The sequence below is a fragment of the Bufo gargarizans genome, chromosome 2 (assembly GCF_014858855.1).
Source record: "Bufo gargarizans isolate SCDJY-AF-19 chromosome 2, ASM1485885v1, whole genome shotgun sequence".
Taxonomy (NCBI): Eukaryota; Metazoa; Chordata; class Amphibia; order Anura; family Bufonidae; genus Bufo; species Bufo gargarizans.
The window spans coordinates 193,995,639-194,067,727 of NC_058081.1; the positions used below are offsets into that span (position 1 = coordinate 193,995,639).

General features: G+C 43.6%; 2 protein-coding genes across 2 annotated transcripts; both read left to right on the plus strand.

Annotated features, from left to right (window-relative positions):
- The first annotated feature begins 18,707 nt into the window (after nucleotides 1–18,707).
- Nucleotides 18,708–20,329, plus strand: LOC122929706 (E3 SUMO-protein ligase ZBED1-like). The gene is made up of 2 exons (XM_044283364.1): nucleotides 18,708–19,596; nucleotides 19,798–20,329. Exons 1-2 carry the CDS (start codon nucleotides 18,898–18,900, stop codon nucleotides 20,284–20,286), a joined length of 1,188 nt encoding a protein of 395 aa, XP_044139299.1. The 5' UTR covers nucleotides 18,708–18,897; the 3' UTR covers nucleotides 20,287–20,329.
- Nucleotides 20,330–25,791: 5,462 nt separating this feature from the next.
- LOXL1 (lysyl oxidase like 1) lies at nucleotides 25,792–41,098 on the plus strand. The gene is made up of 7 exons (XM_044279843.1): nucleotides 25,792–27,232; nucleotides 27,598–27,706; nucleotides 31,348–31,485; nucleotides 36,825–36,981; nucleotides 37,400–37,495; nucleotides 37,591–37,706; nucleotides 38,847–41,098. Exons 1-7 carry the CDS (start codon nucleotides 26,290–26,292, stop codon nucleotides 38,851–38,853), a joined length of 1,566 nt encoding a protein of 521 aa, XP_044135778.1. The 5' UTR covers nucleotides 25,792–26,289; the 3' UTR covers nucleotides 38,854–41,098.
- Nucleotides 41,099–72,089: the final 30,991 nt, after the last annotated feature.

Sequence of the window (72,089 nt, forward strand, 5' to 3'; positions counted from 1 at the left end):
TGGAGAAGTCAGGTGGATACACAGCTGATAGTCCTACTGAATAGACTGTTAGAATTTGTATTATGGCAAGAAAAAAGCAGCTAAGTAAAGAAAAATGAGTGGCCATCATTACTTTAAGAAATGAAGGTCAGTCAGTCCGAAAAATTGGGAAAACTTTGAAAGTGTCCCCAAGTGCAGTCACAAAAACCATCAAGCGCTACAAAGAAACTGGCTCACATGTGGACCGCCCCAGGAAAGGAAGACTAAGTGTCACCTCTGCTGCGGAGGATAAGTTCATCCGAGTCACCAGCCTCAGAAATCGCAGGTTAACAGCAGCTCAGATTAGAGACCAGGTCAATGCCACACAGAGTTCTAGCAGCAGACACATCTCTAGAACAACTGTTAAGAGGAGACTGTGTGAATCAAGCCTTCATGGTAGAATATCTGCTAGGAAACCACTGCTAAGGACAGGCAACAAGCAGAAGAGACTTGTTTGGGCTAAAGAACACAAGGAATGGACATTAGACCAGTGGAAATCTGTGCTTTGGTCTGATGAGTCCAAATTTGAGATCTTTGGTTCCAACCACCGTGTCTTTGTGCAATGCAGAAAAGGTGAACGGATGGACTCTACATGCCTGGTTCCCACCGTGAAGCATGGAGGAGGAGGTGTGATGTGTGGGGGTTCTTTGTTGGTGACACTGTTGGGGATTTATTCAAAATTGAAGGCATACTGAACCAGCACGGCTACCACAGCATCTTGCAGCGGCATGCTATTCCATCCGGTTTGCATTTAGTTGGACCATCATTTATTTTTCAACAGGACAATGACCCGATTTCACTAGGAGATGGGCGTGCTGGAGCGAGGAGCTGGGCGGCAGTTTATGAAGGTAGACGGAGCCTCTAGGTCAGGGGTGGCCAACCTTACATACACAAAGAGCCAAAAAATCAACAACAGATGACTACCAGGAGCCACAAGCTATACAATTACACACAAGTCACCATATTTTCTCACCCTACAAGATGCACCTAGGTTTTCACAAAGAAAAATAAAATATTTTTCATCCGATCTGAGATCTGCTAAAAAAATTTTTTTTTCTTTAGCAGAGAAAAAAAAACTAAAAATTTTTTTCATTAGACCTCAGATCAGACTCCTATATCAGATCTACAATCCTAATCTGACCTACAATAAGATCCCCAAACCTCATCAGACCTCCAAATCAGACCCCCAATGCTCGGATCAGGCAACACAAATCAGACTCCCAGTGTCAGACCCTCAGTGCTCAGATCTCCCCCCATGCTCAGATCTCCCCCCTTCTCAGATCTGACCCCCCCCCATGATCAGACCTAACCAACCCATGCTCAAACAAGACCCCCCATGATCAGACCTGACCAACCCATGCTCAAACAAGACCCCCATGCTCAGATCTGCCCCCATGCTCAAATCTGAACCCTCATGCTCCAATCATCCCACTCATGCTCAGATCAGACCCCCATTGTCCAGATCAGGACCCCCCATGCTCAATTCTATAATTTAAAAAGTAGATCTTCCCTCCTGGTCAGGCACTGGGCTCCTGCTACTCTGCAGGTCTGACACGCTCTCCACTGTGACCTGATGAGCACAAATTCAGGTCATAGTCCGTGTCTCCACATACTACGTTCTCACACTGTGTGCATCAGGACGTAGTGAAGAGTGACCTAGAACTGCAAAGTAGCAACAGTGCCCGATCAGGAAAAGAGATCTGAGAATGGGGTGGAGAGTAAGCCAGCATGACTGCTTCCTGGCTTCACAGCTAGAGCCTCACTTGAAGAAGCAAAGAGCCGCATGTGGCTCAAGAGCCACAGGTTGGCCACCCCTGCTCTAGGTGCTGAAAAGACGCCCGCATAGCACCTAGAGGCTCATTTGCATAAATATAAAAGTGCTTTTTTAAACAAAACGGCGGAATGGAGGAATATAATACTCTTAGCTTGTATGGTACATCAGACACTAGCAGATTGCTAGTTTCTGAAAACGAAATGTGCGCAAAGCAAGTGGTAGAAACCCTTTAAGATGGTTGGGAGTTAAAGGGTCCAAACTTGTTGGATCGTTGATGTTATCAACTGTAAGTGGACGACTGCTAACAATAGACATTACTTCATAGAATAGGGTCCTAAGTGAAGCATCATCTATTCTTCCGACTTTGTTTTTCAACACTGAACTTAACACATTTCTTACCGTTCTGATTTGTCTTTCCCAAACTCCTTCTGTATGGCTTGCATGTGGAGTATTCCAGTGGCGTTGCGACAGGGGTGAGGCGGGTGCGGGCCGCACCGGTTGACATTAGTCTGATGGGGTGAGTGCATAGGCGTGCGCATGGGGTTAGGCTGCTGATCACACCCTAATCAAGACTGTCACCTCCATGCTCCCGGGTCCCCCCAGCTGATTCCCCTTTAACGCTGTGAATATTAATCAGCTCTTCCATTTTGTAAGCGCTGATTAGTACCAGAGGACCGGGAAGTGGTGAAGGATCTATACTCACCGGTTCCTGGTCCTCGGCTGTCTGCTGGGCAGGGCTGCTCACAACGTGAGTCGCTCTGTGATGTCACGCTGTGCGCACCAGCCGACAGCAGGAGAAAGAAGATTGCGGGAGGTGCTGCTGAGGAGTGGCGGCATCCAGGAGCAGGAGAGGTAAGTGTTTTTTTGTTTGTTTTTTTATCTGAGGCTGCTGGGGGCAATCGGGGCATAATGTCCAGGTTGCTGGGGGCTGAGAGGCATAATATGTCGGGGGGAGGGGGCTGAGAAGTATAATATTGGGGGGCTGAGGCATAAATTGGGCTGAGAGGCATAATTGGGGGGCTGAGGTATAAATTGGACTGAGAGGCATAATGGAGGGCTGAGGCATAAATTGGGCTGAGAAGCATAATGGGGGGGCTGAGGCATAAATTGGGCTGAGAGGCATAATGAAGGGGGGGGGGGCTGAGGCATAAATTGGGCTGACTCGGTGAGGCAATGGCATAATGGGGGCTGAGACTCCTGAGAGACATAACGGGGGCTGAGAGGCATAACGGGGGCTGAGAAGCATAATGGGGGCTGAGAGGCATAAGGGCTGATTATGGGGCTAATGAGAGGCATGGGGGCTGATAATGGGGGCTGAGGCATAAGGACTTATTATGGGGTGATGAGAGGCATGGGGCTCTTATCTGAGGTCTGATTGGGGGTCATTTACATTCGGGTCTGAGCTGAGGTCTGATTGGGGGTCTGATTTGAGTTCTTAGTGGGGTCTTATTAACATTGGGGGTCTGTTTGGGGCTGTCAGCTGAGGTCTGATTAACATTGGGGGTCTGATTAGTGGTATGACCTGAGGTGTAATGAAAAATATATTTTTTCTTATTGTCCCCCTCTAAAACCTAGGTGTGTCTTATAGTTCTCCTTCCTGAACTGCAGAGCGGTGCCCACTTCCATCCCTGAGCCCAGCTGCCCAGAGCACTGATCCTGAGCCTGCTGGAGTCTTCAGAACTGTAAGTATTTACAGTAATTCACTGTAAGCTATATTATATATATTACTTGTTTTATGTGAGTAAGGGTGCTGGGTGGTTGGAGAAGGGGGGGTGGAGAAGGGGGAGGGAGGGGCAGAGCTTGATGGACGTCGCCTACGTGACTCATCCACACAGGTCAGAACACGATGACCACACGAAGAAGTGGTCACCAGAAGAAGTTGAACAGCATTTGGTGTCTCGGTCAGCCAGCCAGCCAGCGATAGTGGGGTGCACCTGACCTAGCAACTTTTGGCCCAGGGGGCAAGTAACACCCAGAGGCCCACTGAGCCCCCCCCCCACTTTCGTCAGCCATGTAAATTAGAACACAGTAAAACAAAATAAACTAGGCATGCTCCGATATATCGGCCGCCGAAACACATCAGCCGAAAATTGCATTTTTGGTATAATGCCGAAAGTGTCATTTTCTGGCTGATACAGTGTTGCATCCGTGTATTCTCTCCTCCCCGCTGGGCGCTGCTCTGTGTCCCCCCCATGACACTTGATGACTTTTGCAGGAGAAACTGTATATTGTGTGGCACAGTGTAGGCTATATGTGTATAACATAAACATATTTCATTTGAAAACTTACAGTTACTTGACCCTTGGGGATCTCGGACGCCACTTCCACACTTTGGCCGGGGGCTCAGCGGAGCTGATATTGTGTTTTATCCTAATGAGAAAGATTTCATAATAAGGATTTGGAGAAGGGGCAGAGGGATAGCAGAGCAGGGAGAGGCTGGTGCTGCTACTAGGGGGTCATACCATGGGGGAGTAATAAAGCCCACCATAATTCCCACCCCCCCAGTAGAAATAATTCTCCTTATAATAGTGCACAAAATACCCCCTTGTAATATCCCCAGTTGAGCTAATGTCCCCATAGTGCCCCCTATAATGTGCCAGTAGCCAGATAGGGCCCCCTTATAATGTGCCAGTAGCCAGATAGGGCCCCCCTATAATGTGCCAGTAGCCATAGGCCCCCCCACTATAATGTGCCAGTAGCCATAGGCCCCCCCACTATAATGTGCCAGTAGCCAGATAGGGTCCCCCTATAATGTGCCAGTAGCCAGATAGGGCCCCCTATAATGTGAAAGTAGCCATAGGCCCCCCCACTATAATGTGCCAGTAGTCAGATAGGGCCCCCCTATAATGTGCCAGTAGCCATAGGCCCCCCACTAATGTGCCAGTAGACAGATAGGGCCACCCCACTAATGTGCCAGGAGTAGCCAGATAGGGGGCCCCCCTATAATGTGCCAGGAGTAGCCAGATAGGGGGCCCCCCTATAATGTGCCAGGAGTAGCCAGATAGTGCCCCCCTGCCCCCCACATAAAGTGCCAGCCCAGTAGCCAGATAGGGGGCCCCCCTATAATGTGCCAGGAGTAGCCAGATACTGCCCCCCTGCCCCCCACCCCCCTCATAAACTGCCAGCCCAGTAGCCAGATAGGGGGCCCCCCTATAATGTGCCAGGAGTAGCCAGATACTGCCCCCCTGCCCCCCACCCCCCTCATAAACTGCCAGCCCAGTAGCCAGATAGGGGGCCCCCTATAATGTGCCAGGAGTAGCCAGATACTGCCCCCCACCCCCCTCATAAAGTGCCAGCCCAGTAGCCAGATAGGGACAGAAATAAAGAAAAAATAAATAAATAGTCAGTCAGACTTATACTTACCTCCCTGCTTCTCTGGAATACTCCGGTCCCGCCTCCACCCACCACAGATGTAATTACAGTCAGGCCGCCGGACCGGCGCAGGCGGCGCGATTATGTCATCGCGCCGCTGACGTCATCGCGCCGCCTGCGCCTGTCCGGCGGCCTCTCTGATAGGCTGCCGGCAACACGCCTCCCCTGCTCCCCATCTCCCTGGATTAAAGTTGTACATTATTCCGGCCCGGCCCGGCCGGCCGGCCGGGACAGCAAGCTAGAGAGGCCCGGGGGGCAATTGCCCCCCTGCCCCCCGGCCCAGTCCGCCCCTGTCCTATTGACTACAACCCTCTGTTGTCTGTCACTCACTCAGCCACTGCCTAATCCACTCAACAATATGGGAGTCCAAGCTCAAAAACTGCAGTTTATTGATAAGTCTTCTATGTGGACAGTGTCAGAAGCCTTACTAAAATCTAGATAAGCAATGTCTCCTGCACCTCTGCCATCTATTATTTTAGTAACCCAATCAAAAGAAAAAAATATATGCAATGACCTTTCTAGTTTTACCATAACAAAAATTGCATGCTGATGCCACAAAGTTAAATAAAGGGACGGTATTTTATGGTTTATCCATGTTATATGGTTTATCCATACCGTTAGCAAAATATGAGAAGCAGAAGAAGCAAATTATATGTTTATATATATGTTGAATATGATTCTTCTGATGCTTTTGCTAGAAAGCTTTCTGCAGAGGAGCAAGAAGTGGAAATGGCAGAATCTGAAGAAGAGCAAGGAAGGGAAATAGAAGAATTTCAAGCAGAAGAGCAAGGAATGGAAATGACAGAATCTGAAGCAGAAGAGAGTGCTGAAAGTGACTCAAGCCATAGTCCTGATGCTATGAAAGACATGAGTGCAGTTAAGAAGAAAGATTTGCTAATTTTATCTGATGTGTCCTTCTGGGAGATACATTTTTGGGCAGAAATTGTGAAAAGAGGAAGTGCTTCTTTTCAGAACCAAGATGGTCCTTTTAGTATCACAAAAAGGCCCGTTACAAAAGCTGCAGCAAAGGGAGAAGTGCATCAACTTTCAAAAGGGTGGTTTTACAAGGTCATGCCAAACGAAGAGAAAATTCTGAGGACATGGATGGTATACTGACCTGCCATCGGGAATTTATAATGCTTTTGTTGCTGACTCTTTGCCATCTGTACTACAGATATAACACCCAAATTTGTCACTGGGTTTCAGAAGTGTGGAAACTGAGCCCAAAATCATGAGACATCCGAAGAGCACTTATACTGTCTGGAAAAGTGGAAAACTTTGGCAGCAGGACTGAGGCTGCATGAAACCATTGAGGCCCAAACTATTTTTAGGATGGAGACTAAGAAGAAAAAGTGGAGGGACATTTTGCACAGATTGTTGGATATCACATTGTTTCTTGCCAAGCAGAATCTGGCATTTCGTGGCCACAAGGAAGATGAGTCTTCTTTGAATAAAGGGAACTTTCTTGAGATGGTTGAGATGCTTTCCAAGTATAATCCAGTACTGAACGAACACCTTATTAGGTTTAAGCGGCAAACCTGTAAAGTTAATGTGTTGTCTCCTATCTTTCTCCACAAACTCAGGCCTAGTTCACACAAACGTATGGCTTTTATAGTTTTTTGCGGTCCGTTTTTCACGGATCCGTTGTTCCGTTTTTGAGTTCCGTTTCCTTTCCGTTTTTCCGTTCCGTTTTTCCGTATGCCATGTACAGTAATTACATAGAAAAAATTGGGCTGGGCATAACATTTTCAATAGATGGTTTAGAAAAAACGGAACGGATACGGAAGACATATGGATGCATTTCCGTATGTGTTTTCCGTTTTTTTTGCGGACCCATTGACTTGAATGGAGCCACAGAACGTGATTTTCGGCCAAATATAGGACATGTTCTATCTTTCAACTGAACGGAAGGACGGAAATACGGAAACGGAATGCATACGGAGTACATTCCGTTTTTTTTGCGGAACCATTGAAATAAATGGTTCCGTATGCGGACCGTATACGGAACACAAAAAAAACGGCCCGTACGCTCGCAATAAAAACGTTCGTGTGAACTAGGCCTCATAATGAGTTTATAAGTGTCCTGGCAAATCATGGAGAAGATTGTAACGGACATAAAGTCTGCAAAGTACTTTGGCATCATGTCTGACAGCACACCTGATGTATTGTATACTGATCAGATGTCTGAAGTGATCAGATATGTACACATCACCAACAGGAAAGTTGAAGTAAAATATTTTTGGGGGGGATTTTTCCCTTTTAAAGGGGAAGAAAGCTGCTGATCTCAGTTCTGACATTCTTAAAAACTAGAAAGTGATGGACTAGACATAATGATGTGCCGCTCTCAGGGTTATGATAATGCTGCTACTATAGCTGGAATCGATGGAGGTGTACAATCCATTCTGAAGGGAAAAAACAGGAAGGCTATTTTTAATGGATGTGTGGACCATTCCCTTAACTTGTGTGGTGAGCACTCTTTTGCTGAAAATGCATCTTGCGTGACCTTTTTTGGAACTCTGCAATGTTTTCTTTTTTTGATGCTTCCACCCATCGATGGGATGTGTTAATTGACCATGCTGGAGTGTCAGTAAAAATACTATCCACAACACACTAGAGTGCTCATTATGCTGCAGTTAAGCCAGTAAAAGAAAAATTTTACATGTTTGTGTCGGCGCTTGAAGCTCTTTGTGAACCTTGTGAAAATATGGACACAAGAGGAGCAGCACAAGGTCTTCTACCTGCTGTCTGTGACTTTACTTTTCTATGCTACCTGCACTTCTGGTCTGATGTACTGAGGGAAGTTGATGATGCACAGCAGTACCTGCAGACTAAGGGCTTAAGTCTCGATAAAGTGGTGACAAAGCTTGAGACACTAAGACTTTTTCTGGGTGAGGAGCGCGGTCACCTAGTTGAAAATGCAATTTAGCAGGCACTTTTAAAAGCTGATGAATATGGAATTGCAGTGGAGAGAAGAGCCAGGTTCAAGAAGAGGATGGCAGGGGAACTGGCAAGAGATGCTGGAAGTCTCCACAAAGAAAATAAGAGGTTGATGCTTGAGTGCTATTATCGCTTTTATTTGGAACTCCAGACCAGATTCATTGCCATCATGGAAGAAGCAGGCATGTTTGAGGCTATTCAAGCAAAGAGTCTTATATCTGCCACTGAAGGAGAATTAAAGGTGTCCATTCCAAAACTGACCAATTTCTACGATGAGGTATCCGAGAGTGAGCTGTTACTGGAGATACCAAGGTTGAGAATACACCCAACAGCAGCAAAGTTGGACCTAGAAGAAGTCACAGGTTGGGCAGCTTTACAAGTTTTGACCTTCATAGATGAATGGGATTTTATTGAATCTCTCCCACACCTTTCACTATGTCTGAAATTATTTCTCACAATCTGCGTATCTGCGGTTTCGTGCGAGAGGAGCTTTTCAAAGCTTAAACTTATAAAAAATGATCTGCGATCTACAATGGGAGAGTCTAGGCCAGGGGTGGCCAACCTTACAGACACAAAGAGCCAAAAAACAACAACTCCTGACTACTAGGAGCCACAAGCTATACATTTACACAAGAGTCACCATAATCTTATTTTTCATTAACAGAGAAAAAAAGAAAGAATATATTTTTCATCAGACCTCAGATCAGACTCCTAAATCAGTTCTCCAATCCTCATCTGACCTAAAATAAGATCCCCAAACCTCATCCAACCACCAAATCTGACCCCCAAAATAAGACCCTCAATGCTCGGATCAGACAACACAAATCAGACTCCCAGTGTCAGTGTCCCCAGATCTCCCCCCGCCCCAATGCTCAAATCTCCCCCCATGCTCAGATCTCCCCTTTCTCAGATCTGACCCCCCATGCTCAGGCCTGACCAACCCATGCTCAAACAAGACCCCCATGCTCAAATCCCCCCCCATGCTCAGATAAGACCCTCATTGCTCAGATAAGACCCCCATTGCTCAGATCAGGAACCCCCCATGCTCAGATCAGAACCTCCCATGCTTAGATCAGACCCCCATGCTCAGTTCTATAATTAAAAAAAAAATCTCATCCCTCTCCTGATCGGGCACTGGGCTCCTGCTCGGGCACCTGCTACTCTGCAGGTCTGACACGCTCTCCACTGTGACTTGATTAGCACAACGTCAGGTCATAGTGCGTGTCTCCACGTACTACGTTCTCCCACTGTGTGCATCAGGACGTAGTGGAGAGTGAGCTTGAGCTGCAAAGTAGCAACAGTGTCTGGTCAGGAAAAGAGATCTGAGCATGGGGTGGAAAGTGAGCCGGGCTGACTGCTTCCTGGCTCCACAGCTAGAGCCGCACTTGAAGAAGCAAAGAGCCTCATGCGGCTCAAGAGCCACAGGTTGGCCACCCCTATTCTAGGCTTTCCGATCTTGCACTGTTGTCAGTTGAAAGCGAATTAGTGCAAACCATTGATTTTGATGAAGTAATTAACAGTTTTGCAGCTTTGAAAGCCAGGAAAGCAAAGTTCTGAATTGATTGAGATGTTCTTTAAGTGCACTTGTATTTGTTCCTGTTCAATTTTGTGTTATTTAACTATTTATTTTAGTGTTGTAAAAATGTTGTTATTTGTTCTGCAAAGGTTGAATTTAAAATAAACACTATTTTTAAAAAGCATTAACTTTAATTTCTTTCAACATATTTTTTGTTATTTAGCTAAAAAATTATTGCTTCGGTAGGGTGCTTTTATATTGCATCGGGAGACACCAGCCCTAGTAACGCCACTGGAGCATTCATATGAAAATCACACTGTTTCTCTAACAAATGACTTTTTCTTTATCGATCTCTTTTAGAGCTTTCTTCAATTCATTTTTCGCTCCGACAACATTAGATCCTTGGCCAGATCTAAGCTCTCTGACAGTACCTCTAATGGCTATGACGAATGCGTCAGTTGACATATCTTCTAACATTAGCAGGTGAATTGCTCTGGAGCTTAGACATGTAAATATTAATCCATATCTCTTGTACTCCTTGCGGTTCTGTTTGGTGATGAATGGGCCAAAACAATCCATTCCGCTATAAAGAAATGGTGGTGATGAGTTTACACGATCTGCTGGTAAATCTGCCCTTCTTTGTTCTTCGGTAGGTCTACATACGTGCCTTTCTGCAGACTACACATTTACTTATATATTTTGCTATAACTTTGCTTCCTTTCACTATCCAGTAACCACCTTCTCTCAAACATAGAAACATAGAATGTGTCGGCAGATAAGAACCATTTGGCCCATCTAGTCTGCCCAATATACTGAATACTATGAGTAGCCCCTGGCCCTATCTTATATGAAGGATGGCCTTATGCCTATCCCATGCATGCTTAAACTCCTCCACTGTATTTGCAGCTACCACTTCTGCAGGAAGGCTATTCCATGCATCCACTATTCTCTCAGTAAAGTAATACTTCCTGATATTACTTTTAAACCTTTGCCCCTCTAATTTAAAACTATGTCCTCTTGTAGCAGTTTTTCTTCTTTTAAATATTCTCTACTCTTTTACCTTGTTGATTCCCTTTATGTATTTAAAAGTTTCTTTCATATCCCCTCTCTCTCATCTTTCTTCCAAGCTATACATGTTAAGGTCCTTTAATTTTTCCTGGCAAGTTTTATCCTGCAATCCATGTACCAGTTTAGTAGCTCTTCTCTGAACTCTCTCCAAAGTATCAATATCCTTCTGGAGATATGGTCTCCAGTACTGAGCACAATACTCCAAATGAAGTCTCACTAGTGCTCTGTAGAGCAGCATGAGCACCTCCCTCTTTCTACTGGTAATTCCTCTCCCTATACACCCAAACATTCTGCTAGCATTTCCTGCTGCTCTATGACATTGTCTGCCTACCTTTAAGTCTTCAGAAATAATGTAAATCCCTTTCCTCAGATACTGAGGTTAGGACTGTATCACTGATTTTATATTCTGATCTTGGGTTTTTACACCCCAAGTGCATTATCTTGCACTTATCAACATAAAATTTTAGTTGCCAGATTTTTGACCATTCCTCTAGTTTTCCTAAATCCTTTTCCATTTGGTGTATCCCGCCAGGAACATCAACCCTGTTACAAATCTTTGTGTCATCAGCAAAAAGACACACCTTACCATCGAGGCCTTCTGCAATTTTGCTGATAAAGATATTAAACAATATGGGTCCCAGAACAGATCCTTGAGCTACCCCACTGGTAACAAGACCATGGTCTGAATATACTCCTCTGTTGTCTGTCCCTCAGCCACTGCCTAATCCATTCAACAATATGGGAGTCCACGCACAAAGACTGCAATTTATTGATAAGCCTTCTATGTGGGACAGTATCAAAAGCCTTACTAAAGTATAGATAAGCGATGTCTACTGCACCTCCGCCATCTATTATTTTAGTCACCCAATAAAAAAAATCAATAGGATTAGTTTGACATGATCTCCCATGCTGTTTTTCATCTTTCAATCCATGGGATTTTAGATGTTCCACAATCCTCTCCTTAAGTATGGTTTCCATTAATTTCCCCACTATTGATGTCAGGCTTACTGGCCTATAGTTGCCTGATTCCTCCCTACTACCTTTCTTGTGAATGGGCACAATATTTGCTAATTTTCAGTCTTCTGGGACGACTCCTGTTGCCAGTGATTGGTTAAATAAATCTGTTAATGGTTTTGCTAGTTAACCGCTGAGCTCTTTTAATAGCTTTGGGTGTATCCCATCAGGCTTTGGGTAAAGCTTCTTCCTTGATGTAAGGATTTGTTGTGGTAGTGATCAATATTCAATATTGTGAAGGTAGAGTTTTTGGGTAGAATTGCTGAATGCTTCACTCTGCTAGGTAACAATGCATTTTCCAGTCTCCCTCCCACCTTCAGTATACCATCCTGCAGAACAAGATTAAGCTTGAACAATGGGTGGTTGTTTGGAAGCCTTTTAGGTTCTTGACTAAGTCTCTTCAACTCTTCACTGTAGAATCTCTGGTAAATGAGTCTTATGACTGTTTCTTCAGCTTTCATTCTTTCTTCTACATTCAACAATTCCTTCTTTATGATTCCCTTTGACAAACGTTGAATTCGAGCTACTACGTTTATGACCATATTCCATTTTGAACATCTGGCTAGTCTTTCAAGTATGTCATCTTGACACTTGGCAGCAGTACTCAATGTTTGTACAACTTTTCCTTCTGGATAACCCATAGACAATTCTGCATAACCTTTACTGGGCTTGATTTCCTTTTCCCAAAGGAACCCTGGGCCTGTGAACCAGTTAGAATTTTTCAATTCTGTTAAATTCAGGCCTCTTAAAGCATGATCTGCCGGGTTATGTTTTGCGTCAATGTAATGCCAATGTTCCGGATTTGTTTTTCACGCTTCGTTGTTTATGTATCCTAGGACAACTTGTGAGTCTGTCCCAAAATATTCGTTATCTATTTTTAATTCCAATTCTTCTCTCAGAAACTTGCTTACTGATGCTAAAACAACAGCTGCTGTCAGTTCAAGTCTTGGTATTGTCTGAATACTGGTAGGTGCAACTCTGGCCTTTCCCATAACCAGGGAAAAGTGTATCTTTTCTTCTCCTATCACTATGGCCACTGACCATAACCATACCTACTGGCATCTGAAAAATGATGAAGTTCTTTTTTCTTGTAGTTTCCGAAATCATGCGGTAAAAAAAATCTGGGTATCCGAACCTCTCTCAAGTTTTGCAGGTCTCTTATCCAACTCTCCCACCTTGGCTTCAAATTTTCAGGTATGGGCTCATCCCATCCCAACTTCTGTCTGCATAATTCTTGTAGTATTTCTTTTCCTCTAAGGATTACTGGGGCCAAGAATCCCAATGGATCAAATATAGAAGCCACTGTGGCATCTAGTTGTAATTTTCTCTTCAATAGATACTTCAAAGAAGAACTTGTCATTCTCTACATTCCATCCCAATCCAAGTACGTTTTGGACAGGAATTGATCATAATTCCAGTACCCCTCTGTTGTTTGAGATGAATTTATGAAGGCGCAGGTTTCCTCTTGCGCATAACTCTTGGCTTTCTTTTACAAGTTTGATTGGAGATTCTGTGGACTCTAGACTTATGAGACCATCATCTACATAAAAGTTTTTGTTCAGAAAATTTTCTGCTGATTGGCAATCCTTTTCATTCTGATTGGCCAGGTACTTCATACCATAATTGGCGCAACCTGGAGACGATGCTTCTCCAAACAAGTGTACTTTCATTCTATATTCTGCTGGCTCTGTATCTGTATCTCCATCCTCCCACCATAGAAACCTCAGGAAGTCTCTATCTTCATTCTTTACATGAAACTGATGGAACATCTTTTCAACGTCACACATGACCGTTATGGGATACTTTCTGAATCTACAGAGTACTCCAGGCAGAGTGTTTGTAAGATCTGGTCCTTTTAGTAGATAATCAATTAAATGCAACGCCATTTTACTTTGCTCAGCAATCAAACACCACTCTAATCTTATCTGGTTTCTTTGAGTGGTAGACACCTTGATGTGAGATGTACCACACTTCTCCTTCTTTAGGTTGATTATTAACTTTCTCTGCATGTCCTTTTTTGAGAATACCTTCCATGCATTTCAAATAATCATTCTTGAGTTTGGGATCTCTTCCCATCCTTTTCTTCAAACATTATACTCTTGCTAAGGCAAGATTTCTGCTATTTGGCAGATGAGGTGACACAATCATGTCACCTGTCTTCAGTTTGTGATCTGCTGTTTTCCTCCAACAACACCCCATTCCTAGATCAGTTTGAACAGCGTAGGGTTCACACTTTCCTTCTGTGATTACCTTTCGTGGTACCAAGGCTTCAGGACAATCGTAACCTATCAACAGTCTAACACCAAACTCCTTCAGTGGGGGCATTTCATGAGATATGAAAGATAGGTGTTTCCATTTATTGGCTGTTTCACAGGTAGGTATGCGATCTCGATCTAGAGGTATATCGGCTTTTGTATAAGCTGGAGGTAGATCTAATGTGAAGTTTGAATGAAGTCCTATAACTCTCAGTCCTTTGACCCTTTGACTGTTCACTACTTTGTCTCTCCCCATCATTGTGGTGAGTTTGAGCTTCACTGGTTCTGTAGCCACTTGTAATTTCTCGCAGATTTCTTTATCAATGAAGGTGACGTCACTCTGGGCATCCAGTAGCGCATAGGCGTCTACCTTCTTGTTCCTCCTTTTAGGATTTGAAATGCAAACTGAAGTACAACCATTGATGTGCCGTTGCTTTCTCCTTCCTTCACTCTGCAAGAGAATACCGATACTTTCTTTCCTTCCTCAGTATCTTTAGGTATTGAGGATTTATATTTCTTTGGACGTTCTTCATGTAGTGGTGTAGGATGGCGTCCTTTGAAAATGCTGCATGTGGCCTTTTTCTTATACTCCTTAGTAACATGGCCTTTTCTTAGACAACTGAAACACACTTAGTTCTCAAGTACAAACCTTCTCCTTCAATTGTTGGCACTTGTGTATGGAGTAGTTCACTCCACAGAACATACACTTGAAGGTAGTCTGAAGATTTGTCAGTTCTGTCTCTCTACTGATCCCAGTAGTGACTTTGGACTTGCTCTCGTAGGTATTTGGACCTTTAGCTGCTGTGTTGGTTGCAAAGCTAGTTGCTCTTGTGCGTCTTATATCTCTTGCAGGCCTTTCTTCGAAGAATTTTAAGACGTAAGATGATGTTACTGGATTACATGCTTCCTTATTGACAAACTCAGAGAACTCTTTAAAACTTTGGAAGTTCTTGCCTAGATCAAACTGTTCAGTCACATAGTGATTCCATGTAGAAGCCACTTCTTCAGGTAGCCTGGCTAGCATCCTGTGGTTTTCTAGATAGTCGTTCAGTACCTCCAGTCCTTGAACATGTGGGATGGCATTGCTGCATGCTTGCAGGAAGTCACCATACCTTTTGGAGTCTGAAGTGTTCTTGATGACCTATTTTAGGCCAGTTATTCTCTAAAGGCTCTTTGTACTAAGAAAGGATGACCATATTTTGCATTCAATTTTTCCCAAGCTTGCTTTTAGGCTTCTTTGTCTTTTCTATAGAAGTTACCTTCAAGAACTTTCTTTGCTTCCCCACCAACATATCTCTGAAGGTATAATAACTTTTCGACTGAACTGAAGCAATGATGCTCAATGATCATTTCAAAACTTGCCTTCCACTCTATGAACTTCGGTACATCTCCTGAAAATACAGTAGGTTCCGGAATGGGAAGTCTAGCTAGGACTGTTCTCTGTGGTCTTGCTGGGACAATGGTTGTATCATTCTCCTGAGCATTGCCGTGGCATCTAGGAATAGAATCATCCTGTTCTATTTTCTCACTTAGTTCTGAATTAGGTGAGTCCCTTTCTTCTTCTTTTCTAGTAGAGATAGAGGGTAAATCCACACACCTTTTCCCTAACACTGGACTAGGCCTCTCTTTGTCTTTATGAGCAGGGATGGAAGGATAATGACTTATTTCCCCACTAAGTGCTGGAGATTTACTTCCATTCTCCTGGGAGTATGTAGGAAAGCAGGAGTCTGCTTCTTCACTTAGTACAGATTTGAACCTATGACATCATTTCTGCTGCAAAATTCCTCTATTACTCCTACTATCACTACATTCAAATTTATTGCAAGTAAGCCAGGAGCCAGGAGTCCAGCCGTACCCAGGTAGGAGACACCGTTGACACAATTATCACCACCCTATAGAGACAGTATAGGCCATTACACCACTCTGGAATTCCTAATCTGGGACGTGCGTTATAACACCTTGGAAGGGTGCTGGGGTAGTACCCTGAACACAGCTGCAATTGGCGTCATGACAAATACAGAACTTTAAATACCCGTATCCTGGCCACTGCACATATACTGGACATTAGGGCTGTCGAATATAATCGATGCAGCGATGCATCGCGATTCGACCCCCGGTGATTCTGCATCGATGCGGTTGCTTTAAATAATCGATGCATGTTGATGACGTCAGCGTCGCGTCCGCCGTGCAGCCGAGTCGGAAAAAAGTTTTTGGGCGCCTTCTTTCCCGCCTCCCGCCTCCCGCCGACGTGTCAGAGGGGGTGGCCACAACATTGAGTGAGCCAGGTCTGACTGAGTGAGGAGGAGCCGGAGGCGTGGTTTCCGGCTTTCCGCGCATCTCCGGCTCCCAGTCAGACACTCAGAAGCAGGCGGCAGTGCGGACGTGCGGTGGCTGGCGGCGAGGTGAGTTTTGTCACCTATGAGTATGTAATATCTACCTCCAAAGCGCCTGCCAGTGCTGCCACCTACACAGCATATACACCTACCGCCTGCCACCTACACAGCTCATATTGCCGCTTCTCATACCTTTGCCGCCCGCGCCATGTTTCTTCTTTATTTTTTTTCGGTTGTGTCTCTCTTATTCTTCCCCTCCGTCTACAGTGGACGGAACTTTAGGTTCCGGGTCTATGAAAGGCGGTCAAACAGCGGCCCCTAGTGGCCAGTCTGGGAATGTCTACATTTATCTCACACTATTCAGGAGATTGCTCCCAGCAGGAGGTGATCCGATTCCACACTGACAACTCTCAGCTAAGGGCAGGGATCTGAAACTGCTGGGGTGTCAGATTTACTGACAGTTACTGATCCTGCACCATCAGAGCCCCTTCACAGTTCACACGTGTATCAGACTCAGTCCCTACTGAGAGGATGGTTATTGTGGATACAATGTAGCATACACAGGATCTATCAACCTGAAACCTCCAGGACTAACATACTGATGGTCTCTCAGGTTCTTTCACACTTGCGTTTTTCTTTTCCGGCATAGAGTTCCGTCCTAGGAGCTCAATACCGGAAAAGAACTGACCAGTTTTATCCTAATGCATTCTGAATGGAGAGCAATCCGTTCAGGAGGCATCAGTTCAGTCCCTCTTACGTTTTTTGACCGGAGAGAATACCGCAGCATGCTACAATTTTCTCTCCTGCCAAAAATCCTGAACACTTGCCGGATCCAGCTTTAAACTTATATTGAAATGTATTAGTGCCAGATCCGGCATTAAAATTGCTGTATTGACGGATCCGTTCTTCCGATCTGCGCAGACCTTTAAATCTGTGAAAAAAATAAACACCGGATCCGTTTTTCCAGATGACACCGGAGAGACAGATCCGGTATTTCAATGCATTTGTCAGACGGATCCGCCTGACAAATGCATCCGTTTGCGTCCAGATTGCCGGAATCCTCTGACGCAAGTGTGAAAGTAGCATTAAGCACAGCCTCGAGCACCAATGTAAACTCTCTACCGCCGCCTACCAGCTAGAAATGACTGGGCCCCATAGCAAAAAAAATTTATGGGCCCCCCGGTGGTGACCTCTATGAACCTTGTAAAGAAACCAAGACAATGGGGACACGGGACATAGCGTTCTGTAGCAGTTACATCTGACTCCGGTCCCCGAGGGGCCCAAAGGCACCAGCATTATAAATGGCACATGGCATGTGCCATTTATAATGCTGGTGCCTTTGGGCCCCTCGGGGACCGGAGTCAGATGTAACTGCTACAGAAAGCTATGTCCCGTATCCCCATTGTCTTGGTTTCTTTACAAGGTTCATAGAGGTCACCACCGGGGGGCCCATAAATTTTTTTTGCTATGGGGCCCAGTCATTTCTAGCTACGCCCCTGCGCAGGTGCCACGTGTCAGCCAGACTCTGCCACCTTGTTGTGACAGGTAGGTGACCATCACACAGATACACCACTCACAGAGACTGCAGCTGGTCACTGCCTGTTATTACCGTACCTAAAAAAAAAATTGTGTCACCTCACCTGTCCGTTGTTCCTCACTCCTCAGGCTCAGTCCAGTCCACCACAGGCAGGAGGAGAATCGCTCCACCACCAGCAGCCAGCAGTGTTACTTTTTCTGTTGATCTCGTGGCAGGCTTTAGACTTAGTCACTCAAATTCAAGACTTGTGTCATCCCTACTCACAAATTCACATAGATGCCTGGCATGCATTGCATTTGCTAGTAAATAAAAATGGCAGAAGTAGAACAAAAGGAACGAGAGATAAAAAATGCACCTAGCTTTTTAAAAGCAAACATCTGGGAACATTTAGGCTTTTATGAAAAAAGTAGGAAGCACGAATTGGACAAGTCATACGCTGTGTGTAAAATCTGTCACACAAAAATTTAATATCTAGGGAATACTACTAATCTGAGAAACCACGTCAGCCGTTTTCACCCAGAAATGCTAAAACCTACCACCTACCACCACCACCACCACCAAGGAAATGAACCCAGATCAGCCAAGAATTGATGCAATGTTACAGTCAACTTTGCCGCCCAACTCTGAAAAGGTAAAGAGAATAACAAAAGCTGTGGCAGCTTTCATAGCGAAGGACCTGCGCCCTTACTCTGTTGTGGAAAACAGTGGGTTTCGCTACCTTTTGAAGACGATAGAGCCGCGTTACAAGATCCCGTCACGAAGTCACTTTACAGAAAACGTCATACCTGCACTCTACCACGAAACCAAAGCTAAGATAATTGCATCAATGAGCCAAGCAAGTCGAGTCGCAATAACAGTGTGATTCCTGGACTTCAGTCACGACAGAGTCTTATGTTACAATAACAGCACATTACGTTAGTAAGGACTGGCAGATTTTGTCGCATGTACTGCAAACGAGAGCCATTTATGAGTCTCACACGGGTGCTCATCTGGCAGAGCTACTTTCTCATGTTGTGGAAGAATGGCAGCTGTCCGATAAATCTGTAGTGCTTGTGACCGACAACGCGTCAAACATGATAGTTGCAGCTCAAGTTGGAAAATTCCCCCATGTGAAATGCTTCGCCCATACACTGAATCTTGCATCCCAGCGAGCGTTGAAAGTGGCCACTCTCTCTAGGCTTCTTGGCAGAGTACGTCGGATATCCACATTCTTTCACCGCAGCACTAGAGCAAGCCACTGTCTAAAAGAGAAACAGAAATGTCTTGGCCTGAAGAATCATAAGCTGATAACTGATGTGGCAACAAGATGGAACAGTGCATACGACATGGTCGAGAGGTTCTTGGAACAACAACCTGCAGTCTGTGCCACCTTGCTGTCTCCAGAAGTCAGAAGAGGAGAGTCCGATCTCTGCACTCTAAACGAAACAGATGTGTCAAATGCAGAGGACGCCGTGAGTGCATTAAAGCCAATGAAGGATGCAACCATGCTGATGTCAGAAGAGCGCAATCCAACAGTTTCTCTCATTGCCCCTATAAATGCACAACTTCTCCAGAGCATGACAGACACGATGGGAGACACACCCATGATCCATGAGATCAAGAATTCTATTAGAACAGATCTCCAGAAGAGGTACAGCAGTGAGGCCGAGAAGAAGATCCTTCATACAGCCTCTGCACTGGATCCTCGCTTTAAGGGACTGCCTTTCATCCTCACAGATGAAGAAAGATTGGAGATATTTAAAGGAGTCACTGAGGAAGCTGCATCCTTGGAGGTAATTAAATTAATTTGAAGAATTCCATCATGTTTCTTCTTGAAACGACAGTAGCACTACCACGCTTCTGAATCTGATGCGGTGCGGGAACTGTACTGTCCGTTTCCTGTGCTTTTTCATCACCCCATCAGAATCAAAGGCATTGACATTTGTGTTTTTACTTATTGTTTTTTTTTCCGTTTCTTTTTTGTTCAAACACAGATTACATCAGATGAGAGTGAGAGGACACAAGAGGATCATCAAGTGCCTAGAAGAAAACAAACTCTGGAAGAAGAGGACAGTTCACCCATCGAAGACAACCATTCTGAATCTCCACCATCTCCTCCCAAAAAGGCCAGATCGCTGCTCGTGAGTTTGCTGGGACAGTCTTTCACTGACACTGAAGGTACAATAGAACCCAAAAAGACCCCCTATGCCAAGGCTGAAGAGGAAATGGAAAACTATTGTAAAGCCCCACCTCTGCCTCTCACTGAGGACCCTTTGAACTGGTGGCGTGAGCATGAGGTCATATTTCCCCTCCTTTCTCGGCTGTCAAAGCAATACTTGTGTATCCCAGGTACAAGCGTGTCTGCAGAGCGGGTTTTCTCCACTGCAGGAGATGTGGTAACTGCAAAAAGAAGCGCCCTCAAACCAGACCATGTAGATCAATTGGTGTTCTTACAGAAAAATCTACATGTTCCAAAATGCTGAGCAGTGTTTTTAATTTTATAGATTTTGTTTATAGCATTGTCTCTGCCACTGAAATTTTTTATTTCTCTGTCTCCCCTGCCAGTGCCAGACTCCCCTTTTCCCTTCCCCTCCCCTTTTCCCCCTTCCCCTTCCCTTCCTCCCCTTCCCTCCCCCTTCCCTTTTTCCTCCCCTTTCCCTTTTTCCTCCCCACCCCTCCCTCACGACGAGTTACTCCAACTCCATCCCTGTCATTGTCAACAAGACCAGTTACTTAACGGTTAACGCCAGTTATGCCACTCTCGTCCTCAACGGAACGCACTCAGTCACTGTGACTGACTGACTGGTGGGGTGCCGTCGTGGCACTGGCAGTCAGACTGGCAGTGACCGCCTGCAGGTGACTGGCAGTGGTCGGCAGGTCGTGGCAATTGCAAACGATCAATGAATGTAACATTTTGTTATAATATGTATATTTGTAATTGTATAATATCATATATTCTAAGTTCACTGTGATGATTAATCAGAATATATGATATTATTCTAGCTTTTAGCAGCACTGGAGTGGAGAGGAGATGGAGAATGGTTTTCTATTATGCGACTGTCCGTCCGATCCATTTTGTATTTTTACACTGACGTGTTTTTTGGTGTTTTCCCAATGTGTCTGTCATGCTCTGTGAATTTCTGACTCTGTTTAGGGGTTTAACCTTCAACCAAAAGAATTCTGTATTTAATTCCAGACAACTGACGCCCGCCAAGCCACCAGAGGAAGGCAAATCCTTGAAAGAATAAATTGAAACTTAAAACCTGGAGTAAATCTTTATTGGATCACACAAATACACATTCACACAAACCAAAAAAACACACACCGACCTTCTGACATGTCTGATTATGGTGGCTGTGCCACCTTGCCCGTCCTGTGGCCTGCCCTTTACCATTATGATTCAGTGAGGAGGATGTGTGTTTATTTTTTTTCTGGTATTCTGTGGTGTGTGTTTGTGATCCCATAAAGATTTGTCCAAGGTTTTCAGATTCAGTTGAAAATGTATTCTGTCAAGGATTTTCCAGCTTCCTCTAATGGTGGCATGGCTTGGCTTCAGTTGATGTATCGTGGTAGAGTGCTTGCTGAGTGCTCAGTGCAGGTAACGTTTTCTGTAAAGTGACAACTCTGAGAGCTTATAGCACTGATCTAGACGTACTACCCATCTAGTGGTGGTGCTGGTGGTGGTGGTGCTGGTGGTGGTGGTGGTGGTGCTGGTGGTGGTGCTGGTGCTGGTGGTGGTGCTGGTGGTGGTGCTGGTGGTGGTGCTGCTCCTGCTGCCAAAACAATCACGGTGAACCAGGAAGTTCTGCAACACAGACAACTTGAACACACTGTGTGACAGACAGTTCCTGACTGGCAAACATCACAGTGAGTGAACCTATAACACAGTCACCGTCACACTGACTGTGTTATAGGTTCACTGACTCACTGTGATGTTTTACAGTCAGGAACTGAAGTGCTCCTTTTTTTGTAGGTACTGTTTAATATTATATAATATATAATATATATTATATGGTAAAACTATTGTAAAACTTATAAACTAACTGCACCAGCCAGGCCAGCACAACAGTTTAATGTTACAGAGACACTGACAGTACTGTTTTAAATAAATACTGTTGTCTGCTGCACTGTTTTGTTCATTCAGACTTTGCTATATGATATGCAGGGAACTTGGTATGATTTGTTTAAATAGCAGATACAAATAAATATTTTTGTGCAATTTCTGACTGATTGAATTAATTTTTTGATGTAAAATTGAAAAACAAGGGGACTTGGGTAATAATCTTGATGCATCGTGATGCATCGCCGAATCGAATCGAATCGTGGACTTGATAATCGTAATCGCATCGAATCGTGAGACGAGTGAAGATGCGCAGCCCTACTGGACATACAGGGGCAAATATATATGTATATATTATAAAACATATATATCTATATATGCATAATACCCCTTCCCTCTAAATACATCCTTTCAAGTTATTACTTAAGTTGCCCCCTCTGAACCCTCTCCAGCTCTGCTATGTCTGCCTTGTTCACAGGAGCCCAGAACTGTACACAGTACTCCATGTGTGGTCTGACTAGTGATTTGAAAAAGTGTCAGGGAGCCTCCATGCTCCCACCCTTATCTACATCTACCCCATAGAGTGCCTGCTCAGTGAGCAGCAAACTCTTTTCCAAATTGCCTACGCTTCTCAGTGTCAAAAGTCACTTGTTTAGATACACAATGTGTGATTCCAAATTAGTAATTTGCTCACATTTTGAACAAAGATATGCACCCTCAAACGGCTGCTCCAGGACTCCATACATTTGACAAGATGTGCACTGGACTGCGCTGTCAATAATGGAACACATACTAATGGGGATTACATAAGAAAAGAGAAGGAAAAAAAAATACAATAATACAGTGCAGTGAAAAGCAACTGACTAAGGCCTCATGCACACGACTGTTGTGCTTTTTGCGGTCTGCAAACCGCAAATCTGCAAAACACGGATGGCATCCGTGTGCGTTCCGCAATTTTGCAGAACGCCACAGACAGCCTTTAATATAACTGCCTATTCTTGTCTGCAAAGCAGTGCTGTCCGCATATTTTGCGGCCCCATTGAAGTGAATGGGTCCGCATCCGAGCCGCCAAAACTGAGGCTCAGGTGCGGACCAAAACAACGGCCGTGTGCATGAGGCCTTACTGTAGTCCCCTCCTAAAATCGCTAAATCTCAAATCACTTAATCTAAAGTCATACACTTAATACAATCACACACTTGAACTCAAAGACGCCAACGTCCACAAACTTGTGTTGTTTGACTGCTTGTATAAGTGCTGCTCCCAAACAACTTCAAACCAGACTGATTTTTTTTCCCCTCTGGATTATATTTTTGCAGATCGGATGCAAACCCACTCATTTCAATAGCGCTTCAAAATATGCAGACAGCACACATTGTGCTGAATGAAGGAAGGAACCGGCACTCCTTTGTACTGCAATTATATCAGGTTTATTCGCCACTCATAGAAGAGGTGGCGTGCGTTTCGGCACATGCAAGTGCCTTTATCAAAACAATTCAACTATCATTCAAGCATCCAGAGTGACGTCCGCTAACCGCGCACCCATACCTTCACGCAGTGCCGCCCGACTATTCGTAACCAGCACACATTGTACTGTCCACATCCGTATGTCTATTCTGTGGCCCAGTAAAAAAAAAATAGAACATGTCCTATTCTTGTCTATTTTCCAGTCAAGGATAGGACTTTTCTACAGAAGTGAAAAAAAGAAAGTGGCATGCACTCATCCAGGATATGTTTTTTTGAGGATCCGCGATTTGCAGCTCAAAAAACACAGCCATGTGCATGAATGACCGTTACATAAAATAGACAACAGACTTCAGTTTGTCCCCTGTTGATAAATAACGGCAAAAATCTCTGAACACAGCGACATAACTAGGAGTAATGTTATATTAGGTAGGTTGTAAGGCTCTGTTAACATCTGTGTTTGGCTATTTTCATTGTTCTGCTCTGTCACTGGAGCAGAACAATGATAATAATGGAAGTGTCACATACAAGGACACTATTGGCTTTAATGGGATTTGTGAGACTAAGGCCTCTTTCACACGGGCGTCATGTTTTTTGCCCGGATAAGAGGCGGGTGCGTTGCGGGAAAATGCGCGATTTTTCCGCGCGAGTGCAAAACATTGTCATGCGTTTTGCACTCGCGTGAGAAAAATCACGCATGTTTGGTACCCAGACCCGAACTTCTTCACAGAAGTTCGGGTCTGGGATTGATGTTCTGAAGATTGTATTATTTTCCCTTATAACATGGTTATAAGGGAAAATAATAGCATTCTGAATACAGAATGCTTAGTATAATAGTGCTGGAAGGGTTAAAAATAATAAAAAAGTTAACTCACCTTCTCCTCTTGTTAGCGTAGATGCCTGTCTGTTCTTTAGCTGTGGACTGAATGACCTGAGGTGATGTCAGATCACATGCTCCAATCACATGGTCCATCACCATGGTGATGGAGCATGTGATCTGACGTCATCAAAGGTCCTTCAGCCACAGCTAAAGAACAGACCGGCCTCTACGCGAACAAGAGGAGAAGGTGAGTTAACTTTTTTATTATTTTTAACCCTTCCAGCACTATTATACTAAGCATTCTGTATTCAGAATGCTATTATTTTCCCTTATAACCATGTTATAAGGGAAAATAATACAGTGAATAGACTGTCACCTAGAACCCATGCGTGAAAATCGCACCGCATCCGCACTTGCTTGCGGATGCATGCGATTTTCACGCAACCCCATTCATTTCTATAGGGCCTGCGTTACGTGAAAAACGCACAAAGAGGAGCATGCTGCATAAGTGATGCGTGAAAATCACCGCTCGTGTGCACAGCCCCATAGAAATGAATGGGTCAGGATTCAGTGCGGGTGCAATGCGTTCACCGCACGCATCGCACCCGCACGGAAAACTCGCCCGTGTGAAAGGGGCCTAATGCCTCATTCACGCGTCAGTGTTCGGTCAGTGATTTCCATCAGTGATTTTGATAAAAAACCAGGTGCCACTCTAAACACAGAACAGATGCAGATCTTTCCCTAATTCCTTTTGGCTGTGGCGGCTCCAATCCTGGTTTTGGCTCCCAATCCCTGATGGAAATAAGGCAGAAAAATGACAGAGAGAAGACAAATGTTCTTGTTCAGGGGGAACCCATTTAAATGTTTGGTATAGGACCCTAACTTTTCTAGTTACACCCAGAGCAGTTCTTACTGACTCTCATATGCTCACCATGCTTCTAACACTTCAGAAATAGGGAACTAATAATGACTGACAACTATTTTGCTGATAAAGGTGCAGGTCTCAGCGGTGGGACCCGCACCTAGAAGACAATGGGGGCATATCCTAGCGATATGCCCCTATTGTTCATGATGAGACAACACAGTGCAGAGTAGAGAAAGAAAGAAAAAACTATGAAATTCTGGAAAACCCCTTTAAAAAGCTGTATTGTAGCCGGGACACTGTACAGTCAGGGAGGATGGAGTGGGTTAATGTAAGAGATTGCAGTCCACTATACATTGTAGCTTGTAGACTAAAGTGGATTAAAGCAGGAAGCCTGCATACTTGTCTCCTCCAGCCCACAACATTGTAGACAGGTCACTGTAAATTCAGGGAGGCTGGAGCCAGTTCACCATATTCTGCTCACTCACTACAGTCTTCTATATATGTAGCTTTAATTATTTTTTTTCTAAAAGTTTATTAAAACACATGGAGTTATCCTCATTAAGAATGGCATGAAGCACTCCATTCTTGCCTGGTCAGTAGAGAAGGAACTGCATTACCTCCTTTTACCTCCTTCATTCTAGTCTCCATGTTGTGTAACTAGGGATAAGAGGGGGGAGAGCTGGGCTGCATAGCACCGACAAGTAAAAGTTTGGGAAGGGGCAGTGATGAAGGAAAGGAGGGCGGAGAGAGGGGAAAGTGGAAGAGAGGGGGAAAAACAGGAAGTTATAGGAGAAATGGATACAGAGAAAGGATGGAGTGACGGAGGAGTAAGATAAGGAGGAGGAGGACACAGGACCTGACCAGACAGCAAGGTTCAGTAAGTCACTGGCAGACATGAACAGAATAATGGGACCTGGGAAACAAAGAATGTGACTATTAACTCCTCCTGTGCTGGAGAGTTTAAGAAGCTTCTTACCTGACTGCATCATTTTTTTGACCTGTAGTCAGTTACTGGTCTTCATGACAGGAACCTACAGCTGGCTATCTCTGACCACTTCTGCTTTACTTCTGCACTGATTCCGCTTAGAGTTTCAGATTTACTAAGAACTTTTTTCCCTTAACTCCTTTCAAGCCAGAAAACTCCAGTGACCGCTGTGTGTGCTCACCAAAATGTCTGTGTTCATGTGAACATTGAAGACAAGCTTCCCTCATTTTACCTGTTTAGCTTGGCACCTCACTGCCACATTCCTCAATTTATCACCAAAGAGAGGACACCAACATGGATTTGCTAGCTCAACTATGTCTATGTCTGTCAGGACTTTCCTTGTGCCTGAGTCAGGATGGGGCAGGCTGGGGACAAATGATCCAGTGGGAAGAAAGTGGAAGACATTATCGGCTGCTGAATTCAGGGTCTGAATACCAGGCTGCAGGAGAGGGCACAGGAGGAACTAGGGTTATATTGGATGGAGGTCGAAGTGGTGTGGATCTCCGCCGCCAAGCACCCACCATACCACGCACTGGATCTCAGACAGTCAGGGGCAATGCTCGTCACCCATTTGGTTTTGGACAAGTGCCAAATAATTGGCAAGAGGGAAGTGAAACAGCCAGCACAGGTCGTTTTATTCCTTCCGCAGGTGCTGGAAGAGGAGGGGGTACTAGAACACGTCAATCGTCATCCCAGAATTCTGTAGGACAGTCTTTTGTCCCAAGACCACAGCCTCCCTTTGTGCCTCAGCCCGAATATAACCCTCAGGCGTATGAAGAGAGCTATGGTTATTCTAGAGGTGGGGGTAGTTATGCTGCACAACCTCCTTGGGGAGGAGGTTATGAAGATTTCTATGAGGAGCCTTCACCACCTTTTGCACAACCACCGTATTTTGCTCCCCCAGTTTTGCCCCCTCGGCAGTCGGCTCCAGTTAATCCAGTTGTCCCCCAAGATGGACTTGACAGGCGCTTTGCTCACAGTCTTTTCAGGGGAGGTGATATCCCTGTAGAAAGTGACCCAGTAAACCCAGTAGCAGGTGGAGGTGGTGATGCAAGGCTGCCACCATATGGTGGAGTAAATCAGGGAGAGGGATACTATGGTGCACAAAGGCCAGATTATTTTCAACCACAAAACCGTCCAGCTAGTACTCCGAGCAATGGCGGCGAATCACAGATCGGACAACAAGGAAGAGCCAGTGCTGGGAGCGTTTTTCGTGGTGGTGCTCAGAGTCGTAGAGGTGAGTTAACTGCAAGTGTCTACTCAAATGATTAGTTCTAAAGCTTGCAAAATGTAGAGGTTTACATATTGTGCCTGGGGGTGGGGGGTGCTGAAGAGTGTGATGGGGATCTAGCACTTCTGTACATTATACAGAAAGCCTATTATTAGGCACTATGTAATACACCATTTCCCCTGTGGGGACACTGTAGGTGCATTAAACATTTGTTGAGGGGTTCCAAGGGAGATTACACATGATCAATAGGGGTGAAAGCAGTCAAATCTTCTATAATCTGCTTATTGTTTTGGGACCTTTCTAATAAAAATTGATTGTCCTACTAAGTTTTTATTGTCCTCGAATAATAATAAATCTGTTTTCTGTTCTAGGGCTTCCTGATTTGGTTCCTGATCCAAACTATGTTCAGGCTGCAACCTTTGTCCAGAGAGCTCATCTGTATTCCCTTCGATGTGCAGCAGAGGAGCGTTGCCTTTCGAGGTTTCTACCACAAAAATATGTTCAAGAACACAAATTGCTATCTGGTGTACGTCTAGTGGTTGCAGGATCTTAGATGATCATTTACTAGAGACCTCTAGCAGAAAAGCCTGCTACATTAAAAAGGTCTTTCATTTTCAAAGCATGCTTTGGAAAATGGAAGCATAAATGAATTACTTCCCCCATGTCCAGCAACAAAATCCACTTTTAGTATAGGTGGGATTCTACTGATGTGCACTAGAACACGGAGATTCAGTGTGGTCACCTTTACTAGAAGGTCTTTTGCTACAAAACCGCTTTGTAGGGTGCTTCTTTGGTATTGTTTGTGTTAAGGAGTCAGGACCAAATAATACAAAGGTTTCCCTTTAATCCAAATGTTTCTTTATGTACTAATTCAGGCAAGCTCAACCTGCGGCCCTCCAGCTGTTGCAAAACTACAACTCCCATCATTCCCTGACAGCCTACAGCTATCATCCTACAGAAGGGCATTGTGGGAGTTGTAGTTTTACAACAGCTGGAGGGCCGCAGGTTGAGCATCCCTGTACTAATTGATTCCAGTGATCAAATTTAAATGCAAACATGGACTTAGACCTACCAACTGTGCTGAAACCTCTCACCTTTGATCTCCCTAACAACATGCATGTTAAAAGATTAGACCATGAAAAATATTCCTATGCAGTGAATAGGGTATTTCAAGAGAAGTATTATTGCAATTTACATGCAATAAAAATATTGTTCGGTTTTTAATGTACATTACATTTTCTCCCTTCTGTTTATTCTTGTGCTTCACCTCCTGCATTCAATGGTGAACTAACATGCTCAGTAGCATCCTTGCTTGTCCCCTTTCAGGGCTGGCATAGAGAAGCAGTCAGGACACCTTTCTTTCATTCCATCCCTTCTTCTAAATGCATAGAAATATGTATCTGTATCTCTCCCTAGACAGCGGAGAAGAAAACTGTAGGGGTATTAGATACCATATGTACCCCTCGGGCTGTACTGTATGTGAAGGACTATTTTATATGCAGAGGAGGAAGGGATTAGTAAGAGCTAATTGTAGTGCATCCTGGGGGATGCAGGTGCTTGATTGCCTCATGAGCTACTGCCCACCCACAGAAAGGAAAGGCAGTCTTCCAGTTAAGCAGATTGGTGAGTAAACAATAGTTTAAAACTTGTGGGATAAGCCCTTTAAGAGAGAAGCAATGGGGGGTTGTCAGATAACTCTGGTGCCACTTGTTGCTGTGGAAAACAATAGAAAATTAGCTAACAGAGTTGTCCCTGTCCCCTGCCTCAAACTAATTTGTCAAAAGTGATCCCCGTTTCAGACTCACTGATGCTAAGTTCACATCAGAGTTGGGTTTTCTGTATTTCTGCTCCATCAGAGTAGTAGAGGCACCTGCTGTTTTACACAGCAGACACCAGATGGCATAGTCCGTGATCAGCGATAAACTCCATAACAGACTTTTAACCCCTCATATTCCATTGTGAATTGTGATCACAGAATCTGAGCAGTCAATTACTGGGAGACCTATACTCACGAGAACTGTTCGGTTTCTATGGCAGCCTGGGGCCTTCTGAAGGATCCGAGGCCTGACATAGCAAAGCTCCTACCAGAACCGGGCAGGGATTGATAGGTACGTAGTGAATATGTTTCCATACACATGAGGCAGAGACTGACCATTGAATTTCTGCTGCAGATGTGCTGTTGTCGGTGCAGCAGATCTGCACAAGGATTAGTCTCATTGTTATTTAATGGGTCTAATCTAATCCTCAGTGTATCCCTCTGAAATAAGTAGTATGTAGATTTTTGTCCACCCCCAGATAAAAACCCCTTTGATGTGCATGGGAGGTGCCTTGACTTTGGATTTTATGTGAATTTTTGTAGTGGAATCTCTGCTGCGTGAATTGGTCTAGTCAGTTGTAGCAGTTTGTGACAATGTTTGCCAGGATGTTTGTGTTTTGTTTGCTTCTAAACGTTTAGCATTTGGCTGCCACAAGTGTGCTTGCTCCATTATGTTTTTCCTTTTTAGGTAAAGGAATTCCTAAATTGCTTGGAAAATGCCTATGGGAATCATTGTATGTCATTTCAAACTACGAGATTGAGGCAATGCTTATGAACTCATTTGCTGACAATATTCAAGACAGATAGGAACAGTTGAAGTACAGTTACTATTTGTCCTCTTCCATCAATTACCGATTAGTAATTAACATATCTATAACCATTTATGTTTAAAGAAAAACGCCCCCGCAGTCAAACATCCATCCCCATCAGACTGCCCCCTTAGCTATGGATGGAGGATGAGTTTAAATCTTGTCACAACTCCTTTAAGATATGTATGTATCTTCTGATTTACAAAAGCTGGACATACACATTAGATCTATGGTGAGCAATCCCACTGATTTTGGTGGGTTTGGCCATCCATCAATGACGAACATTTGTAATGCGCTTTTCTCACGTAGGGGACTCAAGGAGCAGGGTTGGTTGTGTAGCTAGGCCGACTCCCTAGGGAGTCAGTGGCTCCCACATAGGCATTCATCCCCAATATGGAACACTTACTAGGGTCAGTTTCATAGGAAGCCAATTTACTTATTTGTATATTTTTGGAGTACGGGAGGAAACCAGAGTACCCAGAGGAAACCCACGTAAACATGGGGAGAATATACAAAATCTAATGTGTATGGGCCCTCCCAACTCTCCCCTGATGGCAGATATTTCTGACAACTGCCTGCTCGTCAGTGGAGGTAAGAGCATTTACATGCAGCAATCATCTCCACTGCTTGTTGATTGGTGGCCCCTTTACACAGGGCAATTATCGAGAACAAGCATTCATATGAACATTCGTTCCCAATAATTGGCCCGATAATAGTCTAGTGCAAATGTGTCTTTAGACTGTGGATCGTATTGGGAATATCATGTACATTTTTGCAGCAAGTTGAGCCCATTTCGATAAACACCCTTAATAACGGAGTTCACTAGGATAAAAAAGTGTCTGCTTTCTTCTAGAATTCTAGTGCAGTTTACACCAAAACACATGAGTACATTCTTTGCACCATATCTATCAAGTGTTAAACACTTTTATAGTCTTTTTTTGAACTGAAAAACAAGAGGTGTGGTTTAGTAGGACAGGGGCGTGTTTTGTCAGAAAAGGGGAGTGGCTTAATATTTACCAAATTGTACAATTTGTAGCATGATTCTGGTGTAAAGTTAAACCTGGTATAAGCTAAGACCTGACAGTGTAAATGAGCGCCACATTTATTATCCAGCATCAGCCACTGTGATAAATCTGGCACATATTTATAGACTTAGTTTACACTGTCTAAGAAAGGATTAGTAAATAGTAACATAGTAACATAGTACATAAGGCCGAAAAAAAGACATTTGTCCATCCAGTTCGGCCTGTTTTCCTGCAAGTTTTTTTCCAGAGGAAGGCAAAAAAAAAAAAAAACTGTGAGGTAGAAGCCAATTTTCCCCACTTTAGGGGAATAAGAAATTCCTTCCCGACTCCAATCAGGCAATCAGAATAACTCCCTGAATCAACGACCCCTCTCTAGTAGCTATAGCCTGTAATATTAGTACTCTCCAGAAATACATCCATTGTATATGACTTATTTTCACTACTCCTGTTTTCTTTATACTCTCTTTTCAGCTCTGCATATGCGGCAGATTCTTCAGATTATGATGTTAGAGTTCTGCTTCGCTTCCCACAAAGAGTGAAGAACCAGGGAACTGCAGATTTCTTGCCTACAAGACCCCGCGAGACATGGGAGTGGCACAGCTGCCATCAGTGAGTGCAACAAAGTTATTAGTAGATTGCGTCTAAATTGTCCACTTACTCATGCATTTAAAGGGCCACTAAACCCTAAAAAAAACAAGGAAAGTTTGTCTTTAGCTCATTTCTCATGTACATCTGCAAACTGCTGGAGAAAGTAGTTAAAAGGATATCTTGCAGTCAGAGAAGTGTCTTCTTCCTCTCAACCCCTCCATCTTTGGCTGGGGACTGACTCTCATGCTCAGTCAAAACAGGAAGTTCGAAAAGAGGTGGGGATTAAGGGGGTTTTTCAGGCATAATTACTTTTTATCTAATGCCTGCCTCTCGGAACAAAACAAATCATACTTAAAGAAGAACTTCCCCCAAAAAATGTTAATTCACTGATCTGCTAGAAAGGTACATGATGTAATCTTTAGTGAATGTAATCTTCTCATCAGTGACTGTATTTGTGAGCTATCCCCTCCCTTCTGATCCTCAGCTGTGTCATGTGACCAACTCTTTGATCTCCAACTGACAAAGGACAGGAAGTCAGTTACTTCTCTATTCATTCCTATGAGACTGACATTGCGGCTCCATAGGAATTCATAAAGAAACTGGCTTCCTGTCCACACCTAAGATGCTTTATGATTTGGAGAGTCTGACTGCTGGTCACATGACGCAGCCGAGAAGCAGAAGGGAGAAGGTGCCGGATTTAAACACTCTGGAGACTAGGACATGGACACAATCGAAGCAGCGTAATGCCAATATACTTCAATGAACACCCAAAGCACTGCAAAGGCACTGGAAATTGCAAAACTTAGCTTCTAACAAAACGTCCTCCTGTATGTGTGCAGATATACTATACAGTACCAGGGCACTGAAGCTACAGAAAGTGCTGCATAGCTATTCCAGCTACCTAAGTGTCAGGTTTCCCTATTTAGGCAGGAAGGATTTTTCATATCTGTCCTGGCAAATCTGACCTTCATCAGTATTCGAGAAGATGGATTACAGGTGACCCTTACATTGTGCAAGTAACCCAGCTTTCCCATGATCATGAAAGACAAATCTGTCTAGCTATGGCACTGTTTGGGAGTAGGGGGAGAGATTAATTTAGGTAAGCTTAGTATTTAGCAATCTGTATTACACCTTGAATAACAAATCTGTCTAGCTATACTACAGTATGGAGGATTTGTCACTGGGATTCTAACTCAGCTTTTCCAGCTAGGTATTCTACAATACTGGGGATTTACCAATTCATAAACAGGCTGGTGTGGCATTCTGCAGTCTGGGAAAGCTGGGTAACAATCTCTGTGGTACAGTGATGCAAGCATATTAGTTATATAAAATACACACAATGTTGTCCTGATAAGCTGTGTGCATCTATCATATGGTACTAGGGCAACATAATATGTTGTCACCAATTCAGCTGCACAGTCTTCTCCAGGGCCCTGAACAACAAGCTGGTCAAGGTATATGAAGGAATTTATCACTACATAACTAGGCACATTTGGACTTTGGCAGTCTCGAAAATCTGGGTAACAACCTCTGTAGAGATATAATGGAGGCCACACTTGGTACTTACATTCTGTATACACTATACCCATGAACAAAATATCAGGCCAACTATAAGTATATACCATAAGGCATACCTCCATATGCTTTCTAAAGCTGCTGAGAGGCAAATTGACACAAAATGGCCACGTTCACTGTGTAGACAAAAATTATCCAGCCTAAACCCAGATGCTTCCTCCTAAACTTCCTGGCTCACGTGCGCTAGCATAAGAAGGGGGGAGGGGGGAGGAGAGGGTGAGAAGTCATGGCTGCAGCCTGAGAAAAGAGTTCACTGATTTTTTATTTATTTTTTTCTATGTGTTTGGCCAGCATTATTAAAATTGAATGATCCATCTGTCAAAAAGGATAAGTTATTTCATGTTTATTGGACTAATTGCTGATCACTCATCTTATTCATCATCACTATGAATTATAATCTATTCTCATGTAAAGTAGAATACAGAACTTTGACCTCACATCTCTGTCAGACTGTGTATGCATACACCCTATTGGCATGTGATCCAGTTGCCAATTTATTTATATATTTTCAGGAGAAATAAGAGGAATGACACAAGTAGTTGCTAAAGATGCTCCAGAGTTCTTAATTTTTAAAAAATACAAATATTTTCTGACAGAACTCACAGTCCCTCCTTAAACCCTTCAGGACCCAGCGATTTTATGTTTTTGTGTTTTGTTTTTGACTCCCTACCTTCCCAGAGCCATATTTATTTTTATTTTTCCGTTCACATAGCCGTATGAGGCCTTATTCATACCACTTTGGATTGTGTATGACTTTTTGATCACTTTTTATAAAAGCTAAAGACCCCATAGCCCTAAATCAGGTACAAACATCACACACCAAAATAAATACAGACCCTGTAACAAATATGAGTATTGAGACTGAGAATTGCACCCAGCATACAAGACAAGAGAAGTGGTACTGTGCAGTGTCCATATTTACAGAATAAGAGCACATACTGAAAATTACACTCAGTATACAGGACAAGAGAAGTGTTACTGTGCAGTGTCAATATATACAGAATAAGAGGAGATACTGAAAATTACACTCAGTATACAGGACAAGAGAAGTGGTACTGTGCAGTGTCAATATATATACAGAATAAGAGGAGATACTGAGAATTACACCCAGTATACAGGACAGGAGAAGTAATACTGTACATTATCCATATATACAGAATAAGAACAGATACTCAGATACTGAGAATTACACCCAGTATACAGGACAGGATAAGTCGTACTGTGCAGTGTCCATACATAGAGAACGAGATCAGATACTGAGAATTACACCCAGTATACAGGACAAGAGAATTAGTACTGTGCAGTATATATATATATATATATATATATATACAGAATAAGAACTGATACTCAGATACTGAGAATTACACCCAGTATACAAGACAGGAGAAGTGGTACTGTGCAGTGTCCATATATACAGAATAAGAGCAGATACTAAGAAATGCTCATTGATTGGGTAATCTGATCATTTGTGCGTACATAAAATTTGTTGTTTACCGGCTGCAGATTGTGCTGTGTAAACACAATCTGCTGTCCACAAACAACGAGTCAGTATGAGAAAGAGCGATTGCATTAGCGATCGCTCCTCCCCATACTCTGGAGGAGATCGTTTTATGTAAATACAGCGGTCTCCTCCACCAGTGAGCAGCAGATTGTCGGGAAGGAACGTTTCCTTCCCGATAATCTGCTGCGCTGTCGTCCTATTTTAAGGGACATTTACGACCAGCATACAGGACAGGAGAAGTGGTCCTGTGCAGTGTCCTTTCTATACAGGACAAAAGAAGTCATAGTGTGCAGTCTTAAGGTATATTACAGATCAACAGCAGATAGCCAGCATATATCACACACATACATAAACACACACCACTTACACAGATGTTTCACAGCTTCTCCTTCTGAGTAGAGAGCAGTCTTGATGCTCCTGTAACTTGAAGACCTGTGATAAAGTCATGTGAACTGGTTATGTGACCTCTTTAGGTCCTTAACCCCTTAAGGACTGGTCCAAATTTATTTAGTGTTTTTGTTTTTTACTCCTTGCTTTCCCAGAACCATAACTTTTTTTTATTTTTTTTATTCACATAACCATATGAGGGCTTATTTTTTGAGGGACAAGTTGTCCTTTTCTCATTGCACCATTTAATTTATTTTATTTTCCATTATATTGGAACTCCACCAAAGTTTTATGGGTTTTGTGCTTACAGCAATCCATATGTGGTAAAACTGACCTTTTATTTTCATTCTACGGGTCAGTTTGATTACAGCAATATCACATTTATATATTTTTCTTGTGTTTTAATACTTAAAAAAGCATGAAAATTTGAAAAATAAATACAAATTTTCTTTTCAGAGCCATATTCTGACCCCCATAACTTTTTATATTTATGTCTACGAAGCTTTCTGAGGACTTATTTTTTGCTGGACGATCTTTCCTATCATTTTGGAGTGTATATGACTTTTTGATCACTTTTTAATCAATTTTTTGGGAGGTGAATCAACAGAAAAAAAAATTATGAAGAATTAGCTTTCATCGCACGGGATAAATATGTTTATATTTTAATAGTTTGGCCATTTTCGGATGCGGCGATGCCAATGACCTTTTCAGATATCTAAAAAATTTTTTTTATAAACTTAACATAACATAACATGAGATCTTATGATCACTTCTCCCAGAGACCGCAATGACTTAACATTGCATCCTATAGGAGATTCACAGTGTTCCTATGGGGCCCTGTCACAGAGGTTCCATTGGAAATTTGCTGCGGCAGACCTCAGAGCCTTCAGAATGCCTGAGGCTGCCATAGCAACTGAACGACTCCCTCAATCTCAGTGTTGGGGAACTGTTTCGGCCCAGGGAGCACATCATTTATGGAATCTCACCACTCAGATGCTGTGGTCGCAATTGACCATGGCATCTGAGGGTTAAATATCTGTGGTGGGCATTGTCATGGACATTGACTCCAGGTGTCTTCTGCGCTATGCGCTCGCTCAGCTCCTGAGCGGTTGCCATCTTAGAAGTACGGACATCTGCCATACATGTTTTTGCTGCAATTTACTGCCAAACTGCATTATACAATATTAATCACAGATGCAGATTTGTGTAGGGCTGTGCATTAAAACAAGACTGAAGGCTTAATTGTGGCCACTTGGAGTCCTGTGAAAACAGTTCCTGAGGTTTCCCTGGATCCAACCGGCCCACTGGCATTTCTCCCAGTATAATGTATAGCCAATCCATACCTGTTTGAAGCCAATCAGTCTATGAGTATGAATTCTGGAGTGTGGGAGAAACCTGGGGGAAAGCCACATGAGAACATGGAGAACATGCAAACTGAATGCAGATGCTGGCCTTGGTCAGAGCAACACAAATAAATACATGTGTGTCTGTCAGCACATTCACATTGCTGACAGATTCCACTTACCAACCACTAGAATTCTTAAAGCAGCTGTGGATGAGAATTGATTATACTTCATGATGGAGCTCAAGATCAGTAATGCGTGCTTACTTCATGTTGTAGTATGTATATGTGTATATATATATATATATATCTATATATATATATATATATATATATATATATATATATATAATATATTATTAAAGTGCCATTCATTCCATAGAGCTGTACATATGATAAGGGATATACATACATAATACAGGCAATTTCACTAAGCATGACCCAATCGAGTTACAAACTGGTACAGAAGGTACATACTGGTACATATATCTGAATTGCATAAGTTGTATAAATTTAACAGGAGAAAATTGACTTTAAAGTTGTCTATTCCAGACACTATCACAGTATGGATGAATTCAGTCATTATGATCTATTGGATGCCACAACAGGACGGAAAGTGGCAGAGGGACATAAGGCCAGCTTCTGTTTGGAGGACACCACATGTGACTTTGGAAACCTCAAGAGATATGCATGCACCTCTCATACTCAGGTGAGTGACGTTAATGCAGATTTACTAAGACTTGTGTTTCCTATACTATTCTTAGTCTAAAATCCATTGGAGTAAAATATGTTGAATTTATGAAAAGGCTTATTTTAGTAAATTTGTTGGGCCATGATTGGCCCATTCATTTCCTGCTAAGCTCCATCTCTTTTCTTGCCACTTCTGAAAATTGAGAAGTGTAAAAAATGATCGAATATGGAGTGCACCATAATTTGCAACTTTTTATGCCATAAAAGTGGTGTAAACCATTTAATAAATCATCCCCCATGTCCTGTGTTTCCAGGATCTTTGGCAAATAGTTATATTACCTCAAAATTATTTGCTAAAAGGTTATTTCCTTTTGATATTAGTTTTCCCATTCTCTCATACATTGCCCATACAGTGACGATGTGTGTCTCTCATTCAGGGTCTAAGTCCTGGCTGTTATGACACATACAATGCAGACATTGACTGTCAGTGGATTGATATAACAGAAGTAAAACCAGGAAACTATATACTTAAGGTAAGTTAACTAAAATTAATCTTGTTATAGCTTTTATTTGAGACAGTTGTTTTACATGTGTATACATGTGTTAATCAATATTTCTTGCCTCCTAGGTAGTAGTCAATCCCAAGTACAGCGTTTTGGAGTCTGATTTCACCAATAACGTGGTGCGGTGCAATATCCACTATACTGGAAGATATGTGTCAGCCACTAATTGCCGAATCACACAGTAAGAATCCCATTAGACGTTCTCTGTATTTATTGTCATTACCTCTTTTATTAATGTCATCCCTATCTTTGGCTGTATTGTTCACACCTAAGTATTCATTGTCACCATCACTTTCTGCTCATACTGAATGTGTACACAGTACTTATTCAAGATAAAAGCAACAACCAGCATATAATAACCATTCCTGTCAAGTAAAGCCATTCTTACATCCTTATACCATGTAATTGCTTAGGAATTCTGTTTAGACACAATAACAGTGTTTGTCTTTGAGAAATACAGTATACAGTATATTATATAAAATGATTATAAAGTCTAAAGGTGGCCATACACATTAGATGAACATCGGCCGAATATGTCAATTTCAGTGGGACCGATCAAACATCCAAGACTATGGAGGTGTCCGAACTCTCCCCCAATGCCATCTTCATAACAAGATTTTAAAATTTTTATTCTTGTTTCATTATTTAAATAATTTTTGCATCCTATTTTGCAGTAATAGATGGGGCTGTATTTTTATGCCATTTTTATTTTTGTCATTTTTGTTTTTATTTTTATATCCAGGGAAAAGTAAAAAAAAAAAAGTCTGAAAATAGTCTGTTTTCACATTTTTTACTTTAATTTTTAGTAGCACATAGTGCAACAAAAATTTGTTTTTATAAATTTTTTCCCCTCTCCATAATGATTATTTTGATATGGGGACATATAGTTTACGGTTTCCAGGGGCATTGGTTGGAGCTGCAGTATGGACTAATGGCCAACATTTTTATAGTCTATGGGCAGTATAGAAATGGTTAACATGCTCAGTCCTTTGCTCTCTGGGGAGATACCACTCCAAGAGGTTTCTTCTCCTTCCCTATTGAGAATGCGTGTTCTCAGCCTAGACAATCATGTACAGTATGTATAGGGGTGGTCGGGGCAGCTATAAGCTGACAGGCATCTAAAGTTTACTGGCCACCTTTAAGACTTTTGAAGAGGTTTCCTACATTTTACCTGGGATTCATCAAAAAATGAAACCTTACCGCTGTCTGAAACGCAAACAGGATTCAGAATATGTTCTTAGTATTGTCTGTGGCTAAACCTGTTTTTGTTTTCCATCACTGTACATTTTTCTTATTTTTCTTGTATTTTTTCTTTTCAAAGGTTCTGAGCAAGATTCTTAAGGAAATTATTGTGCATAGGAATTTTGGGAATCCTATGCCATTCTCACAAGCACTCGAGCATTCTTATTAATACTTTTGTGAAACCCCCTCACTTTTTATACCCATTAAATAAATTCTATTACCTCCCTCCACGTAAATTCATCTGCTAGAAATGTGTGGTTTCTTTTGACAAATATTACAAAGCATTTGTGTGTTTTTTTTTTTTTTAAGTATATAACCTTAACACAATATAGCAAGTAATAAGACATGCAAATCTTTTTGGGCATTCTTACATTAAAGAGGTATTCTGGGGTGAAATAAAAAAAAAAATGTCCAGGAAGGTTAAACATAAAGATACATTTATCTCATTGTCCCCACCACTGCTATTCTGCTGCTGCTGCTGTCTCTGCTGCTCCCCACTTCCTGGTCCTGTCTTGGCCACAGGAAATGGTTGAAAATGCCCACTTAGTCACTGCGGCCAGTAATAGTATCAAGTATTGATGTGTATGTTTTACTATTTTATAAAACATATAGTTATTTTTCCCAAGTCACTGTATAGTTTCTAGCAGTAAAGATGCCTGGGAGAGGTGAATAATGAAAACTAAAGCCTGTTTAGTTTAGTGACCAATGGGAAATTATAGGTAGAACAGGAAGATACCCCAAGCAGAGAACTGAGAAAGAGAGCATTGTATAAAAGAGGAGTTGCTTGCGACAGCTACAAGTATTGGTTAAAGGGGTTCTCTCAATATTAGGGTATGACCACACAGCGCGGTCATGATGCGCTTGGGCCGTGGCCAGCTGCGGTCAAAAACCGTGCGGCCAATTAGGCCACAGCTGCCTGATATTTAACTAACGAAGACTACACTATTTAGGTGGTCTGAATTCGTAAAGGCTTCATGGCACCTTCAATACTGTGCGTGAATTAAGAATTCAGACTGTCTAGCCCAAGGATGCACAACTTTTTCTTCCTGGGGGCCACAAAGTCAGACTGAACCAATCGGGGGCTAAATATAAAACTTAAAGGGGTATTACCAACTGAAATACTATATTTATGGCATATTGAGCATACAGTATATTCCATAAATGTCTGGTTGTCAGCAGCCACAAGACATAGATATACATGTCTGTTACCAGTTGGTTGGGGGACGCACAGAATGGTATCAGGGCCGCATGTTGCCCCCGGACTGCAAGTTGTGCACCCCTGGCTTAAACAGTGCGGTCTTTATTAGTTAACTTAGTTAATCTTGAACGCAGCTGGTTGTGACCCAAACGAATCACTACTGCTCTGTGTGGTCATGGTAAAATATGATAATAGGATATATAGGTACCATCACTTTCTGATCTTTATGATAAAGGAGTTGCATATCTGTTTAGGCACTACAGCTCCTTTACAGGGGACTGCAAGACGTCTTTGTTGAAGTGAATGTTTCCGTGCTGCAGTTACCTGCACAGCGGGTAGATGAGAGTGGAAGTGCTATTATGCAAGGAACTGTAGCGCAGCCCCGTTCACTGAATTGAATGAAGCACAACCAGTCCTCTGCAGGGCAAGTGAACTGGAACACCACTCCAAGGAGTTGTACCTTCTGGGATCAAAATGTTTTGTAATATCCTAGTGATATACCATATTATATGAAAGGATTACTAAAGATAAAGATAATGAGCAATATCACTTCTTTTACCTCTATTTGCAGTTTAGATGATTAATCTTACTACTGTTAACAAGAAGTTTAGAGATGTCTCAGTGAATTAAAGGCAATCTGTCACCCCCAAGTGCAATTAAGTCCAGTACTGCATGATTAGTACAGCTTGTGCTAAGTCTGGATCTCTAATTTGTATGTTGCTACCCCCTCCCACATTCCCCTGCTGTGCACCTCCAAACCAGCTCTGCAGTACTTTGACAGTCCTTCTGAGCTGCTGGCACAAAATAGAGAGGATGACCTCCTGAGCTCCTCGTGATGTATTCCAGGGTGGCTTTGTGGGAACACACTGGGGAAAGAGTGGGGAGTATCAACATAAATATTAGCAATTAAAACTCAGCGCAAGCAGTACTCATGTAGTAATGCTCTTAATTGCTCTTGGGGAAGGTGACAGAATCCTTAAAAAAAAAAGTAAACTGAAATAGTATTTTACCTAAGGGAAAGGTTGTTGCAGATATTGTTCTCCGTTACCCTGAAACGGCTGCTGCTGTTGTATACAGTTACTGTAAATTTATCTCAAGGTATACTATTACAATAAGACATTGCATTAAAGACAGTGGTTTATGAATTTTCTTTTAACCTGTATGTGTAGCAAAGTTAAACATTTTTAGCATTCCAAATTGGTAGGTTCAAGAGTTCAAAATTCTTGTTACTTAATAGTTACATTTACAATTTAGACTTATAGAACTTTTTATATAAACTACTATTTAAAAGGTGAATCATTTAGAAAATGTTACAACTTCCATGATAAATAATTTGATATAATAAAAGTCATAAAATGAATAGAGAATATAACTAAGGCTACTTTCACACTACTGTTAATATTTTCTGGTATTGAGATCCATTATAGGGTCTCAATACCAGAAAAAAAAAAACGCTTCAGTTTTGTCCCCATTCATTGTCAATGGGGACAAAATGTAACTGAACCGCATGCTGCGGTTTGCTTTCCGTTCTGGGATGCGGAGCAAGACCCACAATGCAAGTCAACCGGGACGGATCAGTTTTCTCTGACACAATCTGACATGATAGAAAACAGATCTGTCCCCCATTGACTTTCAATTGAGTTCGTGACGGATCCGTCTTGGGTATGTTAAAGATAATACAACCGGATCCGTTCATAACGGATGCAGACGGTTGTATTATCAGTAACGGAATTGATTTTGCTGAACCATGACAGATCCAGCAAAAACGCTAGTGTGAAAGTAGCCTAATGCCTCTTTCACACGGGCGAGATTTCCGCGCAGGTGCAATGCCTGAGGTGAACGCATTGCACCCGCACTGAATCCAGTCCCATTCATTTCTATGGGACTGTGCACATGAGCGGTGATTTTCACGCATCACTTGTGTGTTGCGTGAAAATCGCAGCATGCTCTATATTGTGCGTTTTTCACACAACACAGGCCCCGTAGAAGTTCAGAAACGTGCATTTAGAGATAGAAAACCACCTTTTTAGTCAACGTGCGGATGGGAGGTGGTTGAGGGTGCATTCACATGATCGTATGTATTTTGCAGTCTGCAAAACGTGGATCCGCAAAGAATACGGGTGACGTCTGCGTGATATCCGTGTCTCATCCATTTTTTTTGCGGATACAATGTAACAATGCCTATCCTGGTCCGCAAAACAGACAAGAATAGGACATGTTCTATCTTTTTTGGGGGGCTACTAAACGAACATACGGATCCGGACAGCGCATGGTGTGCTGTCCTCATTTTTTGCGAACCCATTGAAATGAATGGGTTCGCATCCTATCCACAAAAAATGCGGATTGGATGCAGACCAAAACTATGGTCGTGTGAATGCAAGCTAATAAGGTTGAAAAGATTGCGCTGGGCAATCTATTACAGACAGAATGTCCTCTGCAGGGTCAGACTGGTCCACCAGAGTACTAGAAGATCCTCCAGTGGGCCCAAACTGTGCCAATAAAGGACTACTAATAAAAGCGGGCCCTTAAAGTCCTTTATAAACAGAAGGTGGGTCCTCAGAATAATTTCTTCAAGGGACCTCAGTCCGATACAGGCCCTCTGACTACTTGTTTCCTAGGAAGGTCTTATATAATTTAGAGCAGTACTGTCATTGTCATGTGGTAGGATGAAATTAGCTACAATAAATTGCCATCCAGAGGTACAACATGGCACCTGCAAAATCCTTCATTGTTTAAAGGGGTTTTCCAAGATTTTTATACTGATGACTAGAGATGAGCGAATTTAAAAAAATTCTATTTGCCGGTTTGCTGAATTTTTGGGGGAAAATGTGGTTCGATCTGAATATATTCACGTCGAATTACATTAAAAAACAGCTATTTCCTGGCTGCTGAGAGCCTTTATAATGGTGTAGAACACTGTGCCTTGTAGTAACACGTATAGGGAGTCTGCTTTGGTAGTGAAATAATACTGAGAGTCAGTATGACATGCAGATGACAGACGTCGCTCTTCGAATCACTGCACATTGCACTTATTAGGGCAGTCACGGGGCTAAAACTGACCAAATACCTCAAGTATGAACTCAGCCTTACAGGTCGATGTTAGCGCCAAGAAGAAGTGCACTCCTTTTACACCGTCATCAGCTGATTCCACATGGATGCCTACAGAACCTGTTCTATTAAATGCGTATACAAGTAAAGCCCACCCGGACAGAGTGCAGAGGGTGTCAGCAGTAAGTTTGTGTTGACGTCACTGATTAATTTGCCCTTCCTCTGAATAATAACCCACAAAAAACGGATCCTGTCTGTGGAGCATACACCTTCACTCGGTCAGTATTTGCTCAATAATCCATCAGTATTGCTAATGCCAAAAATAAAACATGAGTGGATGTAAAACAGAGATGACACGTGAATAGAATATTTGCATGTTTTCTGTGTTTTGTACCCACTCCTGCTTTTGGCTACCAAATCATAAGCCAATTCTGATGGGACCATACAGGCCTTACAGCTGCTACGCATACAGTATTCATTGTGCGTCTCATTTTTCCTTCCTTCTGACAGATCAGAAGAAAGGTCAAATAAATCATGTAAATCATGATGTCAGCCAGGCGGAAAGGCAAAATAGTGGCCCAGTCATGAAGTGGGGAGGGCATGAGAAGTCTGCAGAGTGGACCTATGAAATAGTGGTGAGGTAAAAGCAGCATGAAGAAACCACAGAGTGGCACAATGACAAAGTCTGGATTTGGCATCAGAATGAGGAGGCCACTGAGTGGCACAATGACAGTGTCTGGAGGTGGCAGCTGCATGAGGAGACCACAGAGTGGCATATTGACATAGTGTGGAGATGGCAGCAGCATGAGGAGACCACAGAGTGGCAAGGTGACATAGTTTGCAGGTGGCGGCAGCATCAGGAGGCGACAGAGTGGCAAGGTGACAGTTTGGAGATGGCAGCAGCATGAGGAGATTACAGAGTGGCAAGGTGACATAGTTTCGAGGTGGCAGCAGCATCAGGAGTCGACAGAGTGGCAAGGTGACATAGTGTTGAGATGGCAGCAGCATGAGGAGACCACAGAGTTGCATGGTGACATAGTGTGGCGACGGCAGCAGCATGAGTAGACCACAGAGTGGCAAGGTGACATCGTTTGGAGGTGGCGGCAGCATCAGGAGGCAACAGAGTGGCAAGGTGACATACTATGGAGATGGCAGCAGCATGAGGAGACCACAGAGTGGCAAGGTTACATAGTGTGAAGATGGCAGCCCACTGAGGAGACCACAGAGTGGCAAGGTGACATAGTTTGGAGGTGGTGGCAGCATCAGGAGGCAAAAGAGTAGCAAGGTGACATAGTGTGCATATGGTGGCAGGATCCGGAGACCACAGAGTGACAAGGTGACATAGTGTGGAGATGGAAGCAACATGAGGAGACCACAGAGTGGCAAGGTGCATAGTTTGGAGGTGGCAGCAGCATCAGGAGGCCACAGAGTGGCAAGGTGACATAGTTTGGAGATGGCAGCAGAGGCTGCATCAGGAGACCGCAAAGTGACCTGGTAACAGAGTGGGGCGGTGGGTGGCAATACCAGTACCCGCTGATGAAGGTGGGTGAAATAAGCAGCATTCGGCAGGTAGTCAGAAGAAACCGGTCTCTTGTATAAAAGTGTTGGTGTGGCACCATGGATTATCTAGTCTGATGCATCAGGAATTGGTGGTTGGAAATCCTGGCTGATCCATGCCTAATTCATCTTGACAAAGGTCAGTCTCTCCACATTTTGGGTGAACAGAGTTCTCCTTTGGGTAACTATGGCCCCCGCTGCACTAAACACCCGCTCTGATGCCACACTACTGGCCAGGCAGGACAGCTTTTCCAGGGCAAACTGATAGTTGCGGCCACAAATCCAGTTTGGCTACCCAGTAGTGCAGCGGATCTTCAATGTGGGGTGGCAGGGTGCTATGCAAGTATGCCACCACCTATTGGTTCAGGTTCTGCTCTACGTCTAACTGCTGCTGCTGGTGAGTGGTTTCTTCACTATGCAGGTGAAGAAAGCTACTCATCAGCGACTGTAGACTAAGGCTGCTGATGATGGAGCTAGTACTGCTCCTGCCACCTCACCCCTCCCCAGCAGCCATGGTAGTGGAAAGTGAGTGCAGAGGGCCCCCCCAGTCAGACCTGTGAGAGGATGGATGATGGCGCAGATAGGCAGCGGCTACATAGGATGTCTCTGTGGTAGTTCAGTTTGTCCTTCCTCTCGGTGGATGTAAAATAGGCCCCCATTCTGGACCGGTAGCAAGGGTCCAACAAGGTGGAGAGCCAGAGGTCATCCCTCTGCCGAATGGTGACATGCATCGTGCCATTTGTGCAAGTGACTCGGAGGGACTCCCTGCCTCCATCTCGACTGCATACTGCCACGGGGTGCCGGGTCCACTGTCTCATCTGCCTCATCACCCTGTAGCTCCTCTGGCTGCTCCTGCTCTTCCTGTCCTGTTAGCTGAGTAGAAAAACTACCTATTTGGCTACACATTGCCTGTGCTCCAATTTCCTTCTCCACCACCAGCCATTGTTACCAGCATCTGTTCCAGGACATGAAGCAGTGGAATGACGTTGTTCACTCTGTAGTCCTGGTGACTGACAAATAACGTGGCCTCCTCAAAGGGCCTGAGCAAACGGCAGGTGTCACGCATGAGCTGCCACTGGCTGACATCGAAGTTACACAGTGGACTACTCCTATCCGCTTGCATCATCAAGAAATCTTTGATGGTCCTTCACTGCTCGTATAGTCGGTCCAACATATGGAGGGTGGAATTCCAACGGGTGGAAATGTTGCATATCAGCCTATGTTGGGGGATGCCATTCTGCCGCTCTAGCTCAAGGAGGGTGTGTTTTGCGGTGTACGAGTGGCTGAAGTGCATGCAAAGTTTATTGGCCAGTTTTAGGATGTCTTACAGATGGGTGAAAGACTTCAGGAACTGCTTGACAACTAGATTGAACACATGTGCCATGCAGGGCGCATGGCTCAGCCTTCATTGACGTAGCGTCGACACCATGTTCTTCCCGTTGTCGGTCAGCATGGTTCCGATTTAAATTTTTTTGCGGAGAAAGCCAGGATTCGATTTATTGATGCATCACACGGAGCAGTTCCTCCCCTGCGTGACTCAGTTTGCCAAGGCAAACCAGGTTCAGAACAGCATGACACCGCCGAACTCTGCACATGTGGTATGCTGGAGGGGCACTGTGACTTGTCCCTGCAGTGGAGGCTGATGACATGGTGGAGCATGAGGAGGCAGAGGCGGGCTTTGTTGCAGGACCAATGGCGTGACAACGTGGAGGCAGAAGCGGCGTGACCTGGCCAAGCTGCTGGTGTGGCTATGCAGGAACCACATTTACCCAGTGGGCCATAAAGGACATGTATTGTCCCTGACCGTATTCACAGCTCCACAGGTCGGCGCTGCCGTGCACTTTGGCAGACACCGACAGGCTCAAGGACTAGCCAATGTGTGTGCAGGGCTGGCACTGCCTTTTTCGCAAATAAATTACAGCTTGGGACTCTCCACCTCGGCTCGGCACAAGCCATCAGTTCTCTGAAAGGTGCAGTCTACCACTTGGAAAGTGGGGGACTGCAGCACCAGCAACTTGGACAGAGGCACGTTCAGCTTCTGTACTGTTGGATGCATGCACGCATACTGCTGTCTCTTGGCAATCGCTTTGGTGATTGATTGCTAATGGAATGACTGATGAGGAGTAGGAGCAGGAGCATCTGGACCAGCAGAAGATGGGATTGACAGACAGCTCCCTTCGGCTGAGGTGGTGGAGCCTTGACTGGCTGAAACTGGGTGCGTGCCACTGGGTGATGTAGCGGTAGCTGCGGCAGGCTGGACCACCACATCAGAGCCATGGTTCTCCCAGGCCACTTTATGGTGACACTGCATAGGTTGATGCAGGGCCATGGTGTCAACATTGGCACCCTGCCCATGCTTCACCTTCTGCCCACATATTCTACATATAGGCTGCTGCTTAGCGGGTGGTCTACCCTGTGCTCGTTTGGCTCCCGACCTACAACTGCTACCACCCTGCTGACTTCCGGTCACGCTAGCGACTTGCTGGCTCTGCCGCTGGCTCACGGGCAAGCTTCCACCCTCTTCTCCTGATGATGACGAAGCCCCTTCTTCACCCGGCTCCCAAGTGCTTCATCATCATTGAGTAGTGTCTGCACATCACTGATGTCCTCCTTAACGGTCTCTGGGTCAGGAGCCTGACCGCTCGCAACACAAGCTCCCGCACCACTCTTCTCATCACTACTTGCCCGCCTAGAGGAGGAAGTGGCGGATGTCTCCTCCAGATCTTGGCTGGGCAGTATCTGCTAACTGTCCTCTAGTAGCTCTTCCTTGATGAAAAGTGGAGCTAAGCATGTAGTACTTCTCACGGTGAGGGAACAGAAAAGGCCAGAGGCAGGTTGAGGGCAGGTGAGGGCATAGGGCCTGCTCCTGGGCCATGCCAACTAAAGGTTGTGGCTGACGAACCTACCGACTGTTGGTGTCTGATGTCACTTGGGATGACGTGGATGACCGACTTAACCAATCAAGAACCGCTGGGTTTCTGGTCAAGACACAACCGGTAGATGAAACCGGGAGCTCAGGCCTCTCGCTGCGACTCCTGTTGCCACGCCCCCTTACTCTGCTGCGACCTCTGCTTGTACCAGAAACATTCAGGCCTCTGCCACTTCTCTGTGCATGGCCTGGCACTTCTCTGCCTGACATACTTGTAGCTGTACTAAACAAATTACATGGAAATTAAAACACTCCTAAAAGCGACAAATATATTTTTCTTTTTGTACTGAAATAGTTCACCAAACGCTTTTACCACAATTAACTGCAGAAATGCACTGAAAATATATTTTTTTGTTGTACTGAAATACGACCCTATACGCTTTGACGAGAAAAAATTCAAAGAGTGAAGTGCGTATATAGTTTTCTTGAAGTACTGAAATACGCAACTATACGCTTTCAGCAGAAATCACTGCAGCAGTGCACTTAGAATATATATTTCTTGTTGCACTAAAATTGGCCACTATACGCTTTGACCAGAAAAAAAAATCAAAGAGTGAAGTGCGTATATAGTTTTCTTGAAGTACTGAAATAAGCCCCTATACGCTTTCACCAGAAATAACTGCAGCAGTGAACTGATAATATATATTTCTTGTTGGGCAGCAATAGGCCATTATACGTTTTGACCAGAAAAAAATTTAAGAATCTAATTGAAGTGTGTATATATATTTCTTGAAGTACTGAAATACGCAACTATACGCTTTTAACAGAAATCACTGCAGCAGTGCACTGAGAATATATATTTCTTGTTGCACTTAAATTGGCCACTTTGACCAGAAAAAAATTCAAGACTGAAGTGCGTATATATATTTCTTGAAGTACTGAAATACGCCCCTATACGCTTTCACCAGAAATAACTGCAGCAGTGAACTGAGAATATATATTTCTTGTTGGATGGAAATAGACCACTATATGCTTTGACCAGAAAAAAATTTAAGAATATGATTGAAGTGCGTATATATATTTCTTGAAGTACAGAAACACACCCCTATACGCTTTTAACAGAAATCACTGCAGCAGTGCACTGAGAATATATATTTCTTGTTGCACTGAAATTGGCCACTATACACTTTGACCAGAAAAAAATTAAAAAGTGAAGTGCATATATAGTTTTCTTAAAGTACTGAAATACGCCCCTACACGCTTTTACCAGAAATAACTGCAGCAGTGAACTATTTCTTGTTGGACGGAAATAGGTTACTATACAGTTTGACCAGAAAATTTTTTAAGAATCTGATTGAAGTGCTTATATATATTTCTTGAAGTACTGAAATACGCAACTATACGATTTCAACAGAAATAACTGCAACAATGCAGTGTGTATATATTTTTATTTTTTTACTGAAATACGCCCCTATAGGCATTCAACAGAAATAACTGCAACAGTGCAGTGTGTATATATATATAATTTTTTTTACTGAAATACGCCCCTATACACTTTAAACAGAAGTAACTGCAACAGTGCAGTGCGTTCATATTTTTCTTTTTTTACTGAAATACGCCCCTATACTCTTTCACCAGAAATAACTGCAGAAGTGTATAGATTTTTCTTGTAGTACTGAATAAGATACTAAGATATAAGCCTCTAAAGGCTTTTCAATATAACACTTGAAGCCCAATAACAAATAGCTGTAAGGACGAGTGTCATGGCCTCTGTTGTGTGCGCTGTGACACGGTTGCCGTGCATGCTGTTGCCTGTGGCAACGTGGTGTTGCAGCATGTAGGTGGCTCCTCCTTTTCCCTGGGTCCTTCACTGTCTAGTGCTGGAGGGGATAATTATCTGGCTTGTGTGGATTTAGGTGTGTCTTGGGTGTGGCCTCTTGGCTCTTTATATGTTGTGTTGTCAGCCTGAGGTCAGTGGCCCTTCAGCCTTTGTGTGAGCTGGAGTGCTGCTCCTTTCTTGGATATACCATCTGTCCAGTGGTAGGGCCTCCTAGCTAGACATCAATGTCACCTTGATGTCTCCCCTATGTCTTTACCTTCCCTTGTATCTATGTTTGGTGTGGGTTATGTGCGGGGTCTGTTGTATGTCTAGTTTTCGTTACATGTCTGGCATGTGGTGTCTTTCTTTCAGCATGTTTGTTAGACATTTTCCCCTGTGAGTCGCATAACCTCCGGAAGGGGGTGTCAGGGTTCCCCGGAGGGGGAATCACAAGTCGTTGAGCAGCTCTGCCTGGGGCCACCATGCTTCCTGTCTGCATGGGGGTCCAGTTGTCTTTGTGGCCGCGGCAGGTAAGTGCATGTTGTTTCTGGGCTCTTATCTGCCGATCTAGTGGCCGTTTCTTTGGCTGTCCCTTTCCTTGTAGCTAGGTCAGTGGAGACTCCTGTTTATCCGCGTCTCCTGCTCCTAACCTCATTGCAGGGATCTTCAGGGCGACTCATGGTCCTAGGTTCCTGTGTATGAGCTCACCTACCATCTGGGTCTGCTCATACCATTAGGAGTCAGTGACAGGATTAGGGCGGCATTAGGAGGTGACCTGCTCCCATTATGAGGTGTCCAGGCCTAGCTGCTTCCCAGCTTTCCTACACTATATGGTGGGGAGTTTTCCCCCACTCCCCACTGTGATACAGAGCTGTCTAATGACTATTTGGATCCCCAAATAATCGTTCCCTGCACTTGTAAATTACTTTCCAATCAATGTCTGTCCCTAACACCTTCTGACGTCTCTCCCTGCACTAAGATGCTGTGAAATGATTCCTCCCTATCCTTTCCCTGCACTCATAAATCATTTTTTTCTGTCTTTTTTTTCCACAATAGTTTTTCCACTTGCTTTCCTTAGCGCCTTCACACGTCTGTCCCTGCACTCTGAACGCTGGAAAATGGCAGAATCTACAATGGCTGCCAAATTTATAGGGCTGTGACATAACAGGGCTGGCTGCTAATTGGCTGCATGCAGGCATGTCAATCTGGGTGATCCCGCCTTTCCAGAGTTACTTGCCCCATGTCCTCACACGTGTAGCCGCCATTTTAGGAAAATTGAGATTTGTTACCACGAAGCGCAAGGAAATTCGCATTCGTTGCAAAATGAAATTTTCCTGAAATTCTAAACGAATTGGCTGCTAATTGACTGCATGCAGGCATGTCAATCTGGGTGATCCTGCCTTTCCAGAGTTCCTTGCCCCATGTCCTCAGTCCTCACACGTGTAGCCGCCATTTTAGGAAAATTGTGATTTGTTACCACGAAGCGCAAGGAATTCGCATTCGTTGCGAAATGAATTTTTCCTAAAATTCTAAACGAATTCCACTTCATCAGTTTCGATTCGCTCATCTCTACTGATGACCTATCCTCAGTATCTGATCGGTGGAGGTCCGACACCTGGGACCCCTGCCGATATAGCTGTTTGAGAAGGCAGCAGCGCCATTTACATGGGAAAATAGCCCCCTTCTGGGGCATTCCACTCGGGCAAAGTTTATCAGGGTCTGCTGAGACCCTGCTACTCCGTTCTGCCCCCAGTCTGATTTCTGGGTCCAATAGAGGAAGTGGCTTAACCATTTCTTTAATTTACTACATGGTACTCATTGAGCACTATGCAGAGAACATAAAGGAAGACAGAATCTATAATAAACTGCTTCTGTCTTGTCCTTGGCTAGATTGCATTAACCAAAGCTTGAATTTTATGACGTACAGTACATGTACAGAGCTCCGGATTAAAGCCCAGCATCACAATGGTAATTCCAAGCATTTCTAGGCTATCAGAGGACATTACAAGGACAGAGGTATAAGAGAAGGGAAGTACAACTCCCAGCATGTCCAGACTATTATTATAGGGCATCAGTAAACATTATATTGAGAAGGGTATAAGAAGAGAGAACTACAACTTCCATCATGTCCAGACTGTTATTATAGTACATCAGTGTTAAAGGGAGAGGGATATGAGAGAGAACTTCAACTCTCAGCATGTCTAGACATAGCAGCAGCAAGCACGAAGAGAGAAACGAGACAGCACGTGAACACTGTGCTCACCTTCCCTTCATACAGCTGATCAGCGGGGTTGCTGGGTGTCGGACCCCTTCTGATCTGATATTGATTACCTATTCTGAGGATAGGTCATCAATATTAAAATCCCGAAGAACCCCTTTAGGCTCCATTCACACGTCAGCAAAATGGGTCCGCATCCTTTCCGCAATTTTGCGGAAAGGGTGCGGACCCATTCATTCTCTATGGGGACGGAATGTGCTGTCCGCATCCACATTTGCGGATCCGCACTTCCGCATCCGTGCTTCCATTTCCGCAAAAAAATAGAACATGTCCTATTCTTGTCCGCAATTGCGGACAAGAACAGGCATATTCTATTATGTCGGCAATGTGCGGTCCGCAAAATGTGGAAAGCACATTGCCGCTTTCCGTGTTTTGCGGATCCGTGTCTCCGTGTTTCCGCAAAACACATTGCGGACGTGTGAATACAGCCTAAAACCGACCCAGTTTTTTAATTGCTTATTATTGCAGACAGGGTGATCCAACTTTGGGATACTTATTGTGTGAAGGAGCAGGGGTTCTTTTGTAAGTTAATCAGATGCCATTGTTATCCTGAGATCTGTTTGTTTTCATGGTGCTTTTAGAGAAAACCAGTCACCATGAAATGCAGTGCAGTCTGCAAGCAGCATGGCATAGAGCAGGAGAAGCCGAGCAGATTGATATATACACTCCTCAACATTAAAACTGCAACGGCAAGAAGGACAAATTGTTATGCAAACCAAGGAAGTAGCAGGTGTCGTTAACATATGCAGATTATCAAATTTTCAAGCACCTAGCTCCAATCAGTGGCATGTGGGAAGGATATAAAAGCCTGATTTAAAGGAAAGGTTTTTTTAGCCACAAGAAACACAAATAATCAGATCAAGTTGCGTGGGATGATTGTGCGATGCCTCCTGTTCATCGACAGGCCAGTTATTGCCAGTTGACACAAAGTGAGAGGGACAGAATCCTTGAACTGAGAAACCTTGGCTTATTACTCCAATAGATTTCTAGTCGCCTAAACCGAGATGACAGCACTGTTCAGTGCTGCTTATCCCAGTAGTTGGGAGAACAATGACAAACTGGAATGACAGCAAGAGACATTTGCACAACACTGGGGTCGGGGTGTGAGTCAGACGTCTGGAGGAAACATAAATAACGCTATGAAGAGGCCTTCACAGTGGTCCTACTCCCAGGATTATAGTGTGAGGTGGCATAATGTATGGTAGACAAACCCCTAGCCTTCATTTCAGGTAAACTAACAGCTTGGCATTTTGTTGATTTGGTCATGGAACCAGTGGTATGGCCATTTCTCCAAAATGTCCCAGGAGCCGTTTTACAACAGGGAAATGACAGGCTGCATGTTGTTTTGGCTACTGTGAGCAGCCTGCATGGCCTAAACGTACTAACATAGACTCAATTGTCTCTGAACGTGTCTCCTATTGAGCACATCTGGGACGTTATTGTTTGGCAATTGCAAAGGGAGCTGCCAGCAACGGATCTTGATGATTTGTGTGCCCATTTGTTTCCATTTTTATCATCACATATCATTTGCTTATCATTTACATATCGATTCTGTGATTTCCATAATTCCACATCCACTTCTTATCCTTCTTGGTGTTTATATTTAAGTGATGACTTTGGCATGCCTCAAAAGCGTCCCTCTTTTGGAGGGACAGTCCATCTTTTTGACCCAAGTCCCTCTGTTCCTCTTTGATCCTTAAATGTCCCTCTTTTTGACCTGGGAAATTAATGCATAAATCTGCATTAATAAATTTACTACATTGCTCCTTACTAAAGTGTCTGTATAGTTTCTACCTGTATATTAGACCATAAATTCATTATTGGTGCAATTTGGACCTTAAACTATTTATAATCTGATGATGTATGTGCTAATATTTAAATGGCTATTAAAGTGCAAGAAAAATATTGTCCCAGGGGCTCCACATGCTGTAAAAAAAATAAAGGGACCTAACTGATCCCCAGCTACTGCAGCTGTGACAGAGTCAGTAATTATGCTTTGGGCGGAGTTAGAGGCGTGACCTAATATGAATAAAACTGTCGTGATACGCGCCCCACATATTGTCCCTCTTTGCGATTTTCAAAAGTTAGGAGTTATGCTTTGATGTATCTAGTGTAGGGGATTAGCTCTTTTCCAGGGGTTGCAAACACACACTTCTTCACAGACACCATGATTTAGGGGCCAAACTGTGCTTTATTGTGGCACACGGCATAAAGAAAAACACACAAAGCCAAAATAAAATACCTTGCCCGTCAGGGCCCTATCTAAACACATAGGTTTCCCTGACTCACCTAAAGCATACCACAGTTCACACCTGTGATGAGATGCGGCTTTCCCAGCCGAACCTCCAGCAGCCTCCAGGCTGCTCCCACACCAGGGTCTCTTGGGGGATAGTGGTCTCACAGCCCTCCCGGCTCAGACCACACAGAACCACTCCAGCCTTCTGTGTGCAAGTCCCCACCCCCTCTCACTCTGAGGATTCCTTTATCCCCGGGTGATTACTGCACCTGGTCTTTCTTCAGACCTGGTGATTCTGGGGAAGACACAGCAAATCCTGCCATATATCTCCCCTAGCAACCATGAGGCCTGTCACTTCCTCACACTAGCTACAGTCTAAATGTACTGTAAGCCAGCTTCCTTGCTGGCTTACAGTTAACAGTGGCATTAACTGTGAAAGTATCTAACCCTTTCAACCACCATGACATACCCTTATGTCATGGTGGCAGAAGGAATGTATGGAGCGGTCTGCAGCCGACTTAGGTATCACCAAGTCCAAAAATGTCTGAACTATTAAAATACACTGAATAATGGTTTTGGAACCGCGCTGCTCGAGGCTATGTAGTCCGTTTTGCCAGTGGATATAGCAGGGCACCCGCTTCTCTCCTCTTCACCTAAAGGGGATCCAATCCTTCACAGACCGCCTCCTCTACAGGGTCAAGAAGATTTCGCAAGATAGTGAAGTACCCTCTATTACGTTGGTTTAAAAGGTTTTATTGTACTCACAAGAGTTTGCAGAAAACAGGCATAAAACACAAAAGAACCGTCACGTTCCTGCCCGACCCGGGTTTCGCTCGCTGGCTTCCTCAGGGGCGACAACTGCGCATGTCCGCAGTCAGGCCCTTTAAATAGTCCGGCCTCTTATATTACAAGTGCCGATATCGGCCCAAATCACATTCACATTTTCATACCTACTGTTACAAATCAAGCAAACTCAGTAAATAATAAAAACATCCTATATATTCAAAAAATTTCTCTCTAATTGCAGCATTTTAAAACACCCTTTCCTTTTTCGGGTTACCGCTGTTATACAAAGGATCTCATTTATCTTATTCCAGACCTGCATCTTGCATATCACCTAAAAAAGCTCTTTCTCGTTCCGGATTATATAGTCAATATTCCAGTCTTCTAGGGTTACTCGATTTACACTTACTATTACATGCATATTTATCATTACATGCACATTTATCATTATACTTCCCGTTGCACCATTACACTTGCCGTTACATGTAGTCCCACCCTCCTATGCCCACGTCATTCAGGTGTTCTCAGCCCTCCTTCCTCACAATATCCGCGTCACCTAGCCTCGACGCCCGTCAGGTGGCCACGCCCCTTGACGTGCCTCAAAGGTCCTCAAGAAGGATGGCAGAGAACTCACCAAATGACGTCATAAGAAAGGATCGTTCATATTATGCAGGGTTTTAAGTCAAATTCAATATTCAGGCCCCCAGGCTGCAGGGTCCCCAGCTGGTAGATCCATTCTACTTCTTTTTTGTTGATCTGTGCCAGCGAGTCCCCCCCTCGCCAGTGCGGCTTGACAACTTCCACTCCGGCGAACTTCAAGCCTCGCGGATCTTTCCCATGCATAAGTTTGAAGTGAGCCGACACACTGTGAGTCATCAGTCCCTTCTTAATATTCCTTACATGTTCCTGAATCCTTATTTTTAATTTTCTCACTGTCCTGCCAACGTACTGGAGCTCACAAGGACACTCCAGCACGTATATGATCCCCTCATTTTCGCATGAACAGTTACCTTTTATACGGAACTCTTCACCATTTTTTTTCGATATCATACAGTTGATGTTTTTTAAACGTCCTTTATTGTCCCGGTTTCTGCATCCAGTGCAGAAGCCGCACCATGTGAATTTTCCTCCATCTTTCCTCGGTTTTACATTTACTGGGGGGATAGCGCTATGAACAAGCTTTGTTTTGATGCTCGCCGCTTTTCTAAAGATAAAAGAGGGATTGTCGGGTATGACCTTACCTAACACTGGGTCGTTCTTTAGGACGCGCCAGTTCTTTTTCACCGCTTTTTTAATCTTATCAGCCATCGAACAGTACTTTGTCACAAAAGAGAATCTGTAGTCTTTTTCATTCTTTTTCCTTTTTGTGTCCTCCCTGTCTTGCTTACATTCATTTTCTTTCTTTTTTTCCTCCTCTACCGTTTTAATACATGTGTCCAAAACAGCTTCATCGTAACCCCTTTCTAGAAATCTATCTTTTAGCACCTTACACTGTGTCCTATAGTCTTCCACTACTGTGCAATTACGGGCCATCCTTTTAAACTGCCCTTTAGGTATGTTTTTGAGCCATGGCCCGTAGTGGCAGCTTTTCGTATCGATGTATGAGTTCACATCAGTTTCTTTGAAGTACGAGCTAGTTTTAAATCGCCCCTCCTCTATCTGTATACACAAATCCAGAAAGTTAACAGATGTATTACTGACCTCCCCCACAAAACGCAGGTTCCAGTTGTTAATATTTAGTCCCTGGATAAAGGTCTCAAGTCCCTCCCTCTCTCCTTCCCACACCAGGAGACAGTCATCTATATATCTTCTCCAGAAGGTAAGCTTACCCCCTTGGATATCTGCTCCTAGTGTGGGAAGGATAGTCTTCTCCTCCCATGCCCCCATAAAAATATTGGCGAAACTGGGGGCGAATTTCGCCCCCATCGCCGTACCAATGCACTGAACATAGTGGGAGTCCCTAAACCAGAAGTAATTGTAATCCAAACAGTATTCAAGACATTTCAAGATGAAATTCCCCTGCACATCTCCTATTTTAGGGTCATTCCTAATCCTGCTTTCCACCGCTTCTATGCCTAACCCCTTTGGGATAACGGTATACAGGGATGCCACATCAATTGTGGCCATCCATGTATTCATAGTGGGGGGAGTTAAATTCTTGATGAGGTGTATCACTGCCCCTGTATCCTTTAGGTGCGATGGGTTTTCCATCACATATCCCTGCAGAAAAAAATCGATATATTCCGTAATTCTACAGGTTAATGAATTGAGACCAGAAATTATTGGCCTCCCTGGGGGGTCAGTCATGCTCTTATGCACTTTTGGTAGATGATATATCACCGGCACTATTGGAAAAGGAACGGTAAGGTACTCATACTCTTGTTTGTTTAGTACTCCTTTCCTAAAACCCTCTTTTAATATTCCATCAAGAATCTGTTTATATTCAGAGGTGGGGTTCTTTTTTAACTTCTTATATGTTATTTCATCGGAAACCAATCTCGCCATTTCTGATTCATAGTTCTCTTTATTCATTACAACCACCCCCCCCCCCCTTTGTCAGCCGGCTTAACAATAATATCCGGGTTCCGCTCCAGATCTTTCAGGGCCTTTCTTTCATTGTAATTAAGATTATGTGACACCTTGCTAGTATCTATATTTTCCAGCTCTTTCAATAGGCCTGTCTTGAATGCCTCCACACACTCGTTATTCTGGTTTTTGGGAAAGAATTTGGATTTTTCTTTCATTTGTGTGTGGACAAAACCCTTTTCCTCCTCCACACATTTATTCTGCGGTGCTGGATTATTTATCCAATATTTGGCCATATTAATTTTCCTAATGTACTTATGAATATCCAGGAATGTCTCGAATTTATTTACTTTCTGGCTTGGTGCATACTTCAGACCTTTCCCAAGGACACTTATTTCTCCTTCTGTTAAAATGTGGCTACTCAAATTGAAAATCCCTCTCATATCTCCTTGCTCTTTTTGGTTTTTGGGCTTATTCTTCCCTTTTCCCCGTCTTCCTCTACAAGACTTCTTTTTAATGGTGTTCTCACAACCTGTTCTCTTATTTCCCCTTCCCTCTGCACTCCCTTTATACTCTGATGGGGAAAATTCTGTTCACCTTGCTGTTTTAACCTTGTTCTATCTATGTCTTGATTTTCTTTAATCTGATTCTCTCCACGGCCATTCCCCTCATAATATGTCCCTCTTCCATATTGATTCGTACCGTAATCATCCTGTGGTCTCCAATTTTTCTTTCCCTTATATCCACCCCCTTGATAAGGTGGTCTATATGGTTGTCTGTATTGATATCCTTTATATCCGTTGTTATGACCATAGTTTCTACTCTGCTGGCCTGTATGGTAATGCTGGTAAGTATGATTTTGAGGGTATGTATGTTCATTTCCTCTCCCAAAATTTGACTCATATCCATTTTCATTGTCTCTATTAGGCTGATATGCATATTCATAATTCCTATTGTAATACCCATGTTTATATTGCGGTATATACCCATTAGTTTGGTAATTTGGAGTGTAATTATTCCTATTATTAAAAACCTTTTGTTTTCCACCCCCATTTTCTGTTCTCCTAAAACCTTCAGTGTGGTATCCCGGTTTAGGATTACCACCACTGGGCTCATCCACCTGCTCCACATCCAACATAGTCTCCTCTGTATTTTTTTGTTTATTTTTCCATTTATACACTATATCATTTTTATAATCGTTATTAATCTTAGCATACTTTTTCTGCTTTTTGTTCCTTATTTCTTTTTCAGATTTAAGCACTGCTTCTTGGCATTGTTTGCTACATTTTTCATAAGTTTCCCTATTGCTGTTTTTTTCTGGATTGATCGCCTCTTGCAATTCATCAATCACTTGATTAATCTTTTTTAACTTATTTTTCCGAACAGAAATGATATATTGCATCACTTTCCATGCACATTCATTCAATACCTTTTCCCATCCCACTAAATCCTCCCCCTCCTCAGTTACCAAAGGGAGTTGCCATCTTAAACCCTCTGGGATCTTGCCTTCCATTAGGAGTCGCTCCAGGGAGGCAATATCCCAGCTGGTTCTTATTTCCCTAATGAATTCCTTTTCTAGTTTTGCAAACAATGTCCGCATATCATCACTCCCTTTCTCATTTCCAACAGGAATATCACAGAAGACATCAAAATCACATTTAAAGTTCGCTCTAAATTCAAAAATGTCCATGTTAGTAACAGGATTCGACGCACCTACAAACACAAGCAAATATAAAACAATATATACAAAATATATATAAAGAAAAGTCAATCCTGAGTCCCAACAAGGACAGGTACTTGCGCTGCTGGTCCCGATAAGGTGTGGTAGGTAGTTCACACTGAATGATCAAGGAATAATGGTTTTGGAACCGCGCTGCTCGAGGCTATGTAGTCCGTTTTGCCAGTGGATATAGCAGGGCACCCGCTTCTCTCCTCTTCACCTAAAGGGGATCCAATCCTTCACAGACCGCCTCCTCTACAGGGTCAAGAAGATTTCGCAAGATAGTGAAGTACCCTCTATTACGTTGGTTTAAAAGGTTTTATTGTACTCACAAGAGTTTGCAGAAAACAGGCATAAAACACAAAAGAACCGTCACGTTCCTGCCCGACCCGGGTTTCGCTCGCTGGCTTCCTCAGGGGCGACAACTGCGCATGTCCGCAGTCAGGCCCTTTAAATAGTCCGGCCTCTTATATTACAAGTGCCGATATCGGCCCAAATCACATTCACATTTTCATACCTACTGTTACAAATCAAGCAAACTCAGTAAATAATAAAAACATCCTATATATTCAAAAAAATTTCTCTCTAATTGCAGCATTTTAAAACACCCTTTCCTTTTTCGGGTTACCGCTGTTATACAAAGGATCTCATTTATCTTATTCCAGACCTGCATCTTGCATATCACCTAAAAAAGCTCTTTCTCGTTCCGGATTATATAGTCAATATTCCAGTCTTCTAGGGTTACTCGATTTACACTTACTATTACATGCATATTTATCATTACATGCACATTTATCATTATACTTCCCGTTGCACCATTACACTTGCCGTTACATGTAGTCCCACCCTCCTATGCCCACGTCATTCAGGTGTTCTCAGCCCTCCTTCCTCACAATATCCGCGTCACCTAGCCTCGACGCCCGTCAGGTGGCCACGCCCCTTGACGTGCCTCAAAGGTCCTCAAGAAGGATGGCAGAGAACTCACCAAATGACGTCATAAGAAAGGATCGTTCATATTATGCAGGGTTTTAAGTCAAATTCAATATTCAGGCCCCCAGGCTGCAGGGTCCCCAGCTGGTAGATCCATTCTACTTCTTTTTTGTTGATCTGTGCCAGCGAGTCCCCCCCTCGCCAGTGCGGCTTGACAACTTCCACTCCGGCGAACTTCAAGCCTCGCGGATCTTTCCCATGCATAAGTTTGAAGTGAGCCGACACACTGTGAGTCATCAGTCCCTTCTTAATATTCCTTACATGTTCCTGAATCCTTATTTTTAATTTTCTCACTGTCCTGCCAACGTACTGGAGCTCACAAGGACACTCCAGCACGTTGTCAAGCCGCACTGGCGAGGGGGGGACTCGCTGGCACAGATCAACAAAAAAGAAGTAGAATGGATCTACCAGCTGGGGACCCTGCAGCCTGGGGGCCTGAATATTGAATTTGACTTAAAACCCTGCATAATATGAACGATCCTTTCTTATGACGTCATTTGGTGAGTTCTCTGCCATCCTTCTTGAGGACCTTTGAGGCACGTCAAGGGGCGTGGCCACCTGACGGGCGTCGAGGCTAGGTGACGCGGATATTGTGAGGAAGGAGGGCTGAGAACACCTGAATGACGTGGGCATAGGAGGGTGGGACTACATGTAACGGCAAGTGTAATGGTGCAACGGGAAGTATAATGATAAATGTGCATGTAATGATAAATATGCATGTAATAGTAAGTGTAAATCGAGTAACCCTAGAAGACTGGAATATTGACTATATAATCCGGAACGAGAAAGAGCTTTTTTAGGTGATATGCAAGATGCAGGTCTGGAATAAGATAAATGAGATCCTTTGTATAACAGCGGTAACCCGAAAAAGGAAAGGGTGTTTTAAAATGCTGCAATTAGAGAGAAAATTTTTTGAATATATAGGATGTTTTTATTATTTACTGAGTTTGCTTGATTTGTAACAGTAGGTATGAAAATGTGAATGTGATTTGGGCCGATATCGGCACTTGTAATATAAGAGGCCGGACTATTTAAAGGGCCTGACTGCGGACATGCGCAGTTGTCGCCCCTGAGGAAGCCAGCGAGCGAAACCCGGGTCGGGCAGGAACGTGACGGTTCTTTTGTATTTCATGCCTGTTTTCTGCAAACTCTTGTGAGTACAATAAAACCTTTTAAACCAACGTAATAGAGGGTACTTCACTATCTTGCGAAATCTTCTTGACCCTGTAGAGGAGGCGGTCTGTGAAGGATTGGATCCCCTTTAGGTGAAGAGGAGAGAAGCGGGTGCCCTGCTATATCCACTGGCAAAACGGACTACATAGCCTCGAGCAGCGCGGTTCCAAAACCATTATTCCTTGATCATTCAGTGTGAACTACCTACCACACCTTATCGGGACCAGCAGCGCAAGTACCTGTCCTTGTTGGGACTCAGGATTGACTTTTCTTTATATATATTTTGTATATATTGTTTTATATTTGCTTGTGTTTGTAGGTGCGTCGAATCCTGTTACTAACATGGACATTTTTGAATTTAGAGCGAACTTTAAATGTGATTTTGATGTCTTCTGTGATATTCCTGTTGGAAATGAGAAAGGGAGTGATGATATGCGGACATTGTTTGCAAAACTAGAAAAGGAATTCATTAGGGAAATAAGAACCAGCTGGGATATTGCCTCCCTGGAGCGACTCCTAATGGAAGGCAAGATCCCAGAGGGTTTAAGATGGCAACTCCCTTTGGTAACTGAGGAGGGGGAGGATTTAGTGGGATGGGAAAAGGTATTGAATGAATGTGCATGGAAAGTGATGCAATATATCATTTCTGTTCGGAAAAATAAGTTAAAAAAGATTAATCAAGTGATTGATGAATTGCAAGAGGCGATCAATCCAGAAAAAAACAGCAATAGGGAAACTTATGAAAAATGTAGCAAACAATGCCAAGAAGCAGTGCTTAAATCTGAAAAAGAAATAAGGAACAAAAAGCAGAAAAAGTATGCTAAGATTAATAACGATTATAAAAATGATATAGTGTATAAATGGAAAAATAAACAAAAAAATACAGAGGAGACTATGTTGGATGTGGAGCAGGTGGATGAGCCCAGTGGTGGTAATCCTAAACCGGGATACCACACTGAAGGTTTTAGGAGAACAGAAAATGGGGGTGGAAAACAAAAGGTTTTTAATAATAGGAATAATTACACTCCAAATTACCAAACTAATGGGTATATACCGCAATATAAACATGGGTATTACAATAGGAATTATGAATATGCATATCAGCCTAATAGAGACAATGAAAATGGATATGAGTCAAATTTTGGGAGAGGAAATGAACATACATACCCTCAAAATCATACTTACCAGCATTACCATACAGGCCAGCAGAGTAGAAACTATGGTCATAACAACGGATATAAAGGATATCAATACAGACAACCATATAGACCACCTTATCAAGGGGGTGGATATAAGGGAAAGAAAAATTGGAGACCACAGGATGATTACGGTACGAATCAATATGGAAGAGGGACATATTATGAGGGGAATGGCCGTGGAGAGAATCAGATTAAAGAAAATCAAGACATAGATAGAACAAGGTTAAAACAGCAAGGTGAACAGAATTTTCCCCATCAGAGTATAAAGGGAGTGCAGAGGGAAGGGGAAATAAGAGAACAGGTTGTGAGAACACCATTAAAAAGAAGTCTTGTAGAGGAAGACGGGGAAAAGGGAAGAATAAGCCCAAAAACCAAAAAGAGCAAGGAGATATGAGAGGGATTTTCAATTTGAGTAGCCACATTTTAACAGAAGGAGAAATAAGTGTCCTTGGGAAAGGTCTGAAGTATGCACCAAGCCAGAAAGTAAATAAATTCGAGACATTCCTGGATATTCATAAGTACATTAGGAAAATTAATATGGCCAAATATTGGATAAATAATCCAGCACCGCAGAATAAATGTGTGGAGGAGGAAAAGGGTTTTGTCCACACACAAATGAAAGAAAAATCCAAATTCTTTCCCAAAAACCAGAATAACGAGTGTGTGGAGGCATTCAAGACAGGCCTATTGAAAGAGCTGGAAAATATAGATACTAGCAAGGTGTCACATAATCTTAATTACAATGAAAGAAAGGCCCTGAAAGATCTGGAGCGGAACCCGGATATTATTGTTAAGCCGGCTGACAAAGGGGGGGGGGGGGGTGGTTGTAATGAATAAAGAGAACTATGAATCAGAAATGGCGAGATTGGTTTCCGATGAAATAACATATAAGAAGTTAAAAAAGAACCCCACCTCTGAATATAAACAGATTCTTGATGGAATATTAAAAGAGGGTTTTAGGAAAGGAGTACTAAACAAACAAGAGTATGAGTACCTTACCGTTCCTTTTCCAATAGTGCCGGTGATATATCATCTACCAAAAGTGCATAAGAGCATGACTGACCCCCCAGGGAGGCCAATAATTTATGGTCTCAATTCATTAACCTGTAGAATTACGGAATATATCGATTTTTTTCTGCAGGGATATGTGATGGAAAACCCATCGCACCTAAAGGATACAGGGGCAGTGATACACCTCATCAAGAATTTAACTCCCCCCACTATGAATACATGGATGGCCACAATTGATGTGGCATCCCTGTATACCGTTATCCCAAAGGGGTTAGGCATAGAAGCGGTGGAAAGCAGGATTAGGAATGACCCTAAAATAGGAGATGTGCAGGGGAATTTCATCTTGAAATGTCTTGAATACTGTTTGGATTACAATTACTTCTGGTTTAGGGACTCCCACTATGTTCAGTGCATTGGTACGGCGATGGGGGCGAAATTCGCCCCCAGTTTCGCCAATATTTTTATGGGGGCATGGGAGGAGAAGACTATCCTTCCCACACTAGGAGCAGATATCCAAGGGGGTAAGCTTACCTTCTGGAGAAGATATATAGATGACTGTCTCCTGGTGTGGGAAGGAGAGAGGGAGGGACTTGAGACCTTTATCCAGGGACTAAATATTAACAACTGGAACCTGCGTTTTGTGGGGGAGGTCAGTAATACATCTGTTAACTTTCTGGATTTGTGTATACAGATAGAGGAGGGGCGATTTAAAACTAGCTCGTACTTCAAAGAAACTGATGTGAACTCATACATCGATACGAAAAGCTGCCACTACGGGCCATGGCTCAAAAACATACCTAAAGGGCAGTTTAAAAGGATGGCCCGTAATTGCACAGTAGTGGAAGACTATAGGACACAGTGTAAGGTGCTAAAAGATAGATTTCTAGAAAGGGGTTACGATGAAGCTGTTTTGGACACATGTATTAAAACGGTAGAGGAGGAAAAAAAGAAAGAAAATGAATGTAAGCAAGACAGGGAGGACACAAAAAGGAAAAAGAATGAAAAAGACTACAGATTCTCTTTTGTGACAAAGTACTGTTCGATGGCTGATAAGATTAAAAAAGCGGTGAAAAAGAACTGGCGCGTCCTAAAGAACGACCCAGTGTTAGGTAAGGTCATACCCGACAATCCCTCTTTTATCTTTAGAAAAACGGCGAGCATCAAAACAAAGCTTGTTCATAGCGCTATCCCCCCAGTAAATGTAAAACCGAGGAAAGATGGAGGAAAATTCACATGGTGCGGCTTCTGCACTGGATGCAGAAACCGGGACAATAAAGGACGTTTAAAAAACATCAACTGTATGATATCGAAAAAAAAATGGTGAAGAGTTCCGTATAAAAGGGAACTGTTCATGCGAAAATGAGGGGATCATATACGTGCTGGAGTGTCCTTGTGAGCTCCAGTACGTTGGCAGGACAGTGAGAAAATTAAAAATAAGGATTCAGGAACATGTAAGGAATATTAAGAAGGGACTGATGACTCACAGTGTGTCGGCTCACTTCAAACTTATGCATGGGAAAGATCCGCGAGGCTTGAAGTTCGCCGGAGTGGAAGTTGTCAAGCCGCACTGGCGAGGGGGGGACTCGCTGGCACAGATCAACAAAAAAGAAGTAGAATGGATCTACCAGCTGGGGACCCTGCAGCCTGGGGGCCTGAATATTGAATTTGACTTAAAACCCTGCATAATATGAACGATCCTTTCTTATGACGTCATTTGGTGAGTTCTCTGCCATCCTTCTTGAGAACCTTTGAGGCACGTCAAGGGGCGTGGCCACCTGACGGGCGTCGAGGCTAGGTGACGCGGATATTGTGAGGAAGGAGGGCTGAGAACACCTGAATGACGTGGGCATAGGAGGGTGGGACTACATGTAACGGCAAGTGTAATGGTGCAACGGGAAGTATAATGATAAATGTGCATGTAATGATAAATATGCATGTAATAGTAAGTGTAAATCGAGTAACCCTAGAAGACTGGAATATTTACTATATAATCCGGAACGAGAAAGAGCTTTTTTAGGTGATATGCAAGATGCAGGTCTGGAATAAGATAAATGAGATCCTTTGTATAACAGCGGTAACCCGAAAAAGGAAAGGGTGTTTTAAAATGCTGCAATTAGAGAGAAAATTTTTTGAATATATAGGATGTTTTTATTATTTACTGAGTTTGCTTGATTTGTAACAGTAGGTATGAAAATGTGAATGTGATTTGGGCCGATATCGGCACTTGTAATATAAGAGGCCGGACTATTTAAAGGGCCTGACTGCGGACATGTGCAGTTGTCGCCCCTGAGGAAGCCAGCGAGCGAAACCCGGGTCGGGCAGGAACGTGACGGTTCTTTTGTGTTTTATGCCTGTTTTCTGCAAACTCTTGTGAGTACAATAAAACCTTTTAAACCAACGTAATAGAGGGTACTTCACTATCTTGCGAAATCTTCTTGACCCTGTAGAGGAGGCGGTCTGTGAAGGATTGGATCCCCTTTAGGTGAAGAGGAGAGAAGCGGGTGCCCTGCTATATCCACTGGCAAAACGGACTACATAGCCTCGAGCAGCGCGGTTCCAAAACCATTATTCCTTGATCATTCAGTGTGAACTACCTACCACACCTTATCGGGACCAGCAGCGCAAGTACCTGTCCTTGTTGGGACTCAGGATTGACTTTTCTTTATATATATTTTGTATATATTGTTTTATATTTATTAAAATACACTGCCTGTCCAAAAAAAAAAGTCGCCATCTGGATTTAACTAAGTAAATAGTTATGAGCCTCCTATTAGATAATTACTGCATGGGCGATTATCTTTCAGCTGGCAATAAGTTATTTAACCCCAACTGGTGTAATGAGTTGCTTCTCATTTCTTAAACAACCATGTTGAAAGACACATCTCGTGGTTGTGGAAAAGATGTTAGGCTGTTTGAGAAGGATCAAATCATTGGCATGCATCAAGCAGAGAAAACATCTAAGGAGATTGCAGAAACTACTAAAATTGGGTTAAGAACTGTCCAACGCATTATTAAAAACTGGATAGTGGGGACCCATCGTATTCGAGGAAGAAATGTGGCAGGGAAAAAATCCTGAATGATCGTGATCGGCGATCACTTAAACGTTTGGTGAAATCAAATCGAAGGAAAACAACAGGGTTATGTTTAATAGTGAAAGTAAGAATATTTCCACACGCACAATGCAAAGGAAACTCAAGGGATTGTGACTGAACAGCTGTGTAGCTGTAAGGCTGCTTTCACACTAGCGTTCGGGTTTCCGTTCGTGAGCTCCGTTTGAAGGAGCTCACGAGCGGACCCGAACGCAGCCGTCCAGCCCTGATGCAGTCTGAATGGAGGCGGATCCGCTCAGACTGCATCAGTCTGGCGGCGTTCAGCCTCCGCTCCGCTCGCCTCCGCACGGACAGGCGGACAGCTGAACGCTGCTTGCCGGGTTCGGGTGTCCGCCTGGCCGTGCGGAGGCGTGCGGATCCGTCCAGACTTACAATGTAAGTCAATGGGGACGGATCCGTTTGAAGATGCCACAATGTGGCTCAATCTTCAAGCGGATCCGTCCCCCATTGACTTTACATTGAAAGTCTGGACGGATCCGTCCCAGGCTATTTTCACACTTAGCTTTTTTTAGCTAATATAATGCAGACGGATCCGTTCTGAACGGAGCCTCCGTCTGCATTATTATGGGCGGATCCGTTCAGAACGGATCCGCCCGAACGCTAGTGTGAAAGTAGCCTAAGACGTAAGAAAACCACTAATCAGTGAGGCAAACCAGAAAAAAAGGTTTCAATTTGCTAGGGAGCATAAAGATTGGATTAAATAATGGGAGAAAAAAAAAAGAAATGAATCGTCCATCCACTGCTAATGCTATGATCTCATCCCTGCATTCCTGCAGGAGACAGCACTGAATAGCGCATGTGTACTACCTCCATGCTACATGCTAAATGAGGCATTTGTGTACATTTTGATCAAAAGGCAATAAGCCCACTCACCACACCAAGGTTGCCTCTATGAGTGGGTCCTAACCTGAAATTGGTGCGGCGCTGCACGACGAACACCAACGCTGTGGCACCATCCCGGCCGGCGGCGGGACCCAGTGGCCAAACAGCACCCCTGCTGCCTGACCATGCCAAACCTAGCTCTGGGCCCCACCAACCAGCCAGAAAAACAGCACAGTGGCCCCCGTGCAGCACCGCACCATGTGAACAGTTGTCAAAGCTCACCTGCTCTGAAGCTCACAGGAACTCCAACTGAGAGCATGATAGGCTAATTTAACCCCTACTACAGAATACTGGGCTACCTTGGCGTGGTGAGTGGGCTTATTGCCTTTTGATCAAAATGTACACAAATGCCTCATTTAGCATGTAGCATGGAGGTAGTACACATGCGCTATTCAGTGCTGTCTCCTGTAGGAATGCAGGGATGAGATCATAGCATTAGCAGTGGATATGCGATTCATTTCTTCTTTTCTCTTATTATTTAAATCATAAAGATTGGACTCTGGAGCAATGGAAGAAGGTCATGTGGTCTGATGAGACCAGATTTACCCTGTTCCAGAGTGATGGGCGCATCAGGGTAAGAAGAGAGGCAGATGAAGTGATGCACCCATCATACCTAGTGCCTACTGTACAAGCCTGTGGGGGCTTTGATAATCTTTGGGATGTGCTGGAGAAGGCTTTGCGCAGCAGTCAGACTCTACCATCATCAATGCAAGATCTTGGTGAAAAATGTATGCAACACTGGATGGAAATAAATCTTGTGACATTACAAAAGCTTATCGAAACAATGCCACAGCGAATGCGTGCCGTAATCAAAGCTAAAGGCTTTTTTTTGGTGGCAACTTTTTTTTGGGACAGGCAGTGTATTTAAAAAAATGTCCTATGTGCTGATTGCTATAATGGAAAAAAACAACAAAAAACATAATTTGCAGTTGGTACCAATAACCAATACCAATAACATCTAAATTTCATCCCGCATATAAAATAGCCCTCATATAGCTATATAGACCGAAATATAAAAAAATATGTCTGTCATAAAATGGTGATGCAAAGAAAATTTTGATTTTGTCAAAGGTTTTTATTTTTTTAAGTAGAAAAACAAAGAAATATATACAAGTTTGGTATCTCCGTATTCGTATTGAGTCGTAGAATAAAGATGTTATGTTATGTGAATGCCATGATGTCAAAACTCCAAAAACTTTGGCGGAATAGTACTTATTTTTCAAGTTAACCCTACAAAGATTTTTTTCTCCCCCATTTTCCGATAATAAATGGTAAATTGAATGGTACCCTTCAATAGTACAACTTATTCCCCCCCAAAATGGATTTTCATATGGCTATATGAATGGAAAATGTTAAAATGTATGGCTATTGGAACATTGGGAGGAAAAAACAAAAATACAAAACCAAAAATGGAAAAGTTCTGAAAGCAATACAAACAATGAAGAACTTGAGTCCGTCCGCCCCTTCACTCCGAATGCCCTTCCCTCCCCTGATCTGCTCCCACCGGCCGCGTTGTCGGCTTCCATGCAGCGCCAACCTCCCCGGCCGCTTTTGCTACTCTAGATAACTTCAGGCCGATCGCAAGTCCCCATAATGGTGATGATCCATTCTGATATTTGCTGTATGATCTTTCGATGGTACTTTCTGCACCTACCATGGTAACCATGAGTAAGGGGGAATCAGTGTTCGATTCTAGAGGGGGAGTCTGAGAAACGGCTACCACATCCAAGGAAGGCAGCAGGCGTGCAAATGACCACTCCCAATTGGGGAGGTATAAGAGTGATGGCAAATAACAATACAGGACTCTTTTGAGGCCCTGTCATTAATTTGTAACAAGTAAACTTTAACCCCTTTAACACGGATCTGCTGGAGGGCAAGTCTGGTGCCTGGAGCCACGGTAATTACAGCTCCAATAGCGTATAATAAAGTTGCTGCAGTTAAAAAGCTCATATTTGGATCTTGGGATCAAGCGGTGGTCCACAGCGAGAGGGTGAGGACAAGGTGGAGATGAGGAAGCAGAGCAGGACATTGGTGCAGAAGTCCCACGATTACAGAACTGAGGCAGCATTGCCATCACCTGGCCAAGTTGCTGGTGTGCCTGGGCCAGAACAACATGTTCCCAGTGGGCTGTGAACTACGTATATTGTCCTTGAACTGGCGTGAACTCTACCAGACACCAAGACACCAGACACCAAGAGGCCCAAGGACTGGCCCACCTTCTGCTCACCATACATGTGCAGGGCTGGTGCACCTTTTTGGGAAAAGTAATGTCGGCTTGGGATTCTCCACCTTGGCTGGGCACAAGCCATGAGTTCTCTGAAATGTGCAGAGTCAACTACATGGAAAGAGAAAGACTGTAGTGTCAGCTACTTGGCCAGGTGCACGTTGAGCTTCTGTGCCATTGGATGAGTGCATGCATAGTGTTGACTTTTTGCAATCGCCTCGGTGATCGATTGCTGTCGATGAAGAGGAGGAGCATCAGGAGCAATAGACTACTTTAAAGTGGATGGGAAGAAACAACAGCTTCCTTCTGTTGACGTTGACGAGCCCTGACTGCTGGAAAGGGGGTCTGAGCTGCTGGGAGATGCAGCGGTTGTTGCATCAGGCTGTAACACTAAGGCCCCTTTCACACAGGCGAGTTTTCCGCACGGGTGCAATGAGTGAAGTGAACGCATTGCACCCACACTGAATCCGGACCCATTAATTTCTATGGGGCTGTGCACATGAGCAGTGATTTTCACGCATCACTTGTGCGTTGCGTGAAAATCGCAGCAAGCTCTATTTTGTGCGTTTTTCACGCAACGCAGGCCCTATAGAAGTGAACGGGGCTGCGTGATTTTCACGCACGGTTGCTAGGAGACGATCGGGATGGTGACCCGATCATTATTATTTTCCCTTATAACATGGTTATAAGGGAAAATAATAGCATTCTTAATACAGAATGCATAGTACAATAGGGCTGGAGGGGTTAAAAAATAAAATAAAAATTTAACTCACCTTAATCCACATCTCTTCTGTCTTCTTCTTTGAGGAATAGGACCTTTGATGACGTCACTGCGATCATCACATGGTCCAGTCACATGATTCATCACCATGGTAAATGATCATGTGATGGACCATGTGATGAGCGCAGTGACGTCATCAAAGGTCATATTCTACAAAGAAGAAGACAGGAGAGATCCCGGCTGCGCGAACAAGTGGATTAAGGTGAGTTAAATTTTATTTTATTTTTTTAACCCCTCCAGCCCTATTGTACTAAGCATTCTGTATTCAGAATGCTATTATTTTCCCTTATAACCATGTTATAAGGGGAAATAATACAATCTACACAACCTTAAACCCAAACCTGAACTTTAATGAAGAAGTTCGGGTCTGGGTACCACATTCAGTTTCTTATCACGCGTGTGCACAACGCATTGCACCCGCGGGATAAAAACTGACTGCAATTGGGTACCTACTCGCGCGGGTTTGCCGCAACGTATCCGGACCTTATCCAGACATGCTCGTGTGAAAGAGGCCTAAATGAGTGGCACGGTGTTCCCCACGCCACTTTATGGTGATGCTCCATTTAATGACGCAGGGCCATCATGCCAACATAATCACCCTGGTTGCGCCTCACCTTCTGCCCACATATCCTGCCTACCGCCATGCAAACTTCCCCCACTGACTTGGTGAAAAATTCCCACACTGCAGAGAATCAAATTTTTCCCACCAGCAATGCGTGATGCTTGCCACTGCTTTTATGAACCTATGCACTGCCAGTGTGTTCCTCCCGAGTAGCAGACGGTGTACCCCTCCCACGTTTGGCTCAAGATCTCCCACTGCTTCCAACCTGCTGTCTCATGGTCACGCTTCCACCCTGCTGTATCTCAGGCACACTTCCACCCTGCTGTCTAACGCACACGCTGCCACCCTTGCCCCGATGATGATGCAACCTCTTCACCCGGCTCCCACGTGCGATCAGCTACATCATCATCTACATACGTTTGAAAGTCACTTGTGTCACCCTCACCTGTCTGATGCGCACGTCCCCGACCTCCGCAATATGTGGTCCCACATATGTTTCCATCATCGGTAGTTGTGTAAGAGGTGGACCCTAGGGAGTCCGTTGGGACACAGTGAACCACACAAGAATTAATGCACGGACAGTGAGCTGTGTGAACCAAAAGAACTTTACTGATTCTAGAGGAGAAAACTATATACAATGTAATGTACACCGTGATACAGCCGGACCACACGGAGTGGGGTGTGCTCCGGTGTACTGAAGTGGTGGTACAATCTCTCTGGGTTGCTAGCAACCCAAGATTGTCCACAGTGGGACCCCAGCCGGGAATTCCCTAATTTAGGTACTTTACCTTTAAGGATTTATATTTTGCCTAAATGCCACTAAATACGGCAGGATCTCCTAACCAAACACAGAGAACCGAAGCTACTAGGAATGAACAGCAAATTTGGGGTCTGTGTACCTGGTATCTCAGCTGAGGGGCATTGTGGCTCACAGAGGCCAAATATAGAAAAAATACCACACTATCCCTCCCAGATGCCGGTAATGCCCACCACCCCACCTGAGCTAGACTCCCATGAACTCTCATGTGGCTATTTGTAACTCCAGAGTTGGGATGTGGATCCACTTGCTGTCGCAGTAAAGCTTTAACTGCTGCAACGGTGCCAAAACTTGTCCTCACCCTAATTGCAGGAAGGGATTTAAGTCCCATTCAAAGTGTGCACTAACTGAGTGGAAAATGCTTCAGGCTGAGATCTCCAGTGCAGGCCTGAATGGTAGCTTGGTTTTCTTGATGGATGATCTAACGCTGGCCTCAGGGCAAGCAGGCCTCTGATCTCCTCAGCTCCTGATTATAAACGAAGACTACAGATCCTCTTTAGCAGGCAGCAGGTACTCAACAATCGTTCCTTGATTGCTGT

Bases quoted from the DNA above. Each gene is read 5' to 3' on its own strand.
- LOXL1 (XM_044279843.1), top strand. From the start codon at position 26,290: ATGGATTTGCTAGCTCAACTATGTCTATGTCTGTCAGGACTTTCCTTG. The intron at 31,486-36,824 runs GTGAGTGCAACA...TGTCTATTCCAG, and splicing joins GAGTGGCACAGCTGCCATCA to ACACTATCACAGTATGGATG. The intron at 37,496-37,590 runs GTAAGTTAACTA...CTTGCCTCCTAG, and splicing joins CAGGAAACTATATACTTAAG to GTAGTAGTCAATCCCAAGTA.
- LOC122929706 (XM_044283364.1), top strand. From the start codon at position 18,898: ATGATAGTTGCAGCTCAAGTTGGAAAATTCCCCCATGTGAAATGCTTC. The intron at 19,597-19,797 runs GTAATTAAATTA...GTTCAAACACAG, and splicing joins AGGAAGCTGCATCCTTGGAG to ATTACATCAGATGAGAGTGA.